Here is a 72089-nt window from a genome sequence, read left to right on the forward strand (position 1 = left end):
CATGAGTAACTGGATGAGGCTGATGTCTCAGCTGCATTGACTCAGACCCATAACTCAGCTCTTCAGACCACTTGACATCTCACCCCTTGATGTGATGTCCCTTTAAGAAATTTTTTTTCCACTTTGAGTCCTCTGCACTGCCATGCCATGGGCACACGGATCCATCACTGCAGGACAAGTTGTACCAAGGAATGTGGCTTCACTATCCCTGGTAAGTCACCAGCCAGGCAGGTTCCACCACAGGGGACATTATTTGTGACTTGGGTTTTGTTGGAGAGGCTCCAGGGCAGTCAGGAAGACACTTTGGATGTTTCATTAAGAAGCATCTGCAGCTTATTTTCCTCACATAGGTTTTGGCACCAAGGAGGAGGAGATGGAGGTGGGGAAGTGCTGGCATCACTCCCAACAAGGCTTCCCACAGCTCAGGGATTTTCAGCAGGTTTATGGAGCTGAATGTCTGTGTGTCTGACACAGAGGCAGCACAGCCTTGTGCTCAGCAATGTATTGCTTATTTTTCCATTGACAAAATGATGATTTCATTATAAAGGCTATGATTTTACTTGTAGCCAATGATTCCCCAAACCACAGAAGTATCAAAATATTTGAAAATGTTACTGCACAGTTAAAAGAAAAGGTGACCCATCATTTGCTGCTTATTTTCCAAATAGCAATGGAGGGGTGTATGCTTGGAAAATTCAGGATGAAAATTCCAGGAAAATGTCTTCTGCTTAAAAAATATAAAATTTGCAACTGGGGATGTGATCACTGCCATTGGAGAAGCTCTATCCAGTAATTACTGGAAAACGGGAATGAATATTGGCTTCACATTGTGCATAGGCACTGCAAAACACACAAAAAAGTTACCATTTGATTTCCAACGTTTTGTTATGCCAATTTTTCATCTGCTTTTCTTATTTTCCCAAGTTCTTCAAACTTCCAGAATTTACTGTTACAGATTTAGATTTTTACAGACTTACATTTAATTTTACAGATTTAATTTTTCAGACTTCAGCACATGGAAATCATAGAATCATAGAATAGGCTGAGCTGGAAGGGCCCCATTGGGATCATCAAGTCCCACTCCTGTCCCTGTGCAGGACACCCCGACAATCCCACCCTGTGCCCGTGCCTGAGAGCGTTGCCCAGTGCTTGTCCAACACTGTCCAAATGACCACAGCCATTAGCTTTTTCCAGACTATGACACTGAAAAGCTTTTAAATAAGTTTCTCACTATCACAGCATTGTTTTATATTCACCGAGTCTTGCCTAGTCATGGTTTTGCTGTTTTATTTAAAGGGTGACAAAGATGAGAATGATGGAGTTTGGTTTACAGGGAGCAATTTAGATTCCTTTGTGTATGTTCCACTTCAAACCTCTGGTCTTCCCCTTTCTTTTTACACAGGGACCTTCTTGTGTTCATTCTCATCTCAAGGAAGGGTGGAAATGACACTCCCTTGTCAGGAATGCAAACCTGCTCAGGGTGATTCAACTAACACCAAGATAGGAATCAGACACAAACCCACTGCAGCTTGGAGTTTTATGAATTAGCTGAAAAATAAGTTCTCGGAAATGTAACAAACTGACATTGGGATACATTTACAGGAATACATCGAAGCTTGACATAATTTAATTGTATTCCAGTCCAGTGGCAATACATAGTTGAGAGAAAACCATGTGCTGCATGAGGGATTTTTGCTCTTCTGCAATATCTTGTGGAAGAAGAGGCAACACTTACCCTCTTTGAAATTGTCACTTATTTCCAAGGGTTACTGAAAGATACCTTGATTTTTCAGCAAATCTTTTACTTCTGGTATGTTCCTCACCAAGCAGAAAAACTGAGGAGCTCAAGGCTTGTTTATAAATGCCAGCTCTGCTTCAGGCATGGAGATGTCAGGACTGCTCCAGAAGGGGTTTCTTGCCCAGCCACCCTTTGCAGGGGCACAGAGACATTGAGGTATACCTGGCTTATAGTTACTCCTTTCTGCCCTGCTTGGCACCAGAGTTTATCCAAGAAAACACTAGATTTTATTTCCACAAGACCGTTGTGTCTGGCAGAGGGAGTCTCTGTGCACAACACCTGCAGAAATTCCTGTCAAAGCAGTGAAATGCTGCTGGCAAAGCTGATCCCGTCCTTTAATGGTCTTTGTAGGGATCAAAGGGTCCTTTGTTAATGGACCAGAATCTTTCTCCTGGGCCAGAAGCAATGAAAGAAATGGCAGAACCGTGTACCCTAAGAAGAGGTCGTGCTGAATAAGCTCATCATGCTCAATGACTCATTAAACACTTCCAGCTCTTCCAGAGGATCTCGGTCCTTCGGCACTGGGCTAGTTCCGTCCAGGACTGGATTAATTTCTGCGGTAGCCGGGAGGAGGCACCGTCAGGACCTGAGGTTATGCTGTACCACTTCAGCTCATTGCCGGGGGCGGGGGATGGGAGGCTCTTCCAAGGAGAATGGGCTCCTTCCAGGCAAGAAAACGCCGGGGGAGACACGGGTATTGTTATTGTCCGGGGAATATTTTCACGTGAATTGTTTCTTTCCTTGTACCCTCTGTCATTATTGTTGTTGCTGTCACTGTTCTTTTGTTAGCTCATTGCTGTTTACATTAAATTGTTCTAATCTCAACTTGTGATCTTTAAAGTTTGCGCCTCCAATTCTCCTCTCCAATCTGCCGAAGAGGGGAGGGGGAAAGAGGAGAGAGCAGTGCTGGTGGTGGCCCTCGCTCATCCCCAGTATCCCTCGTGTGATTTCTCCGACCTTGAGCGAGATTTCTTCTCCTCCCCCTCTGTGCAGGTGTGATTTAAAGGCACTGGCTTTGCCATGGCCATGGTTACAGTTTTGCCCAGTTTTAAGCTCCAAGGTGCCTGAGTCACCTTTGCAGGTGCCAGGCAAGCATCAGTCCCTCAGGCGGCTTTGGGAATGCTTCTCCCAAAGTTAGTGCAGATGGCAACAAGCACTGTCTTGCTGGTGCGGGCCTCGATTCCGCCCATCAGCTGAACAGAAAAAGCTTTTGGCTGTGCACATCAGGAGGAGGAAAAAGTGTCTGGATAGGGCAGAGGACCAGGGAGAGCAGCACAGAACCTAATGTGGCTCAAGCCTGCTCTCCTCAACTCCCAGCCCATCTCTAGTCCCCATGGCTCTCTTCTAAAAACCTAGAGGTTTTCTATAGCCTTATTCCATAGCTTTTCTATAGATTTTTTATATTTTTTTTTCTGTATTTTCCTCACTACAAGAAAGACATTGAGGCACTGGAGAGTGTCCAGGGAAGGGAACAGAGCTGGGAAGGGCCTGGAGCCCCAGGAGCGGCTGAGGGAGCTGGGAAAGGGGCTCAGCCTGGAGCAAAGGAGGCTCAGGGGGGCCCTTGTGGCTCTGCACAACTCCCTGACAGGAGGGGGCAGCCGGGGGGGTCGGGCTCTGCTCCCAGGGAACAGGGACAGGAGGAGAGGAAATGGCAAGTTGCACCAGTGAAGGTTTAGGTTGGAAGGTAGGGAAAATTTCGTCATGGAAAGGGTTTTCAAGCATTAGAACAGGTTCCCTGGGGCAGGAGTGGAGTGCTCATCCCTGGAATTGTTAAAAAAATGTGTGAGGGTGGCACTTAAGGACATGGTTTAGTGGTCACCATGGTGGTGGTGCTGGCTTGATGGTTGTACTCCATGATCTTAAGGATCTTTTCCAACTTAACAATTCTGTGATTCTTTAGACACTGTTCCAGGATGCACATTCCCACTGGGATGTCTGGGTTACATGGGGACATCTCAGCGTGGGGGTGGTGCTGCCATTGCTGCTGGTCAGCAGCAGCACTCAGCAGCACTGCGTGGTCTGTCAGCAGCAACCCCTCTGTCAGCAACAACGGGAGGAGACGAAGCTGGAGCAGCCAGTGACACCTCTGATACAAATCTTCAGAATGAAATAATGCATCGGGCTGACAGGAATAATCCACACCTTTTCTCCTGGGCAGGTGAGGCTCAGCACAAACTCACAGCCTCTCCTCCCTCCGTTGCTGTGCCCGGAGCCCGGTGTGCCGCATCCCGTGAGCTCTCCGGGACAAAGAGCTCTGTCATCGCTGGATCAGTGTGTCTGTCCTCCCCCAGAGCTGGCACCGCGTTCAAATGCTGCAGCTGGGAGGTTAATCAGCAACTGCAGAGGGAGTTCTCAGGGAAAAGCACATGTCCCTTTCAATTAGGTTTGCTCACATCCACTGCAATGAGTGGAGGGCTGTAACAGTCAATTATTCCTAGCAATCAAATTGAATTTATGCTTGTCATTAAAGAGTCACCATTTGCTGCCTCTTCAGGAGCTCTGATCACTACTGTGTTATCATTCAGGGGTGCTGAATGACTCCTTGTTCATGCTTTATCCACAGCCAATCTTCAGAGACGTCATTTGTGTGCTTTTTAAAGCCATTCTCGTCACAGGACTTGGAAAATACCCCCCAGTCTGATATATTGGAAAAATGGCTCAGTGCATAATGTGATTCATAGTCAAGAAGAGAAAATCAAAGCACTCCAGCTTGTTTCCTCCTTTTGGTGCCAAACCCAGTAACTTCAAGTAATCAGGAAGGTCTGAGTGGGCTGCAGTGTGGGGACAGCACCCCAAGGACTCCCAGGAGCTCGGAGGGAATTACTTTGTGGTATAGCAGTTGTGGTCAGGTCAGAGATGTCAACACCTCCTTGGTTCTTCAGCTTGGCAAAATGTTGTGTTGGAACTTTTAGAAAGAAAGTACAGACTTGGCAACACAAATCATTTGTGGATATGCCTTATTTTTGCCATGTTCATATTTAAAAAATTTGAAGCCCAGTGTACCAAGGAGATGATTTCCTGCAGGGGTGTTCTGCATCTGCATGTGAACTGACCTCGGCAACCACCAAGCCACGGCTGAAATGCAAAGAGTAGATTTATTTCATTACCTTGCTAACAACCCTGGGTGGCAGAGGCACACAGGGACACTGCACACACAGGGACTCTGCACACACACAGGGACACTGCACACACAGGGGCTCTGCACACACAGGGACACTGGGCACACACAGGGACACTGCACACACAGGGACACTGCACACACAGGGACACTGCACACACACAGGGACACTGCACACACGGGGACACTGCACACACACAGGGACACTGCACACACAGAGACTCTGCACACACAGGGACTCTGCACACACAGGGGACACCGCACACACAGGGGACACCGCACACACACAGGGGACACCGCACACACACAGGGACTCTGCACACACAGGGACACTGCACACACAGGGACACTGCACACACACAGGGACTCTGCACACACAGGGACACTGCACACACACAGGGACACTGCACACACAGAGACTCTGCACACACAGGGACTCTGCACACACAGGGGACACCGCACACACACAGGGACACCGCGCACACACAGGGACTCTGCACACACAGGGACACTGCACACACACAGGGACACTGCACACACAGGGACTCTGCACACACAGGGGACACCGCACACACACAGGGACACCGCGCACACACAGGGACTCTGCACACACAGGGACACTGCACACACACAGGGGACACTGCACACACAGGGACTCTGCACACACAGGGACACTGCACACACAGGGACACTGCACACACACAGGGACACTGCACACACAGGGACACTGCACACACAGGGACACTGCACACACACAGGGGACACTGCACACACACAGGGACACTGCACACACAGGGACTCTGCACACACAGGGACTCTGCACACACAGGGGACACTGCACACACACAGGGACACTGCGCACACAGGGACACTGCACACACCCAGGGACACTGCACACACAGGGACTCTGCACACACAGGGACACTGCACACACACAGGGACACTGCACACCCAGGGGACACTGCACACACACAGGGGACACCGCACACACACAGGGGACACGGCACACACAGGGGACACTGCACACACAGGGACACTGCACACACACAGGGGACACTGCACACACGGGGACACTGCACACACACAGGGACACTGCACACACGGGGACGCTGTACACACAGGGACACTGCACACACACAGAGACACTGCACACCCAGGGGACACTGCACACACAGGGACACTGCACACACACAGGGACACTGCACACACAGGGGACACTGCACACACAGGGACACTGCACACACACAGGGGACACTGCACACGCACAGAGATACTGCACACACGCAGGGGCACCGCACACACAGGGACTCTGCAGACACGGAGACACTGCACACACACAGGGGACACTGCACACACACAGGGGACACTGCACACACAGGGACACTGCACACACCCAGGGACACTGCACTCAAAGGGATCTCTGCACACACAGGGACACTGCACACACAGGGACACTGCACACGCACAGGGACACTGCACACCCAGGGGAAAATGCACACGCAGGGACTCTGCAGACACCGGGACTCTGCAGACACAGGGGACACTGCACACACAGGGACACTGCACACACACAGGGACACTGCACACACGGGGACACTGCACACACACAGCAACACTGCACACACAGGGGACACTGCACACCCAGGAGACACTGCACACCCAGGGACACTGCACACACACAGCAACACTGCACACCCAGGGACACTGCACACACACAGGGACACTGCACACACACAGTGACACTGCACACACGGGGACACTGCACACACGGGGACACTGCACACACACAGCGACACTGCACACACAGGGGACACTGCACACACACAGAGATACTGCACACACCCAGGGACACTGCACACACCCAGGGACACTGCACACACAGGGACACTGCACACACCCAGGGACACTGCACACGCAGGGGACACTGCACACACAGGGACACTGCACACACGGGGACACTGCACACACAGGGACACTGCACACACACAGGGGACACTGCACACACAGGGGACACTGCACACACACAGGGGACACTGCACACACAGGGGACACTGCACACACAGGGACACTGCACACACACAGGGGACACTGCACACCCAGGGGACACTGCACACACAGGGACACTGCACACACACAGGGGACACTGCACACACACAGAGATACTGCACACACCCAGGGACACTGCACACACAGGGACACTGCACACACACAGGGACACTGCACACACGGGGACACTGCACACACACAGCAACACTGCACACACAGGGGACACTGCACACACAGGAGACACTGCACACCCAGGGACACTGCACACACACAGCAACACTGCACACCCAGGGACACTGCACACACACAGGGACACTGCACACACACAGTGACACTGCACACACGGGGACACTGCACACACAGGGACACTGCACACACGGGGACACTGCACACACAGGGACACTGCACACACACAGCGACACTGCACACACAGGGGACACTGCACACACACAGAGATACTGCACACACCCAGGGACACTGCACACACCCAGGGACACTGCACACACAGGGACACTGCACACACACAGCGACACTGCACACACAGGGGACACTGCACACACAGGGACACTGCACACACACAGGGACACTGCACACCCAGGGGACACTGCACACACACAGGGGACACTGCACACACAGGGACACTGCACACACAGGGACACTGCACACACACAGGGGACACTGCACACCCAGGGGACACTGCACACACAGGGACACTGCACACACACAGAGATACTGCACACACCCAGGGACACTGCACACACAGGGACACTGCACACACACAGCGACACTGCACACACAGGGGACACTGCACACACACAGCAACACTGCACACACACAGCGACACTGCACACACAGGGGACACTGCACACACAGGGACACTGCACACACACAGCAACACTGCACACCCAGGGACACTGCACACACACAGGGACACTGCACACACACAGTGACACTGCACACACACAGGGACACTGCACACACACAGTGACACTGCACACACGGGGACACTGCACACACAGGGGACACTGCACACACACAGAGATACTGCACACACCCAGGGACACTGCACACACCCAGGGACACTGCACACACACAGCGACACTGCACACACAGGGGACACTGCACACACAGGGACACTGCACACACCCAGGGACACTGCACACACAGCGACACTGCACACACAGGGGACACTGCACACACAGGGACACTGCACACACGGGGACACTGCACACACAGGGACACTGCACACACAGGGACACTGCACACACACAGAGACACTGCACACCCAGGGGACACTGCACACACAGGGACACTGCACACACACAGGGGACACTGCACACACAGGGACTCTGCACACACAGGGACTCTGCACACACAGGGACTCTGCAGACACGGAGACACTGCACACACACAGGGGACACTGCACACACACAGGGGACACTGCACACACAGGGACACTGCACACACACAGGGACACTGCACTCAAAGGGATCTCTGCACACACAGGGACACTGCACACACAGGGACACTGCACACGCACAGGGACACTGCACACCCAGGGGAAAATGCACACGCAGGGACTCTGCAGACACCGGGACTCTGCAGACACAGGGGACACTGCACACACAGGGACACTGCACACGCACAGGGACACTGCACACCCAGGGGAAAATGCACACACAGGGACACTGCTCCATCAGGCTCAGCTCATTCCAGCAGCGAGAGACACAGGGACACAGGTGCTTTGTGAGAGTGTGTTATCTCTACACAGGAATTCTACTCAAAACAGGCAGAGAATGAACAACACCAGGCACAATAGATAGAGTTCTCCCACACATTTTTAGCATTCTTAGCTGCAAGGTCAGCTTGAGCTCACCTTCTCCTCCTTCTCCTTCTCCTCACCAAATCTTCCAGATCTAACCTTTTCCTCCTAACTGTCTGCCTCTTGTCTTTCTTCATATAATTACATTTGGCAGTTTTGGCTAACATGGATCACATTACACAGAGAAGTCAAAGTCCAAAATATGAAACTCCTACATGAAAATTTGTATCTGCAGGAGGCGAGTATCCACCAGTTTTCCTCCAGTAAAGGCTACATATCAAACAAACATTCATTAACACTTTAAATTTCTGAAACAACAGTTAATTAATCATTTTCTACTGTTTTCCACTAGGAAAATTCATCCAGAAGTTGAAATATGGCTATTATTCATGGGAACATGTTCATTTTGTGAGGAACTGTTGTGTAGTGGATACCTCTGAGTACTAAGAAGAGATGAGAAAAGAGCTAGGAGAAGGTTAAAAAATGACAGCAGATTCTTCCGAGGTTAGGAAATATTATGGGTATCATTGATCTTCCACCCAAACCCAAAACAGAATAGGAAAGGATGTCTTTTATGGAAGTTCACTCTCCTAGCTTCATGTAAGAGTAGTTGTTCTTAGGGTACCCAGGGATGGGGAGCAGAATAAATCCCATAACCCAAGGGGAAGTGTCAGGGACCTGCTACACCACTTAGACACACAGAACTCTCTGGGGCCAGATGGGATCCAGGCAAGGCCGCTGAGGGAGCTGGCAGCGGTGCTCACTGAGCCACTTTCCATCATGTAGCAGCACTCCTGACTCATTGTGCAGGTCCCAGTTGACTTTAGGTTTGCAAATGTGGCACCCATCTACAGCAAGAGATGGAAGGAGGAACCTTCTCTCTCCCTAGAACTCCCTGAAAAGAGGTTGTACCCAGGTGGGGGTTGGTCTCTTCTCACAGATGAAGAACAATAGAACAAGAAGAAATGACGTGAAGTTGCAGCAGGGGATGTTTAGATTGTATATTAAGGAAAATTCATGGAAAGGGTGGTCAAGCCCTGGCACACACTGCCCAGGGCAGTGGTGGAGCCACCATCCCCAGAGGGATTGAAAAGATATGTAGATGTGTAACCCAGGGACGTGGTTTTGTGGGACTTGGCAGTCTTAGGTTTAGGGTTGAACTTGGTGGTCTTAACAGTCTTTTCCAACCTAAATGATTCACTGAAGTCCACTGGGTCTGGAGAGGTTTCATGAGAAGTGGGTCAGGAAACTGATTCAGCCAACCCAGGGCAGAAACTCTCATTTCCGGGGCAGACGGGGCCATTTGGCTGGGATCAGCATGGTACAGTGCATTTCAGCTATGCCAGCAGGCCTGTACAAGAAAAGGAATTCTTTCTTCCAAAAAGGTTTCTAACTGCACAATCTGGACAAACTCTGGCTAAAAGGTACTATGATCTTTCCCTGGCATGTCCCTGTTAGCCCTTTGCAGTTGCACAATCATTTAAACAGATATATACACACATAATCATAATTTACTCTGTGGTTTATCAATACTAAATTCATTGTTGGATGCTAACAACAAAAGCGCTGTCATATTGAAGTGAATTTTAGGGAAGTTGGACAAGAAGGTTTTTTCAACTTGTGTTTTTTCAAGAAAATACATATTCATAGTAGTTTGATATACCAGCTCACATGAGCAAGTGTATTTGCATAAATACTCAAATGAGAATATTTGCACGAGTAATTAGGACATGTTTGTTTTTCACAAATGCTTATTTAGAAGGAAGTGTTTTTCTACCAAATATTCATATATAAAGGAGGTCATGAATGCAAACAAAATTATTCATGGGGATTAGTCTGAAAGAAGATTTCCCTGTGTGTCTGTAATATTTCCACTCACCTCTGGTTGCTATGTAGTAGCCAGTCATCTGCAAAACCTGATGAGCTCTGACAAGGTCTCTCTAAGTCTGCAGGATCATCTGGAGCACGGATGGAGGCATTACTGCAGGTTCCCCAAAGCACTGAGCTTCTGCCAGTAATTAACAATATAAGGAATAAGAATATTATATATAATAAAATAATCCTTGCTCAACACGAGACCCTGAGTCTGGGCTGACACCTGTTCATTATCCCCAGGATGCCGTTCCCAGTTAATGCTGCCTGAGCCCATTAAGTTGGATCCAAAGGACAGGGCAAACCCAGGAGACTGACAGCAAGGATGCTGCTCAAGTCTTTTGTTCCACGTAAGAGCCTGCCTTGATTCCACACCTTCTTGACATGCTTCTCCACTCCCTGTGGGAGCACGGTTGACGCTCATGGCACAGCGCTGTGCTGAAGGAGCTGGTGGAGCTGGTTCCAGCATGGTCGTGCTCTCACCTTCCCTTCTGAGGGCTCGAATGCAGTGTCAGGGAATCAGCTGGGTTCTGCTGTGCTGATTCCACCCTCTTCCATATGCAAGAGGTCCTTTCCACACATATTTCTTTCCTCTTTCAATGTGATCGGGAGAAGCATGAAAGGGTCTTTGTTCAGGATTTAACAATCTCACGAGCCCTCTACCACTGTGGGTTTCTGAGTCATGTAGGTTGGCTTTTGAGAGCAGATCAAAGCTGACACTGTCCAGGTGTCTGTGGGAGCTGTTCCTCAGTTCTCTGGGGCCTTTAAAAACCCAAAGTAATGCCAGAATTACCAAATACTGGTGCAGTGGGTTTGACCTCTTAAGACAGTGTGATTCCATCATTGACTTCTCCTGGTCTTCCCCTCAAGAGCCACACTCCACCTCCCATTGCTGCCTTCCCAGCCAGTGCAGGAGCTCCTGAGCATGCAGAGGAGGACCTCCACCCTCAGCTGAAGCTGCTGAGTAAGGGCACAACCACAGCAGGTTACTCCAGCAATTATAAAGAGCTCTTAGCAGTGATATGAGGTCCTGGAGGATGCAAAGAAAGTTCAGCATGGGTCCTGCAACTGGAAGTTGAGAAGGAATGGGAGACCCTGACCTGAGGACAAACTGAGGACTAATCTGGTCCAGAGATGTTTCAGCAAGTGGTTTGGATAGGGCTGAGGAAGAGGCTCCAAAGGAGAGATCAAAGCTGGGGTCTGTGGGACTACTACTGGCAGCAGTAGGGGAAAAGCACAAAAAGGAGAGACCCATCCCCGTGCTGGCATTTCAAGAAGGGGAATATCTGTCATTTTTGACTCTGATGGTATTCACAGAAGTCTTATCAGATAGCAGCTCCAAATGGAAAGTGTCCAAATAAGGTTTTCTAAAGTGATTCAAGGCCCAGCAAAGCTCACTTACAGTGAGGCTTCAGTTGCTCAACCAAATCATTTTAATAAAGAAATGAGAGAGATACCGCTCATAACAAATGTAGGTGGATAAATTGTAAATTGATTTCTGCTGGGTTGTTAACCAGTAGTAGAATCATAACAGGACCCACTGAGTGGGAGCTGCAGCAAGGCAAAGTCAACCTGGAAATAATTGTTAAAGCCACCAAGCCCTGGTCAATTCATCATGTCTCAGCTCGACTTCGGGACATGGCTCTCAAATCTGTTTTGGTGTCTCTTGCCCAAGTATCTGGTTGGATTCAAAGGGAGCAGAATCCATCCTGGCTCTTTGGATTCACTGCTCCTGCTATGCAGCTGCTCAGATGGGCCTGGAAAAGCTTTGCTGATGCAGGAAAAGTGTCCCTATGGCAATGTAACTCCCAGAGTTTGGCCTGAATAGCGCAAAGTAAAGTGAGTGAATGCTAACAGATGTTTCTATGCCTGAGTGCAGTATATTGTCCTGGTGCAGAAATATTCCCAAAGCATCACAGTCTTGATGCACCTGAGAAGCTCCCAGGTGGCTGAGGTGTCACTGTTCCCTCCTGGTCCCCCTTGCCCCTGTCATTCAAGGGTCAGTGGGTGCTGCAGCTCCCCTCCCTCTGTGCCAGCTCCACTGCTCTCCTGAGCCACCTGGAGCAGCTCCCCAGGGCAGAAATCGCAGGTGATCCACTCCAGTGGCCTCCCCAAATGAGAGCAAAGCCTGGCCAACACGACACGCCTGAAGGCCAGGGGAGATGGAGGCAGCCTGGCGTGACCTGTGCCTGCTGTCACCCCTGCTGCCCCTTCCCGAGGAGCTTGGCTTCTGTGCCAAGACCTCTGCCAGAAAGGCAAAGTCCTTGTGCTGTTCCTGCAGCCCAAGGTCACGGATTAATGGGAGTTCCTGAAGTTTACTTGACTCGATGCCCTTTGCAAAGCAAACCTCCTTTACACAACAGGAAGTTGTAGGTCTGGGGCTATTAAGGGTTTTAGGAATTGCCAATATCCTCTGCTAATGCCATCAGCACTTCATGGTTCATCTGAAAACAGCTCCAGGAGAATGGCCTGAGCTCAGCAGGGTGAACTGGAGATCTGTGCCCTACTTAGCTGGTGTGTATATTTGTCAGTAAGTGGGGCACTCAATAACCTGAGCTCTGACAGCCTTCAGATCCTGTATGGAGAGATGTCAATCATTCTGGCTTACATTAAACATCTTCCCAGGCATCTGGACTGTATTATAATACCCCATCAATGCCAAATTATAAACATGAACCACACATGCTAATCTCTTGATTCTGGCTTATTTCCCTTTCAGACAGTCCATGGAAGAAGGAAAAAAATGTCTTTTGTCGGCATAATAAAATTATAAACCACGTGGGAGGGAGGGTGGTACCATCATCCGGTGTCTCTCCTGAGCCAACTATGGATTTTTGCAATAGATTCAGTGTTTATGGCCATTTTCACTCTCTGTCCTGGTAATAATCATAGTGAAGACACCCAGTAACCAGTAAATGGAATCACAACAGAGGAAATCCTTTGATGTTTTGTGTGTGCTTCTCAGTTTGCTCTATGACATGGTCCCACCTGCCCAGAGATGGACCTGCTGTCCAAGAGGGACAGGGCAGTGACCACAGAGAGGGCACTGACCACCACCTTGTGCTGCTCTGGGGCAGTGGTGAGTGCTCTTCAGGAGAATGTGGAAATCACTTGGAAGCTCTGATCAACTAACAGATGACTTTTACATTTAAAGTAGCTTCTGGTTTATTCTTCTTCTGAGAGTCAATTAGTGATGAGATTCTTTGCATGCAAAACTTGCTGGATAACTCACCCGTTCTCTCCATACAGCTCTGCTCCAAGGCCAGGAGCCCAGGTCAGCACAGAGGTGTGAACGTCCTTGGAGGTACCCACAGCTCCATCTCTTCTCAAGCAAGGACAGTTACTTGAGGCAAGAAAACAACAGGAATCTTCCTGCACACCTGAAGGACACAGAGATGGAAGAGCTTGGCAGCACTTTCTGAGAGATGCTCAGCATCCCCAGGAGCTTGGGCAAACCCAACTATCTCTTTGGGAACCTTCTCCAAGAAGCTGCTTCTGTCCCAGGGAGCACCAGAAATTGCCCACTGTGGATCACAGTCTAAGTGGGATCCAACAGGAGGAGCTGGACAGGCCCCTCCCAAGGAGAATGTTAGAAAACCATAGGTTTGAGCCCTGCCATCTCTTTTGCTACAGTGACCTTCAGGTGACCTTGCTTCCCAGTGTGAGAGTAGCAGCAGAAGTGGTTTCAGTCCACTGCAACTGGAATGGACTGGGCAGTTTGCCAAGTGAATATCTGCTGGGTTAATCACTGTGCAAATCTAATCAGGAACTGGAATGTGCCAGGCTCATTACTGAAATTAAATTCACCTCCAATTAAAGAGAGAGCTACAAGCTTCCATCATGCAGAGGTGCCCCCAGGCTGCCCCTCCCAAAACCAACATCAAATCCAGTCCTGCTGAGCTGCAGGTTTGCTGAGCTCTGGAGGTATTTCCAGGTGTGAGGAAGTGAACTGCTGCTTGTGATTTCCCCCAAGGCTCTCTGAGGAGTTTGCCGATGCCTTTAATAAGTCACCTTGCAAGTCAGGGGTAACTTCAATGGTAGGATTTCCAAAGGAGCACTCGCCAAGAGAAATCTGGGGACGCAGTAACTGGAACACCTCCCACGGCAGGATCGTTCTTGTGAGCACCTTTACAAATTCTCACCTTCATATGCCGAATCCTTCCTTGGGACCTATGCATCTTATGCCTACACTGTGGAGTCCAAATTAAGAAATTAAGTTTGTGCTGAGAACAACAAGGCTGCAAAGTCAAGCAGATAAAGTGCAGAGATGCTGACTGAAAAGTTGTTCAAGCTTCATTTGCCCCCTTGGCTTCTACATTATACTTGTACAGCCTAATCACATCATCACTACACATCACATCTCTGCCTCCATCTGTGATTCACCTGGGCATTATCTGATTTCAGGGAAAAACTTTTAATATCTTAGGTCTAAATATGTGCCTGTAACTGAAATCCAGCTCTGAAGACTTGGCAGGACTGCAGATGTAAGTCCTGACCTTCTTTTCTCCTCCAGTGCTGAAAGAAAAACAATCCACAAAGCTTAGGGCTTGGCTTTCACCTGGAGATGGCCAACATGGATGCATGGATCCCTGTACATATGTCCTTGCTCTACTCACACCTTCCGCTGCCTACTCTAAAAACCACAAGCATACCCAAAAATATAGCTGGGGTCTGAAATCCTCCATCCTCATGGCCAGAAACCAGCAGTAGATAACAGCAGAAAGAATCACAGTCTGGTTCAGGTTGGAAGGGACCACAGAGGGTCATCTGGTCCTACTTCCTTTGCTCAAGCAGAGTCCACCCAGAGCACGTGGCACACACTTTAGCAAGACATTGAAAAACAGTATTTAATTTGTTTCAAGTATATAGGAAATTAAATATATATTGGAGAAAGTATTTCACCTGGGTGTTCCAGATCTGCACAGAAGCCACAGGTACTGAGCAGAGCCATATTCCAGCAGGAGACTTCACCTTTAAACAAAACCTATTTGCTCCCTCTCAGGCTCAGGAGCCCCAAGATGGTTTGTCCCAATGGTCTGACCATAGCCACAGGTGGGTGTTCAGGTGGCTCATCCTTGCCTTGATGCAGAAGTGGATCAGGTCCTCACCAGTTCTTCTGGGCTTATTCTGCCTGACCCACTTCCCTACAACCAGGAGTGTTGGAAGCCACAAGGATAACAGAACAAGAGGACACTGTCTCAAGCTACGTCAAGGAAGGCATAGGTTGGATATTAGGAAAAAGTTTTTCACAGAAAGAATAATAAAGTACTGGAATGGTCTGCCCAGGGAGGTGGTAGAGTCACCATCTCTGGATGTGTTTAAAAAAAGACTGGACATGGCACTTGGTGCCATAGTCTAGTTGAGGTGTTAGAGCATGGGTTGGACTCGATGATCTTGGAGGTCTCTTCCAACCTCGTTATTCTGTGATTCTGATTATTGGGCCAGAAGTCAGAAGGATTATTGTGCCATCTTGTTGCAAAGTTTTAGTTGCAAAGCCTTGTTTTGGCACTGCCACTTCACCTGACCTGGCAGGGTGTGTCACCTCTGTGACTTACATGTGCCTGGCCTGGCAGACACTGCACGAGCAGGACAGAAGGTGCTCATTGCTGGCAGTATTTGATCAATGAAATCTCCGAAATCTTTCTGCCTTGGCACTTGGCTCCCTGAGGACCTGGCTGATGACACCATTCCTTTGCAGCCTCAGGTGTGTCCAGTATCTCTGGATAAGCTCCAGATGGCTGAGGAAATGTATTTGTCTGCCCAGAGAGGTGGGAGCCTGAGTCCTATTCCACCCTTGTGACTTTTCCAAGTGTTAAGGGGGAGAGATGGCCAAGGGCTCCCAGGTAGAGACCAGCTGGGTCACAGCCACCTCCCTGCCTGCTGCACCTTTCTCCTTCACCTATCAACAAAACTGGTGAGGAATATCCTGGAGGATTTTTACACCAAGTCACTGATGGGTACCTACTGTGGTGGGAAGTTTCACCCATGATAAACCTCACAACACGTGACTGCTCTCAGCACCACTTGTTCTTAGTCTATGCTTCGTTCAGCTTGTCCATGTTCTCTGCCCAGGCCTGTGTCCCAAATTCCCAGACACCTGGGCCAGGGGCTTTATTTTCCCCCCATCAGCAGGCTCTGCAATGCTAATTCCATGAAGACTGCAGAAGGAGAAATTTTCAGATGCCTTAAAGGTTCCTGCAAAACCCTTCCCTCCTTCCCTTTATTCTTTTGCAGAGGACACTGCTGGCTGACTGGCATGAGGATGGATCTCAGGCCAAAATCTTTTCTCTGACCTGTGTCTCGGCAGGGGAACTGCTGGGAGCCATTCCCTGTCTCCTGCAGCCGCCCTTCACTCTCCAGAGGGTCATCTTGGACAGCTGTTGGAGCTCCTGAGGTCCACCTGCCACATGAAATAACTTGCCCATTGTCTCAGGGCCTCCTGGTATTCCCCTGCAAGAGTGTCTGATGCAGTGGATGTCACTGAAACCACCTGCTCTGCCTCCAGAGCTGCCTTGGAGAGTGTGAACCATCCCTTCTCCAAGGGGCTCATACCTTTGAGGGGCATTAATTTCTCAAATGACATCTCTCCCAGTTTAGGAAACAGACAGCTCTTCCCAGCCCTGTAAAGCACTCTGCTGGTTCCATTAATTCTGGATCAAACTCCACTTGTAGGTCCCACTCCAGCCACATGAAAGCAACAGAATGTGTCTGTCCACATGTTGCCATCTGATGCATGGAAGTTCCCCTCCCAAAATATTCACCAAACACAGTTCCAGGGGGTACAGCTGGGATGTCAGACTGTCCATCCCAGGGTCTATGTCAGGGTCTGGCTCTGCTGCCAATATTCACACCAAGGCCTTCTGCCTAAGTTCACGAAGGAAATTCAGGAGCTGGGCAAGTATAAGGTGCAATTGTCTCCTTCGATGCACCTCACACACTGTTTGTCAATTTGTTTGACAATTTGTTTAGTTTTCTGAAATCTTGCTGGGTTTTGAGTGTGGCTGTGTCCTTGTGAAGACTCCTCTGAGACTCTGGATCAAACTGTGTAGGACTGAGTCCTGGTCTCCTTATTGCTGTTGAGTTTTACCACGCTTCATAACCACCCTATAAAGATCATTTGGAGTCACAATGGAAAATAGTTCAAAGCCAGAGCTAGAAGAAGAGATCTGGCCTTTAAATAGTTTCTGTACTTGGTGGCATAAAGATGTGATTCTTTTTGCCATTCTGGGATCTATTTTACAGCTGTCATTCCTTCCTTCCTTCCTTGTTCCTCTACTGGATTTGAACATCCCTCTCCTGGGTTTTAGGCCCTTCGCTTACGAGCGGTGCTCCCATCAGTGTGTGGGTCTCTCTGGACTGTTCATGCTGCCTCTTCCAGCCTGTGCTTGCTGTCTGATGGTTTCACTGAGGATCTCTCTGTGGAGGGCCTTAAGACACAAGCACCTGCAGGTTCTATTCTCAGCTCCAGAGTTAATTGCCCACATTGCCTCTCTTTAGCCCCAAATTCTTCAGACCAGTTCCTCTGGGTTATTTAGCACTGAGCCTCAGTAGCTTCTTCCCTTGTGTACCCTGGGAGGCTTTTCCAATGAAGAGGCACTAATTCCTGCTGGTCTCTGGAAATCTGGAGACCCCCATCCAGACTGGTTATTGCACTTGGTTACTGTTGGAGCCTCTCCAGGTTTCAATTCTAAACCCAAGCTCCACACAGGCACTGTCCATGTCAGACCTCGTGGGGTCTGGTGCTCCTCTGCTTCACGAGTTGGTGTCTCAGTTGTGCCGTGGAGCTCCGAAGGAGCCACTGGTGGGACAGCTGGAGTGAAGGGCAGGGCTGTTCCTGCTCCCTGCCTGCTGACAGGACAGTCCTGCCTTACCCTGAAGTTCTGCTCCTGCATTAAGAACTTCACATGAAATTTCCTCAGTCGCTGGAACTGCTCAAGAGCTGGAAGCACAAGGAGCAGCAAGGCAGGCTCGGGTAAATTCCTTCCACATGTCAGCAAATAACTACTCAAAGAACAAAGCTGCACCACTCTCCAGCCCCTCCCCAGGGCTGCCAGGGGAATCCAGAGTGCAAGTTTGAGGTAGAGCCCGACGAGCCTTCCAGACTGCGAGGGATGCAAAGCCCTTGTTATGGAGCAGAGAGCTCAGCGCTGCCCCAAGGGTTAATTAGCAGCGTCCTTTGCCTTTGGAGGTGTTCGTCTAAGCACTTCCTCGTGGAGGGACAGCCGTCTTTGTTGCCTGGATATTGCCTTGCCGCGGCTTTGAGGAAGATACCTGGAGCTTCATTAGGAGAGGATGTAGTGGGATTTTCAGGTTTAGCTGCACTATGTAAATTATTACCTGGGGCAGCCCTGAGGCAAAGTGGCTGCCGGTTACTATCAGCCACACATCACATCCATGCTCTGACAAGACAAATAAGGGTAATCGTCTCTCTCCCCTTAATCAGGGGGATGTGATTAGCTGGAGGAGGCCTTGGTCAGGTGCTCACCAGCATTACCTGGCTCAGCAACCTGCGCATCCCTCTGCAGAGCCAGGTTGGGCAGTGAGGACCAGCCAGGTCCAACACCCTTCAGCTGTGGGAAGTGAACGGCAAACAAGCAGCCGTCTCTCATGGCTTGGAGGAATGTTGCAGAGAGTATAATCATTAGAAAATAAAGAGCACCTGATGAAATGGTGACTTGTTCCTGTTTTTTTCCATGTTACCCAGGCTGTACCTTTGCTGCAGCTTACCTCTCCAGTCTGAGATGTATTGAATGTTGCTGATGCAAAGTGAAGGATCCCAAAGGGACTGGGAAGGATTTGGACCCAGCCTGGGAAACTGAGCTCCGGAACTGATACATGCAAAAACAGATTTTCTGAGGTGGGAGATGTGTGTCTTCAGTGGCTTTGTCTCACATCATCTCTTCATCATGCTCTCTCTACCCACGATGAGTGAGATGCCCTGGGAGATTTTCCCTAAGATATGGAGCAGGAGGACATCCTCCTCCTCCACCTCCTTCTATTTTAAGGATAAAATTCCAGTTAAACTGGGCCTGAGTTCCTTGGATCCTCCCACACTCTCTAGTCACCATTTCTGTTCACCACATCACCTAAAGTCAGACCAAATGACATTAGCATGGGGAAGGGCATGAAATGAGGCAGATGGAGCAACAGCCTTTTAATTGGAAGGCAGTGCAGATAATTGACATGGTTCATGTTTTCCTTAGAATAGAGGATGTTGTACAGTTTGGAAGCTTCTCCTGGTCGCAGAGTGAGGAATCGTCTGTCCTTTCTTGTGTGTCCTGAGGTGGGGAGTCCCTGCCGAGTGCAGGATTGCCTGGAAGTCAGCCCTGATGGCTGAGTGCCACATTTGGGGCAGATGCTGGTGGAAGGGTTTGCTGTGCCCTGCAGAGGACCTGACTTCAGAACTTTGTCCCCCCTGCTTGAGGGGAGCAAAGCTGTGCACACACCCCTGTCACAGTGAAAGCATCTGCCAAGGTGACCTTCCCTCATGTGCCTTCAAAAGGAGCAAAACATTTCTGAGTGTAAAGAGAAAGTGAAAACCCCTCTACCAAGGTCCTGAGACATCTTCCCATGCTGCTTCCTTCCCTGCTGCCCCCGAGGCACAACCATAAGGGCTTGTGCTGTCCAGTGAGAAAGCCTGGGATATTCACCTGGAGATTATGAGACTTCAAAGCATCAATTTAACAAGAAATATATCAATCACTGGAAAACTATTTTATTTAGAGATGGACAGTTTTGGTGTCAGATTTAACATTTTGAAATGCATTTCCTTTCTCTTGTTGCAATGGAATCATAGAATAGAATCACAGAATTACCAAGGTTGGAAGAGACCTCCAAGATCATCAAGTCCAACCTGTGACCAATCCCCACCTTGTCAACCAGACCAGAGCACTGAGTGCCACATCAGATGTTCCTCGAACACTTCCAGAGATGGGCACTCCATTACCTGCCTGGGCAGCCATTCCAATGCTCACACACCCTTTCAGTGAAGAAATTCCCACTGATGTCCAACCTGAACCTCCCCTGGCAAAACCTGAGGTCATTTCCCCTCTCCTGTCAATGTATGTGTGCAATGTCTCTCATTAATTATGTAGCACAAGTTCCCCAAACTCCTGCACACTTATGCTCACATACATCTCTGGCTTCATTAGAATATTTTGATGCAATTAGAAGCATTTAGAAGGTACTCCTTTTCCCTGGAATAGGAAACGCTTGTCCCAGAGTGATCCCTAGCAAACTGGCTAGGCAGCCAGTGGTGGTTACAGTGGACGTTGATGCTGCAAGTTGTCCTTCACAGATGCGGTTGATGGTGCCATTTGCAGCTTCCACCCACTGCTTTCCTCCACCTAGCGATGGTGGTTTGATCTCCTGGTTGTGCAAGAGTTTTGTGATTTGATGTTGTGAATTAAGGTGCACAACTGCAGCTGTGTCTCCTCCATGCCATGAGCAGAGTTTTTCAGTTTTCTGGAGTGAGGATGTGTTTTGTGAGGTGACTTGTCCTAACACCTTCCTCCTGTTTAGAGACACCATTTTGTAGTAGGGTTCTGAACCCCTGGACCAGAGGTGTCAGACTCATGAGCCAACCAGGCCAGCTGACAGCAGGATTGATGACAAAGTTACTGCTCCCTGAGTGTCCTCTCATCTGCTACACATCTATCAGTTTATTTCACTTTGCTGTAAGTGTACAATACACATAATATATGAGGCAGTGACTCATCACCAGCCTGACCATCCATGTGCTGGGAGTCCAGCAGAGCAGAGACCTTGTCCATCCCCCCATGAGAGCCAGAGCAGCTCTGAGCTGGAGCCTGGAAAACAGTCTGCTTCATCATCTGTTCAGCAGAACTGCGTGACACACACTTAACCAAATTCTTACCAATTCTTCTCCAATGAGGTCAGCCTGGGTGACTCTCTAATCCTAGGAAAGATTTCACAAGGAGCAGGGGACAAATCATAGAATCACAGAATCTGATTTGGAAGGGACCCACAGGGATCATCCAGCCCAGCCCCAGGCCCTGCACAGACACCCCAACAACCCCACCCTGGGCATCCCTGGCAGCGCTGCCCAAACGCTCCTGGAGCTCTGGCAGCCTCGGGGCCGTGCCCATTCCCTGGGGAGCCTGGGCAGTGCCCAGCAGCCTCTGGGGGAAGAACCTTTCCCTGCTCTCCAGCCTGAGCCTGCCCTGGCCCAGCTCCAGCCGCTCCCTGGGTGCTGTCCCTGGCCCAGGAGCAGAGATCGGAGCTGCCCCTCGGGAGGAGCCGCAGCCCTGCTGAGCTCTGCCCTCAGTGTCCTCTGCTCCAGCTGGACACACCAAGGGCCCTCAGCTGCCTGTGACACATCTCCTGACAAAACAGGAAAGCAAGCTAAAAGGAAAGACTCCAGAAAAACACTACAAGAGTTGACTGGGTGAGAAAGAAAAGATGACCTGGTATCCAAAAATAATCCAGCTTCACTGTGCAGAGGACCTGTGGCCAGAATTTCCAACTGTCTCAGGTCCAAACTCCTGCCACATTCCAACATTGCTTTGCAGAAGAGCTGCAGCATCCCCAGCTCAGCACCTCAGGGCTCACCGAGCACAGGGGAGGGGGACTCTGATCACCCCAGGAGGTGCCAGCAGTGCTGGGCAGAGCTGCCCACAGCCCTGTGCTGTGCTGTGCCAACAGGTTCACCACACACAGAACCAGAACCGGAGACTGGAGGAGGAGAGAGTGGTTGTTTTAGCACACGTCTGTTGCAGTGGGGATACTGCAACACGCATATATCAAACCAGGAGTCCCGTGGAAAGGAAATATATACGGACAGACAGATTCTTGATAGCTGTTTCAGAGATGTTTATTTCTCCAGCCGCATGGCCGGAGCTCTGCCGAGGAACTGTCCCAGTCACGGGACCAAGGGTCCTTCTGCCCGCGCAGGGGACACAAACCAACCAATGGGAACGAGGCTGAGCAGGGGCAGGGAAGCCCCGTGTCTGTGCCCTCAGGGCCCCTCTCCCAGGGCTACACGGCAGGGGAGGGACCCCAACACCTCACCCGTTTTATTTTAATAAAAGGAGAATGAAAACAACTGGATAAACATAACAAGAACAGTTTCAAAACAAAACAAGCCACCCTCCTGAGTCTTTAAATGTCCAAACAGATTCTCTGGAACATCTTAGGGCTGCCAGAAGGGAGACAGGACTCTCTGAGCATGCTTTGTGGGGAAACTGAGGCAGGAGAGGGTTTAACTTCTTCCCTCCCCCTTTTCATCCCCCACTCGGCATTGGAAAGGGATTTTTGGGGAAACAATTGGCAAAAGCATGGTTTTGTGAGGGAAACCATGGATGAAAAAACGGATTGGGAGTACACTGGGGGTAATAGGATATAGGGTAAAAGGGAAAGGTGGGATTAGGAAAGGGAAACTGTAGGGGGGGCTTACAATGGAGATATTGTCTAACATGACTACGATTTTTTGCATATATACTGCCTTTTACAGGAACACCATCAGGCCCAGTGACCTGCGATGCTTGTAACCCTTTTCTCCCTAGTACAATATTAAATTCCACCACCTCTCCATCTCCCAAGCTTGGGATGCATTTTTCAGGGTTATTCTTTTTAATAGCAGTTCTATGCACGAATATGTCTTGCTGGTTGTCACACCTTGTTATAAAACCATAATTTTGCTTAACATTATACCATTTTACTATCCCTAAGGTCTTAGTTGCTATGATCTTTTCCTTTTTCCGAGTGGCTGCTGTTTTCTGTCTCGCTGCGTCTTTGCTGTCTCTTTCGGTCGCTCCCGCGTTGGAATTGTCGGGGCTGCTGGTGCCTGCGCGCTCTTCCCGGGGTCGCGTTCGGGGCTGTGCGGGCCGGGCCGGGCCGTGCCGCTCAGTTCTCCATGCATCGCCTCCTCTGGTCGCAGCTTCGCTGCCGCTGCCAGGCGCTGCACCCACGTCTCGGCCGGGCCCCCGAGCGATGACTCCCCTGCACCCGGCTCCAGCGCGTGTTTCGGTTCGGCGCGGCTCCGCTCCACCGCAGCTGGCCGCCGCCCGCGTGCCGCCTCTCTCGGCCGGGCGTTCACGGGGCTCGCTCCACCACGCACTGCACAGGACCGGGCGGGTCCCGCCGGGTCCTGCCGCTCCCCGCTCCGCCACCGACACTGCGGCTCGCGTGGCTCCGCCCGCGCGCGGGAACTGCCTCGCTGCTGCTCTCAGAGCGCTCGGTGCACGTGGCCTGGGCCGCACGGTCCCTGCGCCACGCTTCCCTTCGCCAGGACACAGCTGACATTGCTCAACAGTCTCAGTAACTAAATAATATTCACGAAAATATTCTTCCATCGGCATATATTTTGACTCCAGTATTAACTGTGTCCAAACGGTTTTCCAAAAGCCCTTGGTAATAATTAAATCCCAAGAAACATAGAAAAAGTTCTTAAACAACCATGCCAGGAAGTGTTTCAGTTCTTTTTGAGCTTGAATCAAGCTAAAATTTACAAATCGTTGTTCAAGAATCATTTTAAGTTTAAGATAAATGTCCATATGCGGCTCTGAGACCCAAGAGTCTTCCCACGGTTCCTCCATAGTTTAGATATGGAATAGCAAAGCAAAACCAAGAAGAGGAATCCAAAGTTTCCAGGGTTTACTCACACAAATCAGTCGCTTAGGGATCGGGGATCGTTCTGCTCTCAAATCTCCACCATTTGTTGCAGTGGGGATCCTGCAACACGCATATATCAAACCAGGAGTCCCGTGGAAAGGAAATATATATGGACAGACAGATTCTTGATAGCTGTTTCAGAGATGTTTATTTCTCCAGCCGCATGGCCGGGGCTCTGCCGAGGAACTGTTCCAGTCACGGGACCAAGGGTCCTTCTGCCCGCGCAGGGAACACAAAAAAACCAATGGGAACGAGGCTGAGCAGGGACAGGGAAGCCCCGTGTCTGTGCCCTCAGGGCCCCTCTCCCAGGGCTACACGGCAGGGGAGGGACCCCAACACACGTCCTCAGGGCAAAAATAAAAAATACTTTGGATAAGTGTCCTTTAATTTTTAGAGCCTGGCACAGCCACACACGGCACCTTTCAGCACCTGCTGGAAGCAGTTGCATTTTTCTGCCTGTGGTGAGCAGGAGACTTCCAGCTCTGGCCTGTTTCTGAACAAACCAAGTTCCAGCCTGGCAGCAGCTGAGACAGGAGATTCCACATGCAGCGTGGCCATTGTCCTGCACTGGCAGTGCTGCCCATGGTGCCCCAAAGCAAGGAAAATCTCATCCTCTTGCTGCTCCCCGCCGCCAGCACCGGGCAATGGCGTTCGATGAGTGTTACCTGGGACGAGCCTCCTTTCCCCCCCAAGGGAGCGCTTTGCGCCGGCCCCTAGCGCTGATGGAGATTCCGTGGCCATGGCCGATGGATATTCCAGGTGGAGCATCAGGACACGGTTGTCACCTCCATGTGAACACGGTCCCTACAGGGACGGGAGCACAGCCCCGGGTTAGAAGTTGCCTCCCTCTTGTGGTGGCTGCGCTGCTCCCGAGTCACACGGGTGCAAACACCAGGGGGATTTCTGATGCTTGGCCTTCCACAGAGCATCAGAGAAGGACAGAGGTGGCCCTGAGCAGGTGGGAACTCCCAGGGGCTGTTGCTGATGAGAAGCATCAGTCCTTCAGTGACCCCTGCTCTCCTGATGCCAGGGATGTCCCCTGTGAGCTCTGGGAGGAGATGCACCCAGAGGACTCAGCCCCAGCAGGAAGAAGCAGGTGAGAGGAGCCCAGCTTAAATGCTGGCAGCACAAAAATAGATCAGAGGGAAGAAAATTAGATAGGAGATTAAAGTGCAACTTTGGATTGATGGTCACAGAATAGAATGTCCTGAATTGGAAGGGACCCACAGGGATCATCCAGCCCAGCCCCAGGCCCTGCCCAGACACCCCAACAACCCCACCCTGGGCATCCCTGGCAGCGCTGCCCAAACGCTCCTGGAGCTCTGGCAGCCTCGGGGCCGTGCCCATTCCCTGGGGAGCCTGGGCAGTGCCCAGCAGCCTCTGGGGGAAGAACCTTTCCCTGCTCTCCAGCCTGAGCCTGCCTTGGCCCAGCTCCAGCCGCTCCCTGGGTGCTGTCCCTGGCCCAGGAGCAGAGATCGGAGCTGCCCCTCGGGAGGAGCCGCAGCCCCGCTGAGCTCTGCCCTCAGTGTCCTCTGCTCCAGCTGGACACACCAAGAGCCCTCAGACACTCCTCATGTGGCTCCTCCTGACCCTTCAGAATCTTCGTGGACCTTCTTTGGACACTCTTTGATAGCTTTAGGTTCTTTTTACACCGTGATGCCCAAAACTGCACCCAGGACTTGAGGTGAGGCTCCAACACAGAGAATGACCCCCAGAAGTCAAAGGAGTGAGTCTGAATGTCCCCTTCAGCTGCAGACCCTTGTGGAAATGCAGGAACTATTAAGTAACAAAGGCAGATACCCCACGAAGGCAGTGCCAACACACCTGAGCGGTGTTACACTGAGAGCAGCAATGCTCAAGAGTGCACTTGAGAGGAGATCACAGAACAAGACAAGAAAAACTGGTAACAGCTTGGCAAAAAACTCAAGTCAAACCTGCACTGTATGAACTGTGGAGCTGAATGTCCCTGAAGTGTGTCCTGCAAACAGGGAATTCTGCAATAACTGCCACAGAAAGGAGCATTCAGCAAATATATGCAAAGTTATCAAGGCTATGTAATCACACACAGTGACAATGCAGAGAGCAGGGGAAATCTTCACTGTAATGATGTCCTAAAGAAAGGAAAGAAAAGAGTGGAAGAATTAAAGAACAACGTGCACAAACTCAAATCAAACTCAACAAGGGCTCTCAGGTGATGTGTGGGCAGAGTCAGGAAACCCAGGAGCGTGAGAATGTGAGTCAGAGAGTAAAATAAAATATAGAAATACCAAGTCATGGGGGAAACAGAGAAGCTCCCAGTGACAGGGACATAGTTTGCAAAATGTGTGTTTACATGGGGTGGGCCCACTTGGCTGCAGGATCACTTTGGGGATTGGGAAGATTTATAGCCGGGCAAGTCTCACACATTTGTTTAGTCAATGAGGCAGCTGGCTGGGCTCTGCCCTTTGCACTGAAGAGATCAGGTTTTGCAGGAACTAAAATGCAGAGGGGGTGGCATTGTTCCATGGCTCCTTTATGGTGCAGGGATGGCACTGGGAAAAGGCTGTGGCCCTCGAGATCAACCTTGTACAGGTATCAAAAGCTGCCAACTCTGGAAGCACTAAGGCTGGGAAGAGCTGCAGAACAGCAGCTCAGTGTTCCAGATGTTCAGAAAATATTATTTTCTTATCCAAGTACCAATTACTCTGCATTTGATGGGCCTCACATCCTGAAATGGCCCCTAGCATGCCCTGTTCACCTGTGCTTCAAAAACAGCACCTGAGGTCTGAGAAGACTATATTGGAAAAAAACGGGAAAGGCATGGAGAGCAATCCCATAGTTATATAAGCAGTCATCAGCCCAGGACCTCATGGATGGCACTGTACAAGGAAGATAGTGATGAATTTGTGCAGAGACTGGTAGCCCTAATCTTAGGTACAGCGTCATAACATAAAGCTCTCCATAAAGGACAACACAGAGCAGAAGACACACTCTGCCCAGACCTCATGGCACACAGCAGACTGCCACCATCACGGTGCAAGTGGGTGCAACCCCCCGACCCCAAAAAATACAACCAAAAGCAAGCTGTGGCGGTCAGGCACCGACGCTTAGTAACTGACTAGTTAGGGTGAGAGCCCACAATCCCCCAGTTCTACAGTTTGCATATTTTTATATGATTGGTGCGTGTTTTCCCCTCCCTGTTTTATGTATAAGTTTGTTAATATTCATTTCCCTAAAGTTAATATGTATTAGGTCTAGAAAGTTCCACGTTACTTGACACCCCATTGGTTCCTTCCCTAAATCCCTCCTTTGTATTAATCTCATTGGTTCCTTTGCCCTCAACCCCGCCTCCTATCCCATATCCTATTGGCTGTATCCCTTATTCCCACCTTTCCCATCCCCACTATAAAAATCCCTGGAAAGTCTCAGATCCTTGGCTTTGTCCCTGTCTCTTTCACGTGAATAAACTTTCTCTGTGGAATTTATACAAGGAGGCCCTTTTCTCTGCTTCTTTGTCTCCACCTGTGTGCCTTCTCACCCTGCTCAGAGGCAGCTCCCTTGGGTGAGGAGCTCACCCCTTCTGCTTTCTTTGTGTGCGGCCATAAATCAGCCGGAGTGCAGCCAGACCTCCGGGCTCTCTTTGAGCTAGCACGCTACCTGCCACTCCACAGCTCAGCACCTGGAAGGAGGATGGGTGGGAATGTCACTCCTGAGCAGGGCACAGCAGTGCAGGACAGCGTGGATTTGTGCTGCCTGCCCTGCTGTGAGGACTGGAGCCCAGAGTGGGCTGTAGGGGTGAACACAATGCTGTGGGAATCACAACTGATGCTTCAGCATCCCAGGAGCTATTGGAAGCTGACCTGATGCCAGCCAAGTTGGGCTGGTGGCTGGAAAGGTTGCGTTCCAATTGCTCCATAGGCCTGTGAGTCAGATGGAGGAGTGGAAAGGACATGCAGACCTAGAGAAGAAATTGTGTGCTGTTATATCATGGAAGCAATGAACATGAAACCTATGCGTGGGAAAAGTCAGGAAGAGAGTGGGAAGGGGAATGATGTGGGTGCTGAATTCCTGTAGGCATTGGGAAAAAGTTGAAGCCTCAATGCCACGGACAGAGATGTAGACAGACTTCCTCATCTTCCTCTCTCTGGGGCCTGGGTGGTACTGGCTGGCTGCTTGTGGGTTGTCTGGTTCAAGTGTAAATGCCCCATATGCTGAACATCCACTGTGTCTTTTAAGGGCTTCTCTAGATCAAGTTGCCAGAAATGATCCTTTGAAGATACTCAAAATTGAATTTCCTTTTCCATGTTCTGTCCCACCTCTTCCATTTGCAGGTGCAAGCATGCTTATCCTACAAACCAAGTGCCCTCAGCTGTGTTTGTGGGGCAAAGCAAACAGCTGAAGCAGCAGAGGCAGATGAGCTTCACGATTTCAACAACAGAAACGTGGAGAACAATATCTTCCTTGCCAATGCAGGAGTGGAGAGGGAAGAACTGGCTATGACATCCACAGACTCTTCCTGCAGGAAGTGCAGGAAAGGGACTGTGCTCTGAGAAATCCAGCCATACATCCCAGCACCTTCTGCATGGGAAAACGCTGTTATCCCCACCACGGTGTGAGCACCCCAGGACTCCTCATGGTCCCCTTGTTTCATGCAGAACGGGTATCACTGGAGACTTCCTGAGGAGACTTCCAGGGAGACAGAAGTGCTGCTCCCCTTGCTGAGCTGATCTGGGATCAGAGACAGCACTGGAGTGTCAGTGGTGGGTTCTCAGACTCAGTCTAAGAGCAGTTCAGCTAAACTGACTCCAGAGTTCAGCAAGGAGCAGTGAGTTGATGTGATGAAGGACCTGGCCACCATCCCAGGGGGCACCTCACGTTACTCTTTCTAAGGCACAGTGGTCTCTCAATTTCATTCATTCAACCTGATGATTTCCTTGAGGAACAACAAACTGGAGCCAGGTCAAATTAGACAGATTTTACCTGTGTCCAGGTACTCCTCAGAAGTGTCACTTGTCAAGTCACCACAGCAGTCAGGAGTCCAGGAGTCTGAAACAGGTGATGAAGAGCAGGGATTCTTGCAATAATTGTTGGCAATGAGGCCAAGGTCACCACAGACCATTCCAAGTTTGCTGCAGCTGGGAAGCTCTTCCCAAGAAGCACTCAGCAATAACAGTATGGATTGTGGATGTGGCTTCCCAAATGCTGCCCATGAAAACACTGGGCACAGTCCAGGCAGGTGATGAGCTGCTCCACATCTCCCTGTGGTGAGCTTGGTTTGAGGCCAGCAGGAATGACTTCACTTTGTTCCCAGAGGTTTCATCAGTGAGGACCAAGAAACTTCCATCAGGAGTAATAATGGAGCTTCCTTTTAAAGCAGATTTATGGACAGAGCACTCACATTTGTGAGTCAGAATGGTCTGAATCAAGCAGGCAGTTTCTCCAGGGGTCAGCCCCACCACTTTCAGTTGAAGCACACCCCAGACTGGGACCAGGGCAGTGGTTTTCACAAACTGGTCACTGAAAATAGGCCAGTTATGGAGAAGTAATTCTATAAACCGTTCATCTGGAGATGGAGTGACATGATCTGACGTTCTCAGCACCAGGCAGCACAGTGCATCAGCCTTGGCAGTCAGTTACCCTGGCCTGTAAACAAGTGTGTCATCACAGCCCTCACTGCAGCATTCATGGCAGCACACCTGGGAAGGTGTGCTCTTGAAGAGAAATCCAGCAAAGAGCTTTAAGCCTGGCAGACTTTGATTGCACCTCCACGGATATAATTATGGGATGCCTTGCTTTCCTTAACCATCACAAGGTTTTATTAACCATCACAAGGGCTTCCTTTCCCATTTGTCCCTGGCAATGGATGGCACAGAGCTTGTGCAGGGACAGGTCCCTCTGACCCACCTGGCAGCTTGTGACTCAGAAACCTTCAGTGCCACGAAGCAATGCAAACATGTAGCCCTTTATTATCTCTTTTCACCCAAATGAATGAACCCTGAATCAGATGTCAATAACTGCTTGGCATTCCTGGAGATCTCAGCATGCTGGTGAGTTTATCTTCCTACTATTTACTTGTTGAGAAAGCAACAAAGGCCTCAGCACCCGCTGCTCTGTGCAATAGCAAGCTGTGGTAGAGGTTGAGCAATCCAAGGAATGCTTGAAATACCCACTTGAGTTTTGGCTCTGGATCCCCATGTTTGGCCTTTTCTCCATGTTCTCTTGAGTAGATGTCTCAGTTTCTCAATTCCTGCCACTTGGCCTCAGTGTTTGCAGGATCCTCCTCTGCTTGCCAGAAGCCAGTGTTGTGTCTGTGGAGCAGAGTGCACAGGATGGAAGCAGAGGAACAAGCACGGGAATGCACATGAACACATCACAGCTCTTGCTGCAGCAGGAGAAAGGCCAGGAGGGGATTGGCCATGACACAGAGTTGTCAGGACAAATACAACAACGTGTTCTTCACGACACGGCGTCTTGGGTTTGCACCTTTTACCTGCACAGCTCACTTTTGGTTCCTGCTGAGCCCTGGGAAGCTCGTGCTCAGCTGTCCCATTGCTGCACCTTGCTCAGGAGCAGCTCGCCCAGCCTATCCAGGGCTCTGGTGCTGCACAAGGTGACAGTCCAGGCAGCAGGTGCCTCACTGTTTGAACCCATGGTCTCTGCAGAAATGGTAAGTTTAGGTAGCTCAGCAGCTCCCTGCCCAGCCTGCCAGGGAGCAGCTTCCAGCCAGGCTGTGCATGGCTCTGGGTGCTACAGGTACCTCAGCCCAGAAACCCCCACAAGCAGAGGCTACCCCTGCAGGCTGAATTGGAGGGGGGTGAGTGATTCATGTCACTGTCACCCTGCTGGGCTGCTGAGCCATCCCTGAGGCTGTTACACCCACCCACCTTTCCACAGGACATGGACAGGGGATGAGGTACAGCTTGTGATGTCTCCCAGCAGTTCCATTTAGAAATCCACACGTCAGAGCATACCTGGAATTTCAGGAGTCTCCATTCCATGTGAATTTGTGCTTTGCTATCCCACAGCCTCAGCTCCAGACCACAGATGGGAGCAGGGCTGGGTGCTCCTGGCTCAAACCAGTCCTTGCCAGCACTGGGTGTGGGCAGGGGGGATATACTCTGGGCTGCACCGGGTCTGTCACAATCCTGTCTTTGGTGCTGTGAAGAGGGACTTGTCCCTCATGGAGATACAGGAGAAGAACTGACTGATGTTATAATTCCACCTGGGAAGTTTATGAAGTCCTTTATACCGGTGTCTGGTGGGAGCTGAGTTATTGCTGTAAGTCCTGTATATCCTCCCTCTCCTGCTGCTTTCCCACATGAGCACCTTTGACTGCCCGTAACCAGACCATGACCATAACTGGCACCAGTAGTGGTGGACACATCATCCACAGAAGGAATGTGTATGGACATGTATTAAGAGCTCCAGGATCAATTCCCTGCTCCCCAAGAGGAGAATATCTCCTAGTTCCTTGTTTGGATGACATGGAAGGGCTTTCTGCCCCTTTCTCACCTGCCTGTGACCTAAAGGAGCTATGGCTATGGCTGTGTTCTCACCTGACCAGCCTGGAGGACATCCAGCCCTGTGTCTCCCTTCACACCGAGGGGCTGCCCTTGGGTGTCAGCACTCCTGGTGAGCGTTGCACTGACACACCACAGGCGGAAAACCCCTCAGAAGAGAACATTTCATTGCACAAATGACTCTTTTCCTTCTCTCTCAGAGCTCTGCAGGGGCTATCTCCAACATGCTGAGTGCCTGCAGTCTCCACATTTCCTGTTTTCATTCCAGTATCTGCAGTGCTAACATACTGCGTGCCTCAAATTCCAGCCCTGACGCACCAGGAAAAGGGAACAAGGGCAGATTCGTGGGATTCTCAAGGTTTCTCGTGCCTTTTCTCCAGCCAGGCTGGGGATACTGATAACTCCCTGACTCCTTCCTTCTTCCTTTTTCTTTCTTTCTCTCTTCTAATTCCCGGATGTGCTGTTATCCCTCAGCATTCTGATGCTGCAGTATTCTCTCAGGGAAGGGCACACATTTGGCCTGTTTTCCTAAAAGTCGCAGCTGGGATGAGCTGAATCAGAGCTGCTGGTCTGGTGAGAAAATGTATACAAAAGATCGCTCTGAGGCCTAAGACGTTCTGCCAAAATGTGGCATAGCCACTATAGTACCATCTCCCCACTGCAGCAGTAAGTTTCTAATTCCTGCTCCTAATGGTATAAATCAGGTGTAAAACCCTTAAGCCAGTGGAAGGATTGTCTTGGCAAATATTTGATAACATTGCTTGGAGTTCAGAGTCAGCCAGATCCATCCCTCCTGTGCCTTCACTCAGCTTCCAGCCAGCACTGATACGCAGGACCCAAGACACACTAAACTTGGCAATTTGAGACTTAAGGACAAATTCTGTTCCTTTTAATCCCATGGTTAGCTGAGGCCAGATGTCGACAGCAGAAACAGAAAGCTGTGGCCAGTCTGAGACCCAAGCAATGAGCACCAGCACAGGAAGGTATTTCCAGCCCCTGTTGGCAGGACCTGCTCCCATTCCACCTGTGGATCCCATGGAGGATCATGGATCAGCCATGGCTCTGCCCATGGATGGCTGGACACGAACCTTGAGCTGTAGGAACTGATGGCATCACCCAAGGGACTTCTTCCCAGAGCTGTCTGTCCTTCCTCACCCAGCAAGGTGACAGGGATTCAAGAGCCAGCAGTGCAGATGCAGAGGATTTCCATCCCAGATGGAACTTCTCCACACCCCATCTCCAGCCCTCTCTGGCCTTGGATTCTGCAGCTCCTCTGGCCCAAAGAGGCACTTCCACAATGTTATGTACCTGCTGCCTCCCTGTGCTCCTCCCTGTCCCCTCTGCCAGTGTGGGGAGCTGCTGGGTGGGCGAGGAGGGGACCCCAGCTCTGGTCTGGGAACACATCAGGAGGGAGGGTCACCGAGGCACGAGCTGGAAGCCAGAGGAGCATCAGGGAAGCCCACCAGGCTGCTCATGGGGCTCCATCGTGCCAGCTGAGCTCAGCCCAGCCCACAGCGTTTAGGATTCCAGCCTGGGATCAGCTGGCATCCAAGGGGGACTCCTGGGTGTCTGTGAAAGGTGAGATAACATGACACAGGCTTCAACCCCTCAGCAGAGCCCAAGCTCCTCCTGGGAGTGCTGTGAGAGGTGCAGATTGAAAACCTCCTCAAGGAGGGACAGAGCAGAGGCAGACCCTGCTCAGGGAACACGTGATGCCCCCAACTGCCCATCCCTGGGACATTGGTGACCAGAGGTGTCCAGGACCCTGGACATGGTGGCCAGAGGCTTTGTGGGTTCGCTCCAATTTCTCTGAGCATTTCAGAGCCCCTTTTAGATGCACTCTTGAGGTGGATTCCTTTGCTTTGGGCTTTTTATGAAAACTCCTGTTTTTTCTTGTTTTAAGATCATATTCTATTCCCACTGGAAGAGCAGCTTGAACAAAGAAGTTTAAAAGACAAACAGTCTCTCACCATGTTTTAATTATTTAACCAGGAAAAGATCTGTACTTTGTCTTACTTTTACTCATTTAAAGACATGGGTAGTTTAAAGCAAGTACATGGCTATTGAAAAGTGAATGTGCTGCTTCCTCAGGAAGCTTTATATATTTAAAATACTGCTTTTGCTAATATTTTTTTTTTACTCCCTTCACTTTCCCTGCTCCTTGTTTTTTGCCTTCAATACACCCCAGAGACACATTTTTCTAGTGAGAAAAAACAGGACAGTTTTGGAAAAATAATAAACTATGTGAGAGACAAGACAAGATTATCAAATTGCCAATTTTTTGTCTAGGTTTAAAGCACAGAATCTTTGTGTAACGTTCTCCAGCACTCTTGCACAGCTCTAGGAAAGAGGCTTTTTCTGAAAAGGCTTTTCTGATGAAATCACATTTTCCATGACAAAAAACGGTCTTTGAAAAGACATCTTGACAGCCTGCTCCTGGTTCTGCCTGCTGGCTAGAGATGGGCCTTTTTCTGTTGTTTATGTAAATGCTATCGGGGCTGAAGTGTGGGGAGGGGGCTGTCAGCCTGGTTGGCACCCAGTTCTCTGGGTTGGAACACCAGCCAGGACTACGTGGTGCCTGTAGTGATCCCGGCCAGCGAGGACCCAAGCCCTCAACATCCCGGGAGTGCAGCCTGTCCTTCTCCAGGTGAAGCTGCTCAGGTGCAAGAGACACATGTACAGGTTGGAGCCTGCTGAACTGGGACGAGCCAGGGATCCATGGGCTCCATCCTTCCTTCTCACAGCTTGGAAATACAGCTGCAGCTGGAGCAGCAAAGGCCGGCTGGAGTTCCCAGCTCTTCCTGCTGCAGGTCCCTCAGCCTGATCTCTGCTGATCCACCTGCCTGCCAGAGGCAACCCACACATCCTGTGCCGGTGGCTGAGCCCAGCTTGGCCGTGCCTTCATGCAGAAGTGAGGAACGAGTGGTGAAGGGTTTAAAATACTCCTCTGATGCCCCCTGTGTGTGTGTCTTTTCAACTGACCTTTCCCACCACAATTTTAACATCACTCACAAAAGAGGCGCCTCTTGCATTATCTGTGCCTCATCTTAACAAATGTCCCGTCCTGAGAAGTTCTGTTCTTAATTCTGATCTTCAGTTTTCTACAAGCCATTAAAAATCCCATGTCCTTTTAAATCTTGCTTATCCTTGAGAACAAGACTTTAGGAAGATTCATAAAAGGAAGTGAAAATTTTTTTGCACATGAGGAGTACCCTATTGTGATAATAGACAGCAAAGAGAAACACAGCAGGGATGTTTAGTGCTTAAGCCAAGCTCATTTAAGCTGATCTTCAGAGGTTGGACTGTGCTTGATGTAGAAGGAAATGTCCTGCATCTGGTGCTGGGGGGCTCTGGCACTTTCTGGCCACTGTCACCTGGAGGAGCCAGGCTATGTGTGTGGCACTTGCTCTGTGTGAGGAGCTCCAGTGTCCTCACAGCCCTCAGAGGAAGGCTTAAGGGCAGCAGGACTCCATTTCCTGGGCAGACTGGTACTTCTTGACCAGGACGTGGGTGTAATGGCACAGCTTGCTGCTGTTCTCAGCTCAGGGAGTCCATGGGCAAAAAGCAAATGCAGGGGTGAGTCCCCAGGTGGGTATGGGACACACTCACCTGCTGAGCACACACTCCCTCTACACAGCCCTGGGTGGGATTGGGGTGAGCAGCACCTTTTGAAAGGCTTTTTTTTTCATCACACAGTGAGGGTTTCCCAGTGTTTTAAGCAGGACAGGCACAGTGTAGTGTGAGCCACTGCTGCCCTTGGTGCCACAAACCTCCCTCCATCCCAGCCTTGGTGTGACACAGTCCTGCCCTCCCATTGCTGCCAGTCCTGCAGGCCAGAATCTGTGTTCTGGGGAGAAAGGTGGGCAGCACTGAGGTTTGTAAGCAAGATAAACCAGAAGCCTGGAGCTTCCGAGCCATCTGTCTCGCCCTGACTGCTATGCAAGGCAGAGCCTGGCCATCATATCAGCCCCTCTGCTGCTGGCAGCACTCCCAGATCCCTCCATTTGTGACCAGCCAACATGCCCTTCACTTTTCCCTCTCAACCATCATTTAATGGGTTTGGGAGTCCAATCTGAGCACAGCTTCCAGATAAAAGCATCTGCTCCAGATAAAAGCATCAGCTGGAGGCATCAATGGGATTTGTAAGTACACGAAGAACAGAAGGCGCCCTCAGAGTGGACCCAAACTTCACAAGCAGAAGCCAACAGGACCATCAGTGGGTACGGTGTGGGCAAGGCTGGAGGACCCTGATGGAGGAAGAGGAGGCACAGAGGCCCTTCCCTTCTGTTTAGCTGGGCCTAGCAGGCTCTGAGAGGGCTTGGTGAGGAGCAGGTCCCTGGAGCAGTGTGGGGTGAGAGGAGTCACAGAGCGAGGAGAGGGAGGAGGTGGAGGGGCTGAGGCAGGGAAAGGCCACCGGCAGCTACATCAGGGTTAGTGATGCTTGTGGGTTAGCGATGGGTGTGGAGGTGTGGGAGCAGAGGAAGGCCTCTGCTGACTTCCCAGGGATCTGCCTTCTCACTGGCACCGTGGATGTGTCCAGTCCTGGTGACTCCAACAGGAAGGAAGACTTCCCAGCCCTGGGGTACCCTTGAGAAGGAAGCACTGCTTGCCCCTGCCTCAGAATCCCATCCTATAAACCAGTGCCTGCACTGACACCTCCCCGGCACAGCACTCCCTGTGAGCTCCAGGGGTGAGAGAAGCACCAGGATGATCCCTCCAGCCCCATGGTGTCCAGCCAGGCCCTTTCCTCTTCAGCCCTGTGCAGGGGCAGCTGCAGCCCAGCCCATCCCCGAAAGCTGCCTGGGGACAGTAAAGGAGACAGCGATGCTGCAGGATAGAAGACCCCTACTGATTGGAAGAAGGTGAGGCCTGGGTTTGTCCCTGAGACGTGGGAATGTGCCAGTTCCCTTGGACCTGCTGGCTCACCACGGTGAGCAGTGAGACCAGGCCGTGCCTCTGGCTTGTAGCAGCAGAGGAGTGAGGCAGGGGTAGCTCTTTTTTTTCCTTTAGGTCTTTCAAATGAATCCTCCCACTCTGCTTCTCTCCCAGCACTATGCAAAGTCCCTTCAGGGAGTCAAAAGCAAAATCCAGATTCCCTTTCCTGGGACACAGCTTCTGTAAAAGTCCTGCAAACTGGAAGAAAACAGCAGGAAAAAGAGCAAGGAAATGTCACTGCAGGTGAGTGACCATGAATAATCCCCATGCTCACATTTTTTTCTGTGTTATTATCCTTTTTAAAAATTAAAGATGGTAATAGGTTACTGTAGTGGAAAGTGAGATAATAGGAGATTTTAGGGAGATAAAATTATAATGGTATCCAGGGAGGGAGGGCAATGGGGACAGAAAATTGAAAGGGATTCATTATGAACTTATCCTCACTTATAAATATTCCCCCAGGTTAGGACTTAGGGTGTTAATAATTAACCAGAGTCTTAGGAAGGCTAAAATAACTACAGCATGCACAAAGCTCCTCACTTCAGCACTCACCATGTGCACAAGCCTTGCCCGCCACTCATCCAAGTTACTGTGGTAACTGTACATCTGCTTCCCACAATATCCTTCATTAATCATTTACACACAGGGGGAAGAATAAAGTCTTGGAGGAAAGATGCCACAGGAGCTATTTCTGCTCACCTGCGCTGGTGAGTGAGACCAGCTCTGAACCTTTCCAGCCTTCACAGGCCACAGTCCCAGGTGCTGTCTAAAGGAAGTGAGTGCACATCAGTCACACTTATCAGCTGGGAGGAGAGATCTGTGTGCTAAATGTGTCCATTCCTTGTCCTGCATGGATTTCAGACTCCTCTCGTTCTACAGTGTCTATCTGAAGCACTAGAAAACAGGCCTGTGCACTATGGTCCTTCTCACCAGCATTTCTTTCCTTCTACTTCATGGTTCTCATTGTCCCTGTGCTGTTGGGAAGGGACCTCTAGAAGCCTCCAGTCCAGCTCCCACTCAGAGCAGGACCATTCTCAGCACTGATCTGTCACCCTGGCTGTGTTTCTGTCCACTGAAGACTTATGTCCAACACTCTCTGATCCAAGGAGTTAGTGCAAGATAAGAAAATTCCTCTGGCTGCTGCAGTGCAATGGCTCTTTGGGATGTCCCTGCCGTAAAAATAGTGGAGCACTTGCCATTGGCCAGGAGGTGAAGTGCCATGTGCACAGGGAGGGGACAGTCATCCTTCAGAAAAGCCTGCTGAGACCTGCAGAGGAGCCTCTTGTGACAGCAGAGCCTGTGGCTGAAGAAAGGGCTGATGGTGGGAAATGAAGGGACAGCAAATGCTCCTCAAAGGGTTAATCTTTAACCACATTGTGGCACAGATCAAGCTGCAGGAGGTGAATCGCAGAATCATAGAATCGCAGAAACGTGGAATCACAGAATCACAAAATGATGTGGGCTGGAAGGCACCTAAAAGTCCATCCCATTCCATCTGCTGCCATGGGCAGGGACACCTTCCACTGTCCCAGGCTGCTCCAAGCTCTGTCCAACCTGGCCTTGGACACTTCCAAGGATGGGTGAGCCACAGCTTCTCTGGGCACCCTGTGCCAGGGCCTCAGCACCCTAACAGGGAACAATTCCTTCTGTATATGTCACCTAAATTTTCCCCCTTTCACTTTGAAGCCCTTCCCCCTTGTCCTGCCAGGCTTGTGGACTGTGGGGCTGTGGGTATCCCTGTCCCACAAGAAGAGTCCCACAAGTCTCACCTCCTTCTCCTGAGGGCACAGCAAGGACCATATCCAGCATCAGCACAGCACCACAGGACCTCCAGTGTTCCCATCAGCAGAAAAGGCAGGACCCCTCTTCCTCATGAACTTCCGTACTCTGTGCCCTGGACAGCACCGGGGGATAAAGGGAATCTGACCAAAGCATCCTAATAAACAGGACGTGCCTCTGAATTTCGTAGCTCTGGGAAGAGTGAAGCCGTCCCTGCAGCCGAGTGCAGAAGGTGTCAGTACTGAGTCACTTTTTTACAAACTCTGTGCCATGAGGAGGCGAGGTGAGGAGGGGTTGCAGCAGAGGACACAGCATGAGGGAGTTACTTGCACCTTGCAGGAACTGGACTTCAATGATCCTTCCAGCTCAGGGTATTCTATGATCTACATTTTCAGCTGCAAGAGTGTGCCTGGACGAGGAGACTGTCAGGAACTGGGACTTTAGCTCTGGGAGCTCACAACCTCAGTGCTCCTCGTGGAGACACAAGGCTGATAGGAACTGGTGCAGAGGGAAAAGGCAGCAGCACACACTCCCGGAAAGCCTTGACTTCCCAGGTGCATTCCAGGAACATATTTCAACCATGGGTACCCAGTCCTGGCAGGGAGGTTTGGAATCAGTGGGGAACTCATGCTGGAGTGATTCAAAGTCTCTCTGCAGCACAGGCAAAGCCAGCCCTTCGCTGTCCTTTGGGTGACAGCTCAGTGAATAGCTGAATAGGAAAAGGTGTTTGGGGCTACCTGTCCTGCATCCCAGCAGGACTGTGTGCTGGTTGCTTCAGGCTAACAGTCTCCCTGAAGTTTTGGAAGTGATCCAACAGCCAGCACAGAGGAACCCCTTCCCTGCCACAGCCACAGGCACAGGAAGTGTTGACCCCAGAGTGGGGTCAGCCCTGGACTGGGCGAGGAAAGGACACACAGAGCAGCCCCAGCAGCACAGCACGGGCTCTGCACAGCACCATGCAGCCCCGGTAATGAGGATAGCAAATTAGAGTTCTTTAAATAACCAGGACCTCTTCAGGAAAGAGAGTAAGGTCCTCAGATGGCCTGATCTTCGCTTAATCCCTGCAAACAGACACCTCTGATTAGGAGGATTGGTTTCTTCTGGAGGGGAGCAGATTGAGGGCTTTGCTTGGCAAGAGCAAAATAACATCTGGTGCTGTGTTTCCTAAATCCAGGGAGCCCCTGACTCCTGTCCCCAATTTAATGCTCAGCCTCCTCACTCCTCTTCCTCATCCCAGCACTAAACCTCCTTCATTAGCATCTGACTCGGATCAGGAGCACCCCATGGGTCAGCACAGCCCTGACACACATCGTGCCAGGGTCAGAGAGGAGCCCTGAGCCCCTGGAAGGGCTGGCAGGATGGGCAGTGCTGGCAGGAGCTGCCCGCGAGGACTCAGTGGCAGCTTTGTGTCATGGTCTGGGTGGGCAGTGGGGCTGCTCCTCACCCCCTGCACCACTGACACAAATTGGAGGAGCCACATCAGTGACACAGAGGTCTCAGTTAATGAGCAGGGACACTAATGAATCTGTGTTATCTCCGTGTATCCTCTGCCTCCAGGACAGCCCCAGGGCGCCTCAAACAAACAAAGGAAGGAAACATGAAGGAAACATGTCTATTAGGACTTGCCAGCACCTGGGCTGTGCGCCCCTTCCCCCGGAGCTGGCTGCATTCAGGGCAATGTACGTTCACAGCAGCAATTTATACAGACTCACAGCAAATATTTTTGCTGATGATATTCTGCAAGATTTGCCAGGGCTTTTATCAAAACCAAAAGTGAGAGTCCTTTTTTCCTTCTTTTTTTGGGGGGGGGGTTCATTTGCATAATGAGATTCTGAAAAATCGCCCCTCCCCCAAGATATACACAGTTTTCTGTGTTGATGAAGATCAGATTTGGCTGAAAATAATTTTGATGGAAAATGTTCAGCTGTGTGTGTTCAGCAGGATAAAGCCCTGACGGAGCCCTGCCATGCAGAAGTGCTGGCATGACCAAATGACTTTGCTTTAAGAGGCAGCAAGAGAACAGCCCCTGGCAAAGAGAGAAGAGCCCTTTCAATCCCAGCTGCATTCTTGGAGAAGCCTTGGAGATGTAGAAGAGCCACTGAAGTGTTTCAAAACACCAGCCTGTCCTAATGAAGAACACATTATTTTCTGGCTGTTTTCTTTCCATGCTAACCCAGCTGGGTGGCTCTGAACACACCTTCCAGAAAAATGCAGGACGGGGGAGGATGCTGATGAGATGCAGGGTATCGAGAGGTTTGGCACCTGGACAAAGGCATGGCCCAGGAGAAGAAAGGGCCACCAGCTCTGTATTTTCCTAGCCCAAGTCTAGGGTGACAGTTTTGCAATAGTCCAGCCCCAAGAGGTTTTTTGGGTAGCAGTAGCCCCAAAGCTGGGTGCCACCAGGAGATTACAGCACTGACAGGGAGTGTGGGTGTAATGCTGGATCATGTGGGATGGCTCTGCAGAAGAGGTGAGATGTGTGCTGGAGCTGCCACAGCTCCCTGCAGGAAGGGACCTCCTGAAGGTGCCAGGGAGGTCTCACCACTCTGCACTGTTGTGATCCAGAGGGAATTATGTCTGCTGGGAGCGAGAGAGCACCGTATAGAGCAGCACATCTACAGGGACCAAAGGCAGAAGGGCAGTGGAGCAAGAACAAAGCGGTTTTGTGGGAAACACTGGTCTGAAACAACTGGAGCCCTGAGGTGACAGCTGCCAACAGGCAGAACATCTCAAACATCAGTGTTACCTCAGGCCTACATCTGAGCAGTGCATTAAATAGCTCTGGAAATATGTTCAGGCACTGGGACCAGGTGCTGTGATCAGCCCACACTGTCTCATGAAATTCCCTGGTCCCTGCAACAGGATGGATCCATCCAAAGCAGTTGTAATTAGATGATCTTTAGGATCGCTTTCAACCCATCGTGTGATTCTATGAAAACAGTCCCAGGAACGCTCCAGCTGCTGTGTCCAGGAAAGGCTTTGGAGTGAGCTGTCTGGCCCAGCCCAAGCCCAGGGCCCTGTCTCACTGCTGGGCGTCTCACCCTGGCAGGCCCTTCCTGGCTCTGTTTCACGTGTGTGCCATGGTCTGCTGCTCCATGGAGAAGTGAGCACTGGGGGGTTGGCACCTGGTTCATCCCAGAGAGGAAGCAACAACTCATTTTCTGCCATTAGATACTGTAAGAATAATTTTTAAATGAGAGCTATGGGCTAAAATGAGAGTTGTGGGCTAAAATATGCCTTCTGCAGGGAGTGAGTAGACAAATCAATCAGTCAACCGATTGCTTAGACATACAAGGAGATCATCATCACTCAAGACTGAGTGGAGATCAGTGCCATGCACTGTTGCAGCCGTTTCACATTTGTTGCCATGCCACAGGGCTCTTGTTTGCCATTTTCATGATCGTTTATGCCACATTTGTCAATTTATTGGCCTCACGTTCAATAGGATCAGCAATTGGTTGAAGGCCCTCCACCTCCAGCCAGTTTTCCAAGTCAGCCTAGGGCAGGACTTACAGGCATGGTGCTGTTTCAGGGCTGGACCCAAGCACCCAGGAGTCTTTTCCAGGTCTGGGCTTCTGATTAAACCCTTGTCAATTCTAACGCCTTCCAAATGGAAAGAGGCATCTGCTGTGTCCACTCATGTTTCCAGCACACCCACTAACAAGGAGAGCAGATTTCAGCAATCAGGAATCCCAACATGTGGATTATTTTCCTGTATTTTACTTCAGGACAGCTGAACTCAATGGCATGTTAGAGAGTACAGAGTGGGCTAATTCAGTCCAAGCAACACCTTGAACAAAGCAGTACAGACGTTTATCTCCTTGCTATGGATTGTAAATGACCCACTGTAAGGCAAATATGGTCTCCCCAAAGCTTGGCCGCTGAGCACTGATGTGCCCCAGGGCCAAAATCTATCAGCATGAGAATCACAGAATGGTTTGGGTTGGAAGGGACCTTAAAAATAAACTAGATACAACCCCCTTGCCATGGGCAGGGACACCTTCCACTGTCCCAGGTTGCTCCAAGCCCCATCCAACCTGGCCTGGGACACTTCCAGGGATGGGGCAGCCACAGCTTCTCTGGGCAGCCTGTGCTAGGGCCTCACCACCCTCACAGGGAAGAATTTATTCCTAGTATCCCATCTAACCCTGCCCTCTGGCAGTGGGCAGCCATTCCCCCTTGTCCTGTCCCTCCAGGCCCTTGTCCAAAGTCCCCCTCCAGCTCTCTTAGACCCCCTTCAGGTACTGAAAGGCCACAAAAAGGTCTCCCTGGTGCCTTCTCCAGGATGAACAATTCTCTCAGCATTTCCTCACAGCAGTGGTGCTCCAGCTCTCTAATCATCTTGGTGGCCTGAATGGTTGGTGCTGTCTAAGGGTGCTGAACACAAGGGTTGTGGGGGAGAAATGAAGAGTTTGTTCAGCTGCTCCCCAGCAAGGGAAGGGTGCATGATCCCTGTCCTGGCTGGATGGTCCTGCAGTTTGGGGTCTGCTTTTGGTGAGGGTGCTGTGCAAGACAGGCTGTGCACCTCGCTCTGCAGGATACTGGAATCAGGCTTGTGCTGGATTTTCACCCAAGGTCCCATCGCCCAAGCTGGGGAGGAGTTGGGGACAAGTGGGGGTGGCAGAGGGGTGGCAGAGATCCCCCACTGGCTGGCTGCACCTCACACACCTGGCAGGGATGGCTCTGGAGTGATCTCTGTCTCATCTCACTGCACCCGGCCATGGGAGTGGGAGGGAGGAGGGAACTGTCTCTTTGTATATTTTACACTGCGACCTTTTGGGGTGGAAAATAGCTCTAAGCACCAAAGAAGAGAATTAAAGTGCATTTTAATGATATGTGTCTTATGTCTGAATGAGCATCTCAGATTACAATATCACTTGGGTCCATGTGAGGAAATCCAGTCAGTGAAAAATCTCCCATCATCTGCTTCTACATTAATACACATACTTATGTTTTAGAGCTTAATTTCAACTGTTACGTTTTTTCAAAAGTAATTAAACTAGGTTTAAAATGAGGAAATAACCTCATGTACTCCCTGCTCACCAACCACACATGAATATTAAAGAAAGTGGTCAGAAACAGATCTATTTATGAAAAAAAATAAATTAATTAAATGCAGTTTTTCTTCCCTGCAGCTTCATTCAACCTTTATATCAAAAATGCCATGAAATACATCTGGGTTCATTTGTTTAAAAATTTCCTTTGAACGCATCTCCATCTCCATTTAAATTAAAAAATGACTTAGCACAAAGAATAACAAAAAGCCTTCTGTGCAGGAATACAATGAGTAATGAACTTCAAATCATATCTGCATGAAGGATTGTCAAGTTGGATATTGTTTTTCCATATGACCTGGTTTTTTCTAATTATTATATTTTTCCTGGCTCTGATTTTATAAACCGTGGTACCTCTCCCCTTAGCTGGCTCTAAAAGAGGTTTGTTTAATCTTTGACATTTCCTATTTCACAGGCTGCTTTGCCAGTGTCACACAATAGAGCTTTGTTGGTCTCAGTTTAATTAAACACCAAATCTTTGCTTTAAGTAGCAGAGGCAGTGACACTTTAAAGTTCCTTTTCTGCTTGAAAAATAATACAGTGTCAGTGAATAATTAAAACATACAAATCATCAGAATTAATTAACATCCTGAACACTTTTAAGTGCTTAAGAGTCTTTATTTCTGGGCATTTTATTTGAAAGGCTTTTTGGAGACAGATAGAATTAGCAAGCATCATTTTGGTGATGTTCTCTGGGGTCATGGACAGGAACTCTCCCATTTCCCAGCAGCCAGGTGAGGAGCTCGAGCTCACTGGATATGGAATCCTGGTCACTGTCTCCTCTGAATATGCAAAGCCCCTGCTCCAGCATAGCCCCCCATGCCAGGGGGTTGCAGCACCTGGAAAACTGAGCCCTGGAGGAGCCAACCCAATTTCAGTGCAATTAAGATCCTCTCTCATTTTCTGGTTTCTCCAGGAAAATCAGAAGCCGTGCACAATTTCCAAACAGTGCTGTACCAGCCGTAGCTGGGAAGGCCCGGAGAGGGTTCTCTCATCACCTCACCTTCCCTGCCAGGACTGGAGACCCCCAACCCCACTCCCACACTGTCTGCACAGCACGTTGGGCTCCCAGTCCCTTATTCCTGAGCAGTTCACATGTGCCTGCCCAGTGACCCATCAATACTCAGCATAGCCATTCCCATACACCGGCCCATCAATATTTATTGCAGTAATTTCCACCCATCTGAATAATAGAAATTGCAGATGAAAGAGCCAGGCAGTGGCAGCGGCAGGAAGGAAATTGGGTGTTGCAGTTCTCAGTCGACTGCCTGGAAGTGGCTGCTCTCGTCTTGAAACTCAGCTTTGTGCCTTTCATCCCAGTGCACCTACTTGCTCCAAACCAGTTCTTCTTCCCCTTTCATGAGTGCACTTTTCAAATGATAATGGGCTGGTGTCATGACCTTGCTGAAGCAGAGACTGCCGTGCTAAAAATATTAACGCTTTTCATCTTCACTTCTGAGTCCCAGACAGGTTTGCTGGTTTTCTCTGAACATTTCAAACATATCGATGTCACTATAGAAGTGAACTTGCCCCTTTCTGGATATAATATGATAATCCACCATATATGCATGTGAATTTTGATTTCATAACCACTGGGGCTGTGCAGCACCCAGGCAGCCCCTCTCTGCCCATCAGACTGGTGCATCATGCCACAGGTGACTCATTCAGGACCTCACAGCAGAGCTGGGAGCAGAGCTCTGGATGTCCATAACCTGGTGTGGTCTTCAACACACTCACAGTTTCACTGGACATGTGGATGTAAGAATTGTGTCTTGTATCCTACTCCTGTCCAAGCCAGATCTTCTTACTCCACTGCACTGGCCAGTCCGAGGGAAAGTCCTACTGAGTGACAGTCAGAGGGCCAGTCATAGTACAGTCCTACTGTGCTATGATATTCCCAATATTCCCTTTGGAAATCTGGCAGGGCCAAGAGCAGGGTGCACATCCAGCCCTAGGCACCCTCTGCACTTCAGAGATGTCCAGGACCAGTGACCTGGATGTTCAAGATCACCTGAGAAACCTGAACACACACAAGACTATGGGACACAGCAGAAAGCATCCTAGAGTCCTGAGGGAGTTGACTGATGTAGTTACCAAGACACCCTCAATGGTATTTGAAAAATCATGGCAGACAGGTGGAGTCTCAAATGACTGGAAAAGGCAAAACATTACTCCCATTTTTGAAAGAGTAGCAAGCACAAGCCTGGGAACACTCAACCTGTGAGCCTCCCCTCTGTGCCTGGAGCAGATTTGAAGGATTTGTGTGGTACTTGCTGCTGAGATGTGTAGATTTAAAGAATGAATTCAGTGGACAAGGGAAGGGCTGGGCTTCTTTAGAGGCTTTAACACAGTCCCTCACAACATCCTTCTCTCTGAATTGGAGAGAGATGGATAGGTGGGTGGATTGAAGGGTGAATCAGGAATTGTCTGGACAGTCACATCTACCTGGAATCACAACTCCCTGACAGGAGAGGGCAGCCAGGTGGGGGTCAGTCTCTGCTCCCAGGTAACAAGTGACAGGACAAGAGGAAATTACCTCAGGTTGTGCCAGGGGTGGGTCAGGTTGGACATCAAGAGGAATTTCTTCATGGAAAGGGTGGTTAAACATTGGAACGAACTGCCCAGGGAGGTGGTTGAACTACCTCCCTGGAGGTGTTCAAGGAACAACTGGATATGGCACCCAGTGCTCTGGTCTGCTTGCCAAGGCTGTGATCAGTCAAAGGTTGGACTCAATGACCTCAGAGGTCTTTTTCAACCTCAGTGATCTGTGATTCAGAGGGTAACAGTCAATGGCTCCATGTCCAGTTAGGTATCAGGGATTAGCAGTGTCCCTCAGGGGTCCATACAGGGACCAGTACTGTTTAACAGCTTCATCAGTGGCACAGACAGTGGGGCCAAGTGCACCTCCACCATTTCACAGATGACACCAAGATGTGTGGTGCAGCTGAGGGACAGGATGACATCCAGAGGGACCTGCACAAGCACAGGAAGGAAGCCCATGGGAACCTCATGAGGTTCAACAAGGCCCCTGTGGGGGCTGGTAACATAGCAGGGTTTTGGAGCCTGCCAGCCTCCACCACCCACCCCTGAGCTGATGGGGATCCTCCTTGGAGTGGCCAGTGCCACCTGAGCATGGACCCACTGCCCTCCAACACATCTTTGCCTGGTCCCTCGTGGTGCTCGCAGGCATGTCACTGCTGGGCTGGGCGGCAGCCAGGCAGTGATCCAGGGCTGTCTCTGTGGGATGCTCCACAGCAACTAGCCACCCATTTTCCTTGGGCAGCACACACACAGAGACCTGAACTTTTCCTGCATATCCACCCTCCACTCTGGTTTTTCTCTGCCAGCCCTGGCACGGGAACAGGAAGTTCCTCCACCTTTTACACCAATTATTGACTTTTTTACATTGAACTGGAGAGGCTTCTGAGAGTCCACAAACCTGTGTCAGAGCGCATCCCAACCAACAAGAGCTCTGCAAACCTGACCCCAAGACACTCCCAGCTCTGACCTCTGAACAGGTTTTCCAGGAAGACTTCATCCCCTGGGATGGGTGGTCTCACTATCAGAGGTAATCACAGCAGGAGTCCTTTTCTTGTGGTACTTTGTGGAAATCTCAGCTTTTCAGATAGGAAAGGTGGACATTAACACTTCAGGATAAAACTGGTGATACAGAACCAACAATAGAGTTCTTGTCTACCTTAGTCTCCAGCAAAAAGCTTTGAAAAGGAAGCAATGTTTTCCTTAGATAACTGATAGTAGTCTGGGTATAATGTGCAGCCAATTTAATACTTAGCAGCTTTATGCCTATAGCAGGTGTTTGTTTAAGAGAGATTTCACAGTACAGAGAGCGGTAAAGAGCAGATTTCTTCCTTTAATGGGCCTCAGGCTCATTAAACAACGTTTTACTTTCTCATGTACAAGGTTTTTATTCATTAAAGGGATTCACTCTATTTCCAAGGGTGTTTTTTCTCCTTTATTGACAATTCACTTAATGTGCTGAAAATTGTGCATCTGAGTGGGGGACAGGTAGCCACTGTGCCTCTGCTTCCAGCCTGGGTGCACTTCTACCTCCACAAGTGGCTCCTCTCACTCTGAAAACACAACTTGACAAATTTCATGTGTTCTGGATTCATACTTTTCTGAAAAACAAATTGTGTCTTCAAAAGGCTGTATTTTGAAACCTCAGAACATTCATGTCATTGCAACCAGCAGCCCCAGAAAGGCATGGAATTTGCTTTTGAGATGAACCAGCTCAAAATATAAACTGCAAAATCTCTACAAAACCTTTGAGTTCTGTTTCAGTTTTCCCCCAACACTGATAATTTTTCTGCTCTTGCCTCCAAAATCTGTGCATGAGCCTGTTTCTTTAGGATAGGGCACTGTGGAGCGGGAGCAGTCTCAGGTACACACAGTAGGAACTACCTGGGCAAGAAAGAGCCGTGAAATAAAGAAACCATCAAACACTGAAGGAGGCAGTAAATGCTCTCAGATGTGTCATCTGGGCTTTTTTATCTTTTAAACTGACAGTCCTTCCACAGGAGACTGCCCTTGCCCACACTTGGCCAACCTGAGCATGTTTGTGTGCCCCAGGCCCATGGACATCACACGTTTGTTTGCAAACACGGGACTCAGGTGTTGAGGCCAAGAGGACAGTGGTGAAACTTTGTTCCGGGCATGTGGGACTTTCCCCCCATTGTTTCAGCATTTCTCCTCACAGGTCTGGGACTTACAAAGCCAAGAGATTCCCATTCACAGCTCTTCTTCCAAATCACACAGCCAATGGCATCCTCTGCCACCAGAAAGAAGCTTTGATTCTGACATCTGGAGCCAGCCTTGGCATGGACCAGAGGAGAGCATGTCCTCTGCAGCCTCAGTGCCAGGCAGGGAGCCAGCAGAGCCACAGCATGAGTCACAGCTTTGAGTCCCCCCACCCAAACATTTGCAGCTACACACTAAGGACCAGGCAGGGTTTGAAGCCAACTGCCCTGGCAGGATTTGGCCTTCAGAAAGTCCAGATGTCCAGATGCAAGCAGGATGTCCTCTCCACTCCCTCTGCTCTTCCATCACCCTCTTCTCACCACCTCCTGCTGCTTGTGCTCCTTGAGGCTGATTTGAAGAGAAACCATGAGGGCTCCTCATTCCTGATCTCCTAATTCTCTGACGTTCATAGGGTCTTGATGGGATTTGCTGAGCTAAAAGGCACCTGAAAGGCAGAAATTAAAAACAGCTAATGGTCCACTAGCACAGACAGCTCCAGAGACACAACCTGCAGTAAACATGGGAAGCTGTGGGAAAATCACAGAATCACAGACTCGTTAAGATCGGAAAAGACTTCTAAGATTATCAAGGACAAGCATCAACTAGCACCACCACCACTAAACCACACATCCTCAAGTGCCACATCCACTCACTTTTTGAGAACTTCCAGGGGTGGTGATTCCACCACTGCCCTGGGCAGCCTGTGCTAGGGCTGGACAGCCCTTTCCATGAAAAAAATTTCTAATATCTAATGTAAACCATGCCGGTGCAAAATGTTACATATTTTGCTGGTTATCAAAATTAATTTTACTGCCAAAGAATTCAGCCCAAAAGCCTTATTCCCCTGAAACCCGCTTCATGTCTTCTTAACCGACTCATGATGCAATAATAGCCCCAAATAAAACCCCCACATCCTGTGTGTGAGCACTGCATAAGCTGAGGACAATTTGCACCCACCTGGGTTCAAAGGCGCAGCTCCTGAGCCCTGAGCCACCACGGGACTGTGGAAGCAGAGGTCCTGCTCAGGAGATGTGCTCCTGTGAAGTTTTTGGCTTCACACTCTAAAGAATAAAAGATCAGATGCAGCAGCTCACCCACACCATCTACAATTCCATTCACTGGAATAAAGGTGTTTCTTCTGAGGAAAAGAAAAGCAGTGAATTAGAAAAAGAGTTTTGAATTAATGGCTATATAATTTGGCAGTGGAATCTGAAAGTTCCCGATCAAAGAGAGATTAATGGTTCAGATAAAAAAAAATACTAAAAGAAACAGATGCTCTGTGTTTGCACACTTGGCAGAGCACTGGAACAAGGCAGGAGCAGCTATATCAGCCCATGGCCTTGGTGGGGGATGGCCTGCCACAGCCTCCACTACCAGCAACTCAACTCAGCAGTTTAATAAAAAGTTCAAGCAGCATTTCTCTTGTGTCCTTTATGGCAGAGTTTAGGACTAGTTTGCTGTCTAAAGTTCTTCACAGCTTCAGGCCTGCAAGAAGTAAATAAATACTGGAGGAGACAAATTGTGATGGCAGCATCACTGCTGGTGGGATGGTCAGCTCTTTCCCACCAGATGCCAGACTTTCCCAGGATCGAATTTCCTGCACTGAAGAGTTTTGCAGGTCCTTTGTGATGGGAATAAAATAATAAAAGTTTGCCCCATTATTCTTTCCTGAGGAAGAAAGACCTGGAAAAAGCCTTGTAAGAATGAAAAGATGACAATTAAGAGCATGCTGACTTAGGTCTTCCAGCTAAAGCACTCTCTCATTTGAGCTTTCTTTTTCCTTCAAAGCTAAACAGAAAAAAAAGTTAATGATTTTTTGGGGGTCAAATAAACCATTTCTTTCCTTTCACCCCTGAAACTCTCAGGTTTGTATCAAGCAGTAGACAGTGATTCCAAATCAAGAAATATTTAATAGAATCATAGAATACGTTGAGTTGGAAGGAACCCAAAAGGATGGAGTCCAACTCCTGAAATAGCATGCTGAGGGTTTTTTAGCACAGATAACCCAGCACAAACTCTGGGCTGGTCCCTCCCTCACTCCCTTCTGTGACTTCTTGCTGAAGGAGGCACCACTCACACTTAGTTTGTGTCCCTGCCTGACCCCCCAGTGAGCTCCACCTGCCTCTCTGAGCACCAGCTCAAGGGCTCCAAGGATTTGTGAGCCAGGGGCTTTCAGCTGCTGGAAAAGATGGAACACACCAAACACATGCCTGCACATATCTGTGGATTCATCAGTCTGTTTAAATTGAGAAATCATGTGAAAACTCAAGAGAATACAAGGATTTGTTGTGTTTAAGTTAAATTCTTCTTTTGCTTTATTTTGGGCTTTTTTGTTGTGTATTCAGTCAAGTCAAAATTATTTTTTCCTGTTTTATACCTCAGCCAAGACAATGAATTCATAAAACTCTGATTATTTTCAGCTCACCAAAAGGCTAGTGGAGAGCTGTGGCCTCGAGCTGAGGGATGCACAGGGAATCAGGGATCTGCCCCTCTCCAGGCAGTTCCTGTGAAATCCCCCTTTTTCACCGTGACTCCCTCGTGTGACAAAGGACCTTCTCATCACTGCCCACCCAAACCCTGGGAAACACAGATGTTTCTATTGAGGAAATCTAGAGAGGCAGCAGCGTCTACTCTCGAGATGCAGAACCAGCCGTGATCCCAAATCCCCCCATCAGGACTCGTGCTTGGAGTATGTCATGGGCTCTTCAGGACCAGTGGTGGCTATCGCAGCTTCAGAGGTTCCAGATCAGAAATCTAGTGGCAAAACTGTGAAATGGATTGTAAATCCCCCGTGTTTTCCCATGCCTGCCCCTGCTGCCATCTGTGAGTACGGAAAGCACCGCAAGGCTTTGGCTGCATCGAGGAAAAGCCCACACCCACAGCGGGGTGACACAGCCAGGGTGGGAGTGTCACCCTTGGGAGGATATTGCTTCACTTGGAAGAGCCTCCACATTGGGAGGGTATTACTTCAGAGCTTTGTAGGAAGTCAGACTCTGATTTTAAGAGATAAAATACTTGGAAAAAAAATCAGGAACCAGAACTTTAAATAGACACAGAATGTCTGAAGTGATGAAATCACAGGGAGAAACACAAAATCATCAGCTCTGACCAGTGCCCTTGCAGCCTCAGTCTGAGTCAGGGGACCAAAATGACTTCATATGTCACACTGTGCCCAGAGCACCAGCCACGGTGTGACCGTGTCTGCACTGCTGTGAGTCACTGCTGGTGACACAGGAAAAGGCTCTGCCATGGCTGGGGACATCTCCCTCTATACTTGATGTCAGTGGAGATACTTGCAGGACCAGTATGGCTTTCTCTTATCTTCATGTAGTCATGGATTGCAAGGCCAAAAGAGACTGGCTTGGCCAACCAGCCTGGCCTCCCACTGGCCTAAGCTCAGAGCTCTGGGTTCAGGTTTGATAATGTGGAGAAGTGTCCATATTTGATTTACAGCTGAGGACCCAAGGGGCAGGGTCCAGCTGCTCTGAGGAAAAATTTGGAGTCTAAATGGATGTGAAGGATGCAAAACCCACTTCCATCACAGCAGCCACAGGAACAGCTACAACAGACCAGAGTTTACAGCTCTGGTTTTTTAGTCTAAACAGGGCATTTCCAGTGCCTTTCATTACATCAGGGAGCCTAAATCTGCCTGGTATTTTATTTGGAAGGGTTGTGTTAAAGTTTTGTGAACCAGCTCAGGCTCCTGCAAAGGGCTGCTTGGCCAGGAGCTGGGCACACCTTGGCCAGGAGCTGGGGTCACCTGTCCCCACAAGTGGCCAGGAGCTGGAGTCACCTCGGGCATCTGCATCTTATGGGCCATCAGGTTGGTGTTCTGTGCAGTTTGCTGGCCAGGCACGTCAGGTATAGGCTTCATCCTGGGAGGGAAGGGAAGGGAAGGGAAGGGAAGGGAAGGGAAGGGAAGGGAAGGGAAGGGAAGGGAAGGGAAGGGAAGGGAAGGGAAGGGAAGGGAAGGGAAGGGAAGGGAAGGGAAGGGAAGGGAAGGGAAGCCATATTTGCACACTGACACGGAGAAATAAACTTGGCTTTTCTTTGTGCCACAGACTCTGCAGGATGCTCAAATCCCAGAACTGCCCCCTTACAGGGGGATTTCTCCCAGTCCCAGCATTAGTGCCGAGCCCTGTCCCTGCACTGCTCAGCAGGAAAGGTCAGCCGAGTCACTAATCCCAGGGCAAACAGTGGCAAAATATGTCTGGGGCAGTGAGTGCAGCTTATCTGTGTTTGTGAGGAGGTGTCACCTTGCCAGTGCAGGTGTGTATCAACAGTGACTACTGGATATATTCAGTGTATTTCACTCCTTTCTCTTCCATGTTCACAAATGTGTTTGCTAAAGCACAGGGCAAATGTTTTCCTCTGCAAAATTAACCATGTAAGGGAGGCCAAAGACTTACAGACCCTTTCCCTGTATGCCAGCCCCCAGAAAGGGATCCCCTGGACCCACAAGCCCAGGCTGCTATCTGCTCACACCAGGTTGTTCCCAGGCCTGCCCTGGGAATGGCTTCCCTCTCTCTGCCCATCTGCCCCATACGAGGAGAGCTCACTCCTCCTTGTAGGCTGCAGAGAAGTAGAAGCTGAACCTCTGGGCACTGTGCAGAAAGCTGATACATCCTGTTAGGAGATTGATCCAAGCAGAAAAGATGGACACAGGAAGCCCATCCAGAGAAGGGGGTTGGATCAAGCCTATCAGTTTGGCTGCAGTCCTGGCCCATGGTATCCCACAACCTAAGGTCGTGCATTTTGGCCCAAGGAGAGGGCAGAACACCGTGCTGTGCTGGGATACCAGGAGGAAGCTGGCATCTCATCTCATCCCTACCTTCTCCACTCAAAGTATTTTTCTTACTAGGGTGTATATTGGCCAAGGAATGACTCTGCATATTGCTGTCCTTGGCAGAGGCAGCTCAGGTCAAGGCTGAGTGCAGGTCTTGTGCGCACCCTGAGATGTTCTGGCTGTGACCTGGCACAATGACTGCCTCCCATCAGGATGGCTTCAGTGGTAGAGATTTGCTGGACTGCGACAAGATTTGCTCTGTCCTCTGGTCATGAGAAATCCCTTTCCCAGCAATGTTCCCACTGCCTGGTGTCCTCTGTGTCCCCTGACAGAGCATAGGCAGGAGACACCTGGTGACACACACCCCAAGGTCATGGCCCCACAGGGTCCTGCTTCTCCCTTCTGCCCTGAAGAGCAAGTCAGCAAGGTCTGCAGGACAGGCTGGTGCTGAGAGGAGACCTGGGACTAAAGTGACAAGCCAGGGTGGTCAGTGAGCACTGAATGAGGGAGGTTTGGGGTAACACTGCTCAGATGACCTGGGGATGTCAGGTCACCACGTGTCCTCACACGATACCCCACCACGTGTATCAGGTGGGGTCACTCTGCAGGGACTTGGGCTGGACAAGCTCACATAAGCAGGAGCATTGGGCTCTCCACCGAAGGTAGGCTTTGGGTAGGTTTGAAATGTTTCCTTTAGTCAATCAGGAGTAACTTTGGCTGAATTTCAACAATCAGATGTTGGAATGACCACAGTTTATTTTAAAAATTCAATTTTTATGTCCTTTTGGTAGCTAAGAAGGGCTTGAAGGCCTGAAAAACTCATCAAAAAATCAAGTGTGAAATAAAAGTTGTTGGAACCCTGCCTTATCAGGAACAATCTCAGCTGACTGCTGGCTTTCAGCCTGGGTACTGGTAACACCTTATGGGTGTGGGAACGATAGCATGGACTGAAAATAAAATCCATTATGAGAATGCACTCAGCAGACTACAAAATAAATGGAGATGGAACAGCCACGAAGGTAAGGACAAAGACCTGGAATTGCTGAAATACATCCGAAGCAGATGTACAGGCTGAAGATGTCACAGGCCCTTCACTGGATTGAAAGGATCAGTTTGTCTCCTGCAGTCTACAGGGATTAACACAGCTCCAAGGAATTCACTAACTGTTTTGTTAATATCTAGAAAGATAGTGGGAGACGCTTTCTCAGCAAGCTGAGATAACACACAAGTGTCTGCTCCACCCCCAAGAGAAGGAGGGTGTTAAACTTCAATCAGAAAAAACAAAGTTTAACTGATTGCTTAGAAACTTCAAAGTTAAACAGCTCCAATAACCTGAAACCAAGGGCCTGGAAGGGGGTGCTCTCATGGGATGATGATATTTTTAATAAATCTAGGAATGCCATGAAATATTTACAAGGCTGGGAGAAAACAAATGCTGTGGCAGCCTCCACATAAGAGCAGCGGGGAGGCACGAGGTAATTAGGGAGCTGTTCCCCTGCTATAAACATCTGGGAAGCTCAAGGAACGGCTGTCACATACTCAGATGCTGGGGAGGTGGTCACATCCCATTGATAAAAACAGCTGGTAAATGGGGGTTTCAAAAGAATGCAGGAAGGTCTAGAAAATCTGCCTCGTGGTGAAAAAGGTGAGAGGGTCAGTGTGTTTAATTTATCTGTGAACAGGCTGAAGGGTGAACCGAGGGTGCTGGGAAGTGAGAGGAACCGAGATCTGCCTGTGAGCCAGTGCTGGAAAAACTCAAAGTGGAAATAAGTTGCAAGTAAGAGTGCAAGTAAGGAACCTTTGCTCAGGCAGGAGCACTTGATTTTGGCATGGGATACATTTTCCAGCAGGTAATATCTGTATACAAGCATTGCAGGCCTTGAAAAAGCATTTGTGATGCATTTGGCTCAGGGAAAGAAGTGCAGGAATCTGTGAGCTGATTTTCAGGCAGTCACACAAGGAACTGGAGTCATCTCTGCTGGTCTTACTGTCTGTGAAGGTCTTCCAGAAATGTCCTCCACTGAGAGACTCTGCAGATCTTCAGCAGATTCATTGCAGTATTTGGGAACTGAGTATTTATCCTCCATATCTTCATCAAGCACTATCTATGAAAATAAAGGTAATTCAGTCTTTTTCAGTCTTTCTCAAAGAATTACTTAATCCCTCTAAATGTTACAGAATGCAGAGAAAATAAACTGTCGAAATTAGCTGATTACACAATATATTTAACAGAAAAATAAATAATTTAAGCTGACAAGAAACTGGAGAAATTTCCTAAATCAGGCAGAAACCACTAACTATGAAAGTAAAAATGAATCCTGCTGAAATTGTAATGTTCTTTGGAGCATGTTTAGTCAGTTTGGCTGTCCTGTCCGTGGTGGCACCAGCTGGCTGCAGGGGACTGCTGGTGCTGTGTGTGGGAAGGGGCGAGGTTTGGTCTTGGCTCCAGGTTGTGTTTTCTGGCCTCTTAGCACATGAAACTGCTGATTGCTCTGGTTTAGGGAAACTGGGAAACACCGATTCACAAAGCCCCACATTTCTTGTTGGAATGTCTTCGTTTAGGGACAGCTTTGTAGTTCACACCTGGACCTGGGGCTTCCAGAGCTGCAGGCACAGTGAGAGCAGCACCTGGGCAGTTCTGGCCCCATTGCAGCCACCTGGGTCACCTCTGACTGGGGACACTGGGACTCCCCCTGGTACTGGGAAACAGCTTAGGCAGCTGTTGTTCTCAGCAGTGATGCTGATTGACAGCTGTCTATCTTGGAGCCCTGGAAACATCTGGAACACTCTCTGTTCAAAGGAAACGTAGAAAGTTTCAGCCCATATCAGACTGAAACCAAATTTCAACTACCCTGAGTATTCATTTTTTTGGAAATCACACTTTCCAACCAAGTTTCAGTTCCTTTTCTTAAGAGATGTCCAAAACTTTGTCTCATGGGGATCAGCACACAGGATTCTCCCTGTGGCTGGAGCCAGCCACAGACAGACCTGGCTGTGCTGGAACCGGGACCATTGGGATCCCTGAGCGGGTGGAATTTAGAGATATGCCCAGGCTCCTACAAACAAGAAACAAAATATTTGCATAAAATCCACTTCCCCTCCACCTGTGTTATTGCTTCCCTGGATGATGAAACACTGGCCCATTTCCATAACAATCAAAATGCCTGAAGAAATGGCCCAGAAGTGCTCAGGACTTGAGCACTTGTGACAGCACTGATAGGATCAGGAGTACAGAGAAACCCTTGAGGCTCTGAGAAGAGAAGAAATGGAGCTTTTCTATGTATATTTATTTCTGTTACTCCTAATACCTTTGCTGCATTTCTCCACCATGAGGACAAAGCTCTTAATGGTATTAAATCTTAAAAATTTAATCTTAAAATCTTAAAAAAGAGCTCTTGAATGCTACTCATTACATGCTCTTATGCAAAAAAAAATTGCAAAATCAGGGGCATTTGAACTGCATGGACTCCCCTCTGATTTTATTAAAGCTCCAGGCTAAAATTATTTTCAAGATCACATGAGAAATATATAACAAGAGAAGACGAGCTCAGGTTAAATTCATTTTTGCTGGGGGTACACTGCAGAGTAACTGCAGAGTATCGGCTGCAATCCATGCTTTTTGGAATAGTTATTTCATTTTATATTGTTTCATTTGATGAGTTACCCTATCAGATGTGCAGACACACTCAGTTGTGAGCCCCAGGAGTGGGCTCCAGCACTGCCCTTGCTGCTTCTGTCTGCCCTGGTGTGTTTGCCAGCAGCTCATTCCTCTGCCTGGGCTGCAGCTGGTTCCCAAATGGCGTTGAAATTTTGTCTTGTTTCTCGTGTCCCTTCCCCAGCCCTGCAGCTGGACACTCTGGGGTGCTACGTCAGGGAAAAGAGTGCCAAATTAGCATTTTCAGAAGTGCAAAATAATGTCAGTGAGAGAATAGTTGCATTCAAGGGAAAAAACTGAACCACAAGAGCAACAAGACATGACAGAACATGGTTTCAATTCAGCCATCTGCGCAACGTGAACTTCCGCTTTCCAAGGAGCAGGAAAATGACCCAATGTTGCATCCCTACAAAGACATTACGTTGATGTTTCACCTCCTGAAGACCCCGTTTCCCTGCTCCTGAGTTGTCCCTGTTTCAAAAGTGTGAGAAATTAAGTACAAGAGGATCCATAGGAAAGACAGCAACCCTTTGCTGTAGCTGCTGCGCAGATGTCCCTGGCAGCCTCACCTGCGCTGGCGGAGCACTGACCAGTGTGGCACTGACCAGTGTGGCACTGACCAGTGTGGCCCTCACCCTCATGGCATACAACCATTGCACCTGGACCAGCTCTGCAAAGCAGGGACATGCAGCACTGCAGATGAGGGGGAAATGTGCTCCCTGGGGCAGGGGACATCCAGCTAGTGAGCAGGGAAAGGACAAGATATTCCCAAACGTCAGGGCTGAAGGATGTCTGATGCTGACTCTGATCCTACTGATCAGAGTCCTCTATCCCTGCCCATGATGGAGGGGTTGGAACCAGGTGATCTTTAAGATACATTCTGTGATTCTGTGGTTTTTCTGCTCTTACACCATGCTCTGACTGTGCATTTTGAAGCTGTGTTTGGGCCTGAGCATATGGAGACGTTGAGGACCAGAAAGACCACAAGGAGCAGGAAGCAAAATCGGACAGAGCTCATGGTCGGGACACAGAGGACACTGAGAGACATCTGGGAGCAGAAGGTGACAAAAGATGTTGGCAAAGGTGACAAGCACCCAAAGCACCCCAGGGGCCAGCCCGCACCCCCAGGACAGCTTGGGCTGCAGGGATGGGGTGCAGTGTTGGGGTGCAGTGCTCCTTGGGACAGGGAGCACCAGCTGTGGCACAGGGGCTGCCAGCCTGCACAGGCTCTGCATCCAGCCCTGCTGCACAAGCCAGACAGCCTGGCATTTTCCCTTATCAGTGTCTTTCCATCTCTCCAATGTTCCAAACAAACACAGGCTCTTGCTTTAACAGCTCTGTTGACAGAGTCTGCCACAGCCTTTGTGAATGTCTTCCAAGGTCTAATTACCTCTATTATTAAAGACCTGCCTCACTTTTGGTCTCAGAATGTTTGGTTCTCACTTTCCACTGCTGAACTTTGCTAATGAATTTATTGCATTGATTCCTGGTACACCTGGGTCTGCAGGACCCCTCGTATGCATTCAGCCCATTTTGAGCATGGTGGGCAGGACAAATCCCACGGCACTCTCATACCAGTGTGATAAGTCCTTCACCATCAGTTTATTCTCTTCCCTCTGATGTAAAGGCAGCATCAGCAGAGCTGCTTGGGAACACCCTTTTATTCTGCTGCAGGTTAATTGTTATTAATTGCCCTTGATAATTGTTCAAGGACATCATAGAATCATCATCATCCTAGAATGGTTTGGATTTGAAGGGACCTTGAAGATCATCTTGTTCCACCCCCTGCCACGGGCAGGGACACCTTCCACTGGACCAGGTTGTTCCTGTCCAACCTGGCCTTGGACACTTTCAGAGATGGGGCTTCTCTGGGCAACCTGTGCCAGTGACACCTCTGTGTGCTGGTTCCAGCTGGGGTAGAGTTAATTTTCTTCACAATGCCTTGCACGGGGCTGTCTTTTGGATTTGTGCAGAACATGAGCTGATGATATAGAGACATTTTTGTTATTGCTGAGCTTGCACATAGCCAAGGCCTCTGCTTTTCATACAGCCACACTGGGGAGAGAGTTGGGAGTCCATGGGAGGTTGGGAGGTGACACAGCCAGGACAGGTGACCCAAACTGACCAAAAGGATGTTCCAGACCATGACACCATGCTCAGTATATGAAGATGTAGGGAAGAAGGGGGAGGAGGGTAACATTTGGAGTTACAGCATTCCCAAGTTGCTGTTCCACAGGATGGGGCCCTGCTCTCCTGGAGATGGATTAACACTGGCCTGCCCATGGGAAGCAGTGAATTAATTCCTTGTTTTGCTCTGCTTGGGTGCACAGCTTTTGCTTTCTCTATTGAACTGTCTTTATCTCAGCCCATGAGTTCTCTAGCTTTTACCCTTCTGATTCTCTCCCTGATCCCATTGGAGGGGGAGTGAGCACACAGCTGCGACGGGCTGGGGTCTGGCTGGGGTTAAACCACGACACTGGGATACCCTTCACAACTACACCAGATCACTCCCCTCACCCCAGATAAAGGTGGAGCAGCTTTTATGGTAGATCACATGCTTGTGTTGGTCTCAAGTGGGGTAATGCTGTTTCTGTGGGACACGGGCTGAATTTTGGGTGACAGACCCTCCTGAGTGCAGGTTTGCAGCAAGTCAGTTGTGCTGTCCTTTGCCAGGCACCTTCCCACCCCAGCACTGCTCTTCCATTCCCAGGCAGGGTACAGTCACCCTTGCTGCAGCTCAGGGGAGTGTACATGGAACAGGATGCTGCCTGTGTGGCAGAAACAGCTCAAACACCAGGTCTGGTCACTGAAGACCTAAAGCCAGCATCCATCTCACCTGAGCTTAGCCTCTTGAGCAGGTGCCAGCTCTAAGCCTGTCATCTCGGCTTTCACCTAAACCAGCACCATCTGAAAGCAATTTGCCCATCCTGTAAGAGGCGCTCTGAAGAGCCATGAGGTAGGTTGGGTGTGACCCAGAGTTGTGTCTTCATTACTGTGCCAACCGTGTCCTTGGCTGCAAAACTCTGAACGCATCTCTTGCCTTTCTCAGCACACAGTAGTGTCAGATATAAGCATTGCCAGTGTTTAAACTCCTCAGGGACATGTCAGCATGGATCACAGGGTTGTTTATGCTGGATGGGACCACAGGAAGCTTTCGTGAAAGGCAGTAGGACTATAGCAAAACTTCTGGGCACCTCTGGCTTTCCAAGGTTTGGGTCTTCAGATACTGAGTATGCCTGGGGCTACCAGATAATAGGTGGGAACAAGAATTGATAGTGAAGCTTTCAAAATCCTTAAATATCAGAGTCAAAACAAGTTAGGTGTGAGCTAGAGGGAAGTTTTACCAGCATATCCAAGCCTCAAACACTGTCAGTGAAAAGACAGCTTATGCACAATTCAGTAATCCTATGTCCCACTTCCAGCATCAAACTTTCACTGCTCACCCTGGTCCTTTGGGTTTAAGGGTGGGTGGAGGAGAAACTACCTAGTTCAGTGCCTTGTAAACTGACTGGAAGGAAGAATAAATAGAGAAGCAAAAGCACCTGCTTTTGGATGGACAATCTGATGGGCACAGCTTCAGCTCGTAGCTCCAGTCTCTGGAGACAAAACATGCCACTGGTCTGCAAACTGGGAATGCCACAGCTGGGAAGGATCATGGGATGCATAGATTTCCTTAGGAGAAAGTCACTGAAGTAGATAAGGAGGCACCCTCAGCACATTCCCTGTAAGCCAGGTAGGACACGTTGATCTGCATTTTCCTGCGGGAAAACGAATGCATTTGGCAAAACCTGGGTGTATTCTGCATATGGCAATGTGGGGTTATGCAACCAAGCCGCACTCCAGAGCACTTCAGTAGAAGATTTCTGAATAAATACATCAGGACTAATGTTTATTTATCAGAGACAATCCTGCGAGATAGGCACATCCCATCTAATGCTGGCCCCTCGTACAGACCCTCCTCTGGTCCTCGTAGCTCCCGGCACAAGGCAGGGCCGTGAGACAGCCCTGACTGTGTGGGTATCCTCAAAGCAGCTCAACTTCCCTTGCCCCATCCCTTTCCTTCCTTCTAACTAATCAATTTAGGAAATTTAAGGTATTTACAGCTTGGGATCTCTTGTTTGTGGCGATGCAAATGAACCGCTGTCGGAGCTTGTCAGGTGCTGGAATACACAAAGCCTTTGTGATATGCTGATTGCTCACACCAGGCTCACCCTCCTGCCAGGCGGCTGATTGAGTTGCCACCTTCCCAAGTACTCTTTTCCCAGGCAGCTGGAGGGTGTGGTGCTACCAACATTTTTGTAGTGGCAAAGCCAGTTTGAGAAATTCCTGCCCCCGCCCCTTCAGTTGTGTCAATACAGCTGTCCGGGGAGCTGTGTGGCAATTGGGATGGCTCACATGGGCACACACAGGCAATAATTGGGAGCAAGTATTTGTATACACTGGCTGATGTCAGCAGCGTGATCAGAAGGAGTCCTGTGCAGCAGAGAGGACACCGAACTACAGAGGGAACGAGCAGCCAGGGGGTGGAAAACCCTTAAACCCACTTTTCCCTGTGAAAACCTCATGAGCTGACACCCTGATGGCATCCCAGCCCCCCATGGCATCCCAGGCACCTGTAGGTCACATCTTGGCTGGTGATCACCTGTGCAATGGCCAGCACAGGCTGGTGCCTTTCCCTTTCCACCAGTGGGCTATGTAAGGCTTCTCCTGGGTGTGTGGAGACCCTGCAGGTCTCCAGGGCAGGCTGCCATTCCATGGAATGCATAAAAGAGGTTCCTAGGGGATGTGAATCCCAAGAGAAGTTCAGAGATGGGGTCTGATGCACCTTTAGGCTCCTGGAGGACTTGCCCTGTGAAAACACCTGGTCCCTGAAGCTACAGCTTGAGAGAAGCACAAGGGTGTGGATGACTCTAAACAGAGCGAAGAGTGTCCCTGGCAAACCCACATGGCCCCCGCCCCAGGGTGAAATGGATAAGCCATATTGCTGACACAGCACAGAAACACTCAACTCTCTTGAATATACCCTGAAAAGATGGAAATGGGGGATGGAAAGGCTCAGTGGGTGCTGAAGATGGCCAAAGCCAGAAGGTCCAGGAAAAGTAAAGTCCCCTGCAGAGAGGTGGCCACGCTGGAGAAGATCTGTTGACAAGTACAGTGGGGACCTGATCCCTCCTTGAGGGCACCAAGCAGAAAGGGGAGAAGGGCGTGCTCCTACCCAAAGGACTCGCCCTCAGCCCTGAGCAGCTGGTTTGTTCTTATCTCAGAGAAGCTGAGGTTTCCCCATGGGACACTAAGGAAGGGTTCAGGATGCACTGGTTAAGGGATCTCCAAGTGAAAGTGTTTTCAGAAGGGGGAGGCTTAGAAGTGGGTTTTTTTTCACTGAGTCCCTGAGAGTCAGGGCATGTGAGTGTGCAGCTGTGTCAGACTTGGCTGCCACCAACACGAGTGTGCTGGCGCTGGTGGCAGAGGTTGGCCACTCTTGCAGCTGGACCCATTGCATGGTGTGACACACAGGAACTTTTGGGTTATCATTTTTAGGTGGGCCATCAGCCTCATTGGGTTTCCTCATTCTTGCAGCGTGAATTTCTTCCTGTTTCTGAAAGGTTTGGAAAAGAGGGGAATTTTGTCTTTTAGATTCTCCTGGATTTGAGGGGTTCCTAATTATACCGGAGGAGACAATTGCCTCCTAAGATAATGATCAGCATGGGGTGATGAAGACCACCTGCCTCATGCCCCTGGAGGGGAGCAGCTGTGATAGCTGAAGGCTGGAAGTGTGCAGGGCTGGCAGCATATCAGCTTGGAAACAGCTTTGGAAGTCTTTGCTCTCCGGTGTCAGTGACACAAAGAACAGCTTTGGTCTCGAATGTGTGTTTCCAGATATCATTTCCTAGCTCTGTTCTACAGAGGGGAAGCTGAAAATCAGTTTTAACAGAGAACAGGGCAAGAGTTTTCCACCTTCACTGCAGGTGACAGCAAGCTGGTGGTCACACAGCCACGAGCTTGGTCCCTGGATGTAACAAGGCATTGAGCCTACCCTGCCCCACCTGAGCAGTTGCCCATTCTCCTCTCTATCCATTCCCTCTCCTTCCTGCCCAGCAGGCCAGAGACTGGTCCTGAGACTTCATTATTCCCCAGACTTGAGCGTCATCCAGCACCTCTCAGTGGCCCTGCTGTCCCACTTAGAAATGATGTGAAAGCCACAGTAACCAGATAAACAACAGTGAACAAGAGCAGGGCAGTGGGTAATGCAGAGTGACATTTGGGAAACATGAACTAGTGTTGGCCCAGTGTGAGCAAAAGGCTGGACTAGAGATCCCCACAGGTCCCTCCCAGTCACCACTGCCATGAGTCACTGATTTCAAGAATTCATAATATTCCTGGTTTTTTTCAAGACCTGGCATCATCTGGTCCCCAAGACATCAAAAAGTGGCACCAGTGCAAGAATGAAGGTCCATAATTTCTCCAGGAGCAAGCCAGGAAAACAAACCTCTGATCCTGCCATAAATTGTGCAACTTCAAGCTGAAATCATGACAACTGTATAGATGCATGGGAAAAATTCCCTGGTGCCATGAAAATAATTGGTCCACAGCTGTCAGAGAAATACAGGAAAGATAAAATGGCCATCCTGGGGAGCAGCGGTGGCTTTATGAGCAGACAAGATGGCCTGGTGAAAAACCATGGACCAGAACAACAGCTGAGTCATGCAGACTTTGTAAAAATTGTGTTTGTGATAAATGCTGTCTGAGACAAGCAGTTCTGCAAGAAAACCACACTGAATTAGGTCGGGTTACCGGTACCTGAGACTCTGGGATTGTCTCTGTGCTGAATTCCAGGGTTTAATAGCAGAATTTGTGAGATGCAGCAGATTAAACAGTTATTGGGACTGATATCAAAACTGATCTCTGCTTTTTGTTGGCAAAGCTTAGGTACATCCTGATGGAGAACTGGGAAAGGGGCTCAAAATCAAGATGCAACCAAAGAGTTCAGTGTCACATTCATGTGTCAAAAGGAGAAGCAGCTGGGATCTGCACAGAGCAATGGGTTAAAAAGCTAATTGGTTTCTCCAGGGACCAAGAAAATGGTGCCAGGAGTTTTGAAATTAGCAGTGAAGATAAAAAGAGAAAGATGAGTGAATATGAGAGAATCCTGCAAGCATGAAATGAGCCTCTTCAAATGGGTTTTCACACAGAAACAGTGAAAAAGTGAGTGTAACCAACAGGTTTGTCAATGAGCTTTGGGCTCAGCTGCCCACTTGCTGGTTAATGCTTGGCAGAAATGAGCACTTTGGCAGCAATGAATCCTGTTTGATTTCAGAGGAAGGCTGTGATTCATGTTCCTTGCACTTTGTTTCTGTTGAATATTGCCACTCTGGATTGTAGATGCAGACAAAAAGGAGGATGTGCAGGATGTGCTTCCAGGACAGTCCCAGAGCAGGGACCAGCAGCTGTTTCTTGTTGGCTACAGCTCCAAACACCAAAACTCTGCCAAGCCAGCCCTAGTCCAGCTCTGGGGATGCCCCCCATTCATAAGGAATGCTGGTTTATCACAAACTCAACCCACATGAAACCATAAAAATTTTAGCTCTGAGCTGGATCTGAACAAGCTGCTCTGAGTTTTGTACCAGACCCAGGGCAAGGACTTCCTAAGTGAACACTCAGGTCATTGGCAGGTGCCCTGCTGTCTGTAGGGCACAACTTACCTTTCTGATTGTTCCAGCATGTGCTGATAGCTTGGTACTGATCCTCACACACCATCACACATGATTTTGCACCTGAAAATTAATTTGAATGCATTTTGTTTCAACCCTTGATAGGAACCAAATGTTTTGCAGCTCAGATCTTTGAGACAGAAAGATAATGACAATTTTTGGATTGTATTTTTTGTTGAAATTAAAAGTATTTTAGTTCTTTGCCAGCGACCACATCTGGTCCACATACAGTTATAGAAACCAAGTTAGGCTGCAAAACACAGACAGGCCTGGCAATCACCAGGCCCAACAGAAATATTTCCCAAACAGCCCCCTCTGAACAGTGACATTTGCTGCCAGATTTATTTCCAGCTGGCTCTGCTGATGGGCTGCCATCTCCATTGATTTTTTTTCCATTAAAACCACAAGTGCACAATCCTGCCTGTGGGAAGCACATGCAGCCTGGCTGTTCCCAGGGGCTGGTTGCTTGGGGCATGGTCTGTGCTGCACCCCCTCCTCGCTGGGCTGGACAGGACAGGCCCCCATCCTGCATCACCTCCAGATCCTCCTCCCCCTGGCTGCTGTGATGGGGGCTCTGGGGACCCCAGCCTGGCTATCACAGTGGGAGACAAAGAGAGAGAGTCAAAAGCATGGCTGGAGGTCCTGCTGCCCTCCTCACACTGCCCTGCCTGCCACAGAGCCTGCGAGAGCTCCCAGGCCTGTGCTCCTGCCACGCAGGTGGCCCAAGCACGGTCCTGCGTAGGGACACGGTGCCTGGAGGTTCACTGTGAACACAGGGCATCCTGGCCTGCACAGGGCAGATAGAGGTGGGCACCGTCAGCATCCCAGGACCAGGACAGCCAGCCCTATCAACCATCCTATTGTTTCAGAGACTAATCTGATGGAACAAAAGGCCACTGGTTTTGTCAGCACTGGACATTTCTTTCTGGCAGCAAAGGTTATCGAATGGCCATTGAAGGGCGAATATGCAGAGGAAAATGTCCTTCCTTCGACAAGTGCCTCCACCAAACCTCTATCCATATCTGCCCATCTCTGTCCCAGCAGCCACTGTCCCACAGGGCTGACCCCAGCTGGTCCCAGGTCACCCATCTTGCTGCCCGAGGCTGGGACCAGCAGTGCCTGCCCTCCTTCACCTGTGTCCCAGCAGCTGCAGAGGGACAAGGATGATTTCACTGTTTGTCCTTCCCCAGGTGCCAACACACTGAAGAGCAGGTCATGGGACTGGGAAGGGTCAGCCCAAAGCAAGTAGAGCACCAAGCTTTTCCCAGTTCAAACATAAATGGTTTGATGAGAGCCTGGAAATACCGGTGCTTAATGGCCTGAGAGATGGAAATATGCCCACGCTTATGGCTACCCACACAACCAGCTGCCCAGGGCAGTTTGCAGCCCATGTTTCCACCCTCCCTAACATATCTTGCTTTCCAGTCTGTCTTCTGAGAGCCCATCTCACTTCCCAACCTGTCTTCTGAAAGCCCACACCACCAGCTCCAGGCACACACAGAGCAACCTCAGACACCAACTGCGCCAGTGCCAGCCCAGCCCTATCTCCCCAAGGAGCCCCAGCCATCCCTCTCTCCTGCCCTAATGTGCTGCAAGTTGATCTCATGAATGGTGACCTGCAGAAGCCCTGCCAGATGCTGAGAAGCTCCACAAGAACTGTGCTGACTTACTCACAGTAGTGAGAAGATACTGTCCTCTCCTTCATACTCAGGACATCTCTGTCCTCCCCCAGCCTGGGTGGCAGGGGCATCTCTTGGTTCCACCACAGTGGCAGCAGAAAGAGATGAAGGTGAAGATGAAGGCTGCATGCTCAGGAGCAGTGTGATGTGGCCCTCAGCCCAGCCAGCTGCACGCTGTTTTATGGTAGAAGGACAAATACAGGGATTCAAGGTTTGCAAATGGTCACAGAGAGGACTTAGAATTGTTCTGCTTCTTGTGGGCATTAGTAAGAACTCTGCTGGATTCTCTGCTGTTCAGGGAAGTATTTCCTTACATCCTGAACCATTTCCAAGATGGCAGTAAGCTCCACAGAGCTCATACTTTGACAACATTCCCTTGTGCCTGCACCTTTTCCAGCTGGCAGCTTGCAGTTCTCCATGCACAAGTCCCCACAACACATAGTCCAGCCTAGACACTAAACATTAAGCATGACATTTAGAAATTACCAATAATTTATAAGTTTTGTGACTGTCAATCTGCCCAGCAACGCTGAAATTTAAGGAAAGTGTCCTAGCTCTTCCCCTTACAGGAAACTCTTGAGGACTGTCCTTACGAGAGGCATCTCAAATACTCTTTTTGCCTTCTTCGATGAGGTTTCTCAGATATATTTCACAGTCTTCTTTCTGGAGTTTTTCAAAACTCATCTGGACAATGCCCTGAGGAACTGAGGGTTCTAAACAACTTGAAGTGAGCCCTGCTTGAAGCAGAAGGTTGAGCAGAGAGTTCCAGACACCCCTCTGAACTGAAATAATTAATGGATTATGAAATCTGCTCATTGAGAGCTTTCTCCTAGGGGAGAACTTGAATGGTTTAATCTTGGACTGAACTTCACCCTTCCCAGTGAAATGAGGAATCCAGTCCTTCTTCCTTGCTTCAGCTTGTCCTTCTCTCCAAGTATCACTGAGCACGATGGACTCAGGCCAGTGATAGAGACTCCAAGATCTTGACCTGCTTTGGCAGCTCCCATGTGAAGACAACACATCAAACACATTGAAGGGCTGTACAACACAGTCATCCAAGTGTCTTCTCCCTGCCCCTCCTTACACGTCCCTTGCACATGGAAACTGGGTGAGGTGCAGCTGCACTGAGGCAAAGCCAAGGGGTGGCAAAAACATTTCCCAAACTGGAAATGCCTCACGGTCTTTCACTGGTGCCCACCAGTATGACACAGCTAACATGATCCCAATGCGTCAGCAGAGCTATCTCCTATGAAGAGAAAGAATTATGTAAGACACCAGCAAGAGCAGATCTGCTCAGTGAAACGTGAGCTCTTATGGGAACTGAGGCACAGGAGCACTGCAGTTGTAGTGATGGGAAAAGAAACCCTTTCCTGAGAGCAGGTGCTGCAGGGCCTTGGCCTGTTTGCTGGTAAGATGGAGCCTGCAAGGCACTGCAGTTGTCTGGGGAACATGATGGAGTCTGGGAGGGAAGAGGTAAGGTCACATTTCAGCTGATAACTGGAAGTTTCTCCGGTGGGTTGTGCAGCACAAGAGTCTTGCCAGTGGATTTTTTATGCCCATCTGTCTCACCAGGACTGCATCAAAGATTGTCTGGGATAAACTGGCAATTGACACCAGTGAGCTGCTGTACCCAGGAGTTCCTGTCTCATCCAGACATCCACCTCAGAGAGCTGCCTGGTGTTCTCACAGGTCTTCGCACTCAAACTTCCCCAGCGTGTGCTCGGCAGCACAGCTTGGTTTAACCCGTTTAACAAAACCTCCCAGCACGTCGGTGTTGGAACATGCAGGTGCATCAGGCTGATAACTCCAACCATTCCCATCAGGCAATGAGCCCTAATGGGCTGCTGGGTGCAACCAGACCGCAGCAGGTCCCAGCCAGGCTGTGGAATCTGGCACGGGCAGTGCTGCAGCTCTGCAGGCCTGGGCACACTGAGACTCATGGGAGATCAGTTTTCTTAGAGGTGACCTACTTAGCATGGAAATATGAATAGGAAGGCACACATGGGGCTTGATTGGCAGCCTGGAACTAGCCAAAACCATCAGTGTAATGCTGCACTGGCTGCTGGAGAAATCAAAACTCCGGAGGAATTGTTGTTTTGCACGTCTCACAAGATTTGAATGTGAGTAACCCTAGGAATGTGTTTTTCCATCCATTAGATGTGTTTTGCTACCTGCTCTTGATGTTGGTATCTCTTGGAGCCAGGCTGAGCAAGCGTGCCTGCACTTGTTTTACCAGGATCCTTCTGGGGCTTTGTCTGAGCTGAGCTCTCCCAAGGCAGGGATCCCTGCCAGGTTTTCGCCTGAGAAGACACCTTGCCCACCTTGAGCAGAGATGAGCAGAACACTGGGGTTTGCAATGTGAAAGAGCTGCCAAGGATGAGTTATATCTCCTGCCCTGGAGGGAGCAGGAAGAGATGAGGCAGAGAATAGCTATCTAAACAAGTTTGTACACACATGAATTCGTAATGTGCTGCCTAGAAGAGGCTTTGTAGCTATGGTGTGGAAGAGCCTGGAGAGTCTTGTGAGGATCACAGCCCTGCCCTCCGGGGAGGATGGGGCAGGCAAGCACAATGCTCTCCACTGGCATTTGGCTACCCCAGCCCAACCCCTGCAGATGGGTTTGGGAGCAGCACAGCCACGCCATGCTGTGAGGACACAGAACAGCTCCAACTCGGTGAGTTGGTGTCTCCTGTATTTACCTGGCCCTGCAGGAAATTCCTAATGAAGTGCCAATAAAGCTGCCAGATGTCAGTGACTGCACATGGAGGTTGTTTTGGATGCATCAAGCAAGGCAGGGGGTGATTTCAGATTGCAAACATTTTATGGTTCCATATCTGAAAAGCAAACCACTCTCTTTTGCCAAGAGAGAGACAGCAGGTTTTACCAGCACCAAGAATAAAGAAAATGTCAGTAATGGCCGTGGTTAGGCCCCAGGGAAATGTTGCTTTCAGATATGCTGCTTGCTTCTGGATCATTCTGGGAAAACTTAGGGGAGTGCTAGACACCTCACCAGAAATCAGAGTCCATCTCAGGGCATGACTTCTCTGAAGCATCTCCCTCTCCCTGACCAAGCCACATTACTTCAACAGCTGTGAGCAGAGAGACCACATCTGAAGGTACACTGGGGAATAATCAGATAGCAAAGCAAATTCTACCATTGAAAAATCTCCCTGGAGGAGGGAGACACAGAGGATCATTGACAGTGTTCACCTTCCACAGCAGATAAATTCACATTTGGCGTGACCCTGCGGACCAGAGAGGGGACAATCAGCCTTGCTGGGCACCAGCACCCACCCTGACACCACCTCCTTCCACTGCCCTCGCTCAGAGGCAGCCTTGTTCTGTACCTGTAGATACAAAAATGCTGTTAGCGAGGATTTTCTTGCTATTTTCTAAGTCTGTGAGAGACTTTTTTCTCTCACAGAAGAGGTAGCAGGGAATGTAAACAACCAAGCCACCTGCAACCTTGAAAAGTCTTGTTTATGGTACAGTAGAAAATATTTTGACAATGGATGTTTTAGGATTTTAGCCAATCACCCCAAGGGGTGGCTGGTCCCTTGTCCAATTAGACTATGAAGAAAAAAGTCTATAAAAGGTTTGTAAAATAATTAAATAAATCAATCTTGCTGCACAATTCCTGCCTGCTGGATCTTCTCTCCTCCTCCCTATGGCTGCGGGACATGGTGATATACCGTAGGAACCAGGCCTGCGGTAATATTTGGTGACCCCGACGTGATCTGCACTCTCTGACGTGTCCTGCTGCTCTGAGCCAAGCTGAATTCCTCTAGAGGTACGCTGTTCCCCTTCCCCCTGGGACCGGGAGGTCCGACAGAACTGAGAAATGGCAACCAGAATGTAGATCATCAGCCTAATGACTCCTCTGATGATGACCAGGATGTCAACCATCAGGCAGATGGTCCTTCTACAAGCAGAGACTGGGATGGTCCTTCCCCAAGCAGAGACTGAACCTTAAATGTACCCTGACAGGGAAACACCTGCACATGGCACTCCAAGGACAAGCTTGCTTCTCACCTCCGATGGGACCCCAGACAAAATGGGTTTATTTGTTGTCATGAGTTATGTCTCCATCACCTGCTCTGCCCCAAAATTGTCCTGGTCCATATCCTCCAGCAACCCTCCCCATCCTCAGGACCTTTGGTCTTTCCAGCTGACTTGGTGGCTGATGGGAGTCTCACCAGCTCCCAGCCCTCCCAGCCTTATGCCTGCCATAAACTGCTCCTGGGAACCCCCAGCCTGTTACTGACGTTTAAAATAGGACACAAATGCATTCAAGCTAAGTGATGAGTTTACTGTGTAATCAGAAACAACTGATGAAAGCAAACATAGGCTTTGAAGGTCCTGGCCACAAGATCAGCTCCTGTCTCCTAGATGCCACCCTCTGCCAAAGCTGTCCAGGGCAGTAACACAGGGGTTGCCCAGTCTGACCATGATGCTCCCTCCACTGAGAGCTGAGTCTTGCTCTGCCTGGAAACAAATCTGCAAAAATCCCTGGCCTGATCCCACAGGAGCCAGGGGACCTGCACACACCCAGCCAGTGGCCAGGGAGACACGGGAACCCTGAGGCTGATGATGTGCCACAGCCTCGGCCACAACTTCTCCCTGCCTTTTCTTCAAGTTAGGATCTCTTGCTCTGTGCCATGTGATTTCTGAGCTCTCTTCCCATTCCATTCCCCTACAGCAGCCAACAGACTCCTCCTTTTCTACCTGGCAGTCTGAGACACCTCAGTTTCCTCTCCCCTTGTTTTGAGAGCACCACAAGATAGTACCAAATACAAGCATTTCCAATATACTTCCCTGCTTTGTTCCCCATCCAGACACTGCCTTGTGGATTTTCCAAGCTTTATCAGCACTTTCTATATCACACAATTTGAGAAATGGTGACTGTGCATCCACTGGGTGTTGTCACATGCTGGTAGCTCAATTCACCTCTGGAGAAGAAAACTGATATCAGGGATCATAGAATCATAAGAACATCCTGAGTTGGAAGGACCCACAAGGAACATAGAATTTCTGGCCCTGCACAGGATGACCCCAACAATCCCACCCTGGGCATCCCTGGCAGCGCTGTCCAAGGTTGGACGGGGCTGGGAGCAGCCTGGGACAGTGGGAGGTGTCCCTGCCCATGGCAGGGGTGGGAATGGATGGGCTTTGAGGTCCCTCCAACCCAAACCATTCCAGGACTCTGAAATTGAGATTGGCAAGGTCACAGAATCACTGAATATACTGCATGGAAAGGGACCCACAGGGATCATGGATTCCAGCCCCTGGCCCTGCACAGACACCCCAACAACCCCACCCTGGGCATCCCTGGCAGCGCTGCCCAAACGCTCCTGGAGCTCTGGCAGCCTCGGGGCCGTGCCCATTCCCTGGGGAGCCTGGGCAGTGCCCAGCACCCTCTGGGGGAAGAACCTTTTCCTAAATATTCAGTCTAAACCCCTCACAATGAGGCAGATGAGCATCCCATGCCCCCCTGTTGCCCAGAAGAGTGGGAGAACTCAGGTGCCATCCTGGGCTTCCCTGCCAGCACCTATGCCCAGTCCCATCCCACAGCCTGGATCTGTGTGGACTCCTTTGCTGTGCTCTCCAGGGCAGGAACAGCTGCTGCTCCTGTGACCGCAGTGTCTGAGCACAGCAGGGCCCTGTGCTGTCCCAGGACTTGGCTAATAGCAGTGACAGGAGGGGAGCATAAAGGCACCCCAATAAAGAGAAAATGGGTGCAGCCATCCCTTTAGCTGATCCAGCACAGTTTGCAGCCCAACAAGACTGCAGCCCAGGAGGAATTAGCATGACTGGAAACTCAGCACTGCTCCTGTAGGACTGACTCCAGCACAAATGGCTGCTGCCAGGTGAATTTTGCTCAGGAGCGTGATCTGCTTGAGCTGCCCTGTCCAGGGGCATTTGTTCTGCTGACACGTAGCCCTGGCAG

This window comes from Corvus hawaiiensis, chromosome 23 (genome assembly GCF_020740725.1).
Source record: "Corvus hawaiiensis isolate bCorHaw1 chromosome 23, bCorHaw1.pri.cur, whole genome shotgun sequence".
Lineage (NCBI taxonomy): Eukaryota > Metazoa > Chordata > Aves > Passeriformes > Corvidae > Corvus > Corvus hawaiiensis.